This window comes from Momordica charantia (assembly GCF_013281855.1).
Source record: "Momordica charantia cultivar OHB3-1 chromosome 6 unlocalized genomic scaffold, Mcharantia_2.0 BLBB01000006.1, whole genome shotgun sequence".
In the NCBI taxonomy this organism is placed as follows: domain Eukaryota; kingdom Viridiplantae; phylum Streptophyta; class Magnoliopsida; order Cucurbitales; family Cucurbitaceae; genus Momordica; species Momordica charantia.
The window spans coordinates 15915797-15987885 of NW_028275164.1; the positions used below are offsets into that span (position 1 = coordinate 15915797).

Consider the following 72089-nt stretch of genomic DNA (forward strand, 5'->3'; position numbering starts at 1 on the left):
ATAAGAGATAGAAAAGGTAGAGAAAATCTAGTAGTAGATCACTTGTCTAGGTTAGAATCTTATTTGCACCATGATAATGTTGAAATTAGAGAACATTTCGTTGATATGCATCTATTAGCTACTTCTGAAGTCCCTTGGTATGCCAATTATGCGAACTATCTGGTAAGCAATATAATTCCTAATAATTTAAGCAAACACCAGATTAAGAAGTTCTTTCATGATGTTAGGTTTTATAGATAGGATGAACCTTTCTTGTTTAAATTGGGTCCTGACAACATTCTTTGCAAAAGTGTTGCTGAGCAAGAATAGAGGAGTGCCACAAATCATCATATGGTTGACATTTCGTTCGACGTAAAACTGCAGCGAAGATCCTCCAAAGTGGTTTCTTTTGGCCTTCCTTTTTTCGAGATGCACATGTATTTGCTCAAAGCTATGACCGATGCCAAAGATCAGGTAACTTGACTCGGAAACATGAGATGCCCCTAAACCCAATCTTGGAAGTTGAGCTATTCAATGTTTGGGGCATCGATTTCATGGGTCCATTCCCTCCATCATTTGGTAAGAATTACATTCTTCTGGCTGTTGACTACATTTCAAAATAGGTTGAGGCTTTGACCACCCCTACAAACGATGCCAAGGTAGTTTCTCTCTTCTTGCAGAAGTTTATTTTACTAAATATAGTACATCGAGATGCTTGATTAGTAATGAGGGCACTCACTTTTTAAATAGAGCAGTGACTAATTTGTTAAAAAAATATAATATTCATCATAAGATTGCTACTGCCTATCACCCTCAAACCATTGAATATAATTTTTTTTTACATTAATTACAAACTACGAGTTTAGGGCAACACACCCAACAAGTAAGGGTAAAAAAGTCTACTGGAACACATAAGGCATGAATGAAGTATACAATCTCCCTAACTACTCTCATGCTACTTTTAATGAGATGATGGTTGCTCCATCTGAGGAGCAACTAAATAGGGCAATCAAATGCATTGGAGTGGAGGCTCAAGGTGGCAGCTATCAGCTAGAAGAGCACGCACATTCCTTCCAGCCTACCTTAAGCCAGAAGCCAATGTCTGGCATCATTTGCTGAAGAGTAAGCTCATGCCCACAACGCATGACACCTCCATCACAAAGGAGATGGTGCTCCTCCTGCTTTGCATTCTAGAAGGGCTTAACATCGATGTGGGCCAGCTTATTGAGATGGAAATTGCAGGGGTTGAGAAGAGAAAGCAGGGCAACCTATATTTCTCGGATCTGATCATGGAGCTTTGCATCCTATCGGGGGTCAAGATGGAAGACACAGACCAAACGGTAAAGGACAAATGAGTGATCAATGAAGCGGCGATGGAGCGGTTGAAGGCCATATACCACAACAAGCAAGGATGGAATATAGTTTTTGCACTCAAAGAAGTCGCTCATACGCAGGCTAGCCTACTGCAGCAGCTCAGCTCCACTGTAGGAGTTGTGGCAGCCATAAAGCAAAGGCAGCAAACCTATATGAGTTATGCCAAGGAAAGAGACATCGTGATTCGCAAAGCCCTCATGCGCAATTTCTCTTGCCCATTTTCGCCTTTCCCAAAATTCCCAGAGGACAAGTTTGCTATTGAAGAAGAAGAGGATGCTGGAGCATCTCAGCCCGCGGGCGGCTCTAGTGAAAAAGAAGAAGATTAACAGGGGAGGTGATTTCCCTTGCTTGATCAAATTTCAATTATGCCTGTCAATTTTACCTTCCTATTTTCAATTTCATTAATTTAGTTTTTGTTTTCTGAATTTTAAATGTTTTCATTAGTGCACTATTAGAAAATAGTTCTAGGTGTTTTTTCCATTCTTCAATTATATTTTCAGTTAGATTTTCGTCAGCCTGTTGACATTTAGAAAAGGAATGAAAAGGATAGGCAGCTAGAGTTGTTTAGCTTATGCATGTCTGACTGTTTCAATTTTCTGTCTAAAATGGTTGATCCGTGGAAATCTAAAGGATGATTGCTTTTTCGTCGTTCATAAAAGGATAAATCTAGTTGTTGCCCTCTCTCTAAGGTGTTTTTAGGTAGTATTTAGTGGTCCTACCTTTCTAGGTATCCCCTGCTCACTCTAGAATCTAACCCAAAGCCGAATTTAAATGCTGAGTATCCTTTACCCCGAGCTACTAGTTATCCACTGTCCTTAGAAAATAAGCAACCATTTCACCCCCTTAGAACTACTTACAATAGGAAATTCTACAAATCACCATTTTCATCTTTCCTATGTTCAATCTAAGTTTGGGGGAGACTTATCCTTATTTTCTCATTAAGCATTGAAGACAATGCTTCTTTTTAAGTTCGGGGGTGAGAGATTCTCATTTGTAACAGTAGCATTCATAGTGTAGTCCCTTTGCTAAGATCTATCTTGTAAAGCTATGAAAAATTTTTGGCCTTGTAATTCATCTCTCAATTGAAAAAGAAACACACATTACAAAGAGCTGCAAGGTCCAAAATGGCTAGTAGCCCATAGCTATCTTAGAGGACTTTAGTTAGCCAGCGGTTAGGGAGGGAAGTCGGTGCCTTTGAAAGGAGGTTGTGGGAATTTTTCGCAAGTGGCCAAGAGAGAAGGTGAGATAAAGGCTTTTAAATGTGAATAAAGCACCTTGATCTAGTGCAAAAGCTGTTTATTTCCTTTGTGAGCTAATGCATGAGCAATCTGAGAAACACTTACCATAGTAATGAATTTTAGGAAGAAAGGAGAATGGTTGGGACGCATGGCTAGCAATTTCTAGCTTTTAGAAGAGAAGAGTTAGTATTGCTTGGGGACAAGCAATAGGCTATGTTTGGGCGTGTGATAACTCTCCTAAATAGAGTTATTTGTGTCTAAAATTTGCATAAGATAGCTAAAGATAGCCTCATCTAGTCCCCTTATTCACTGAGTTGTGCCTAAATTAGCAATTAATTGAAGGTTCTCCTATATAGTTCTACAATTTATATAAACGATCTAATTTTGAGCATTTTGCTACAGTTTTGATGATGCAACAACATCGGATCCAAAAAGAGACAAAAAGCAGCAAGCTGGCAGTGAAAAGACTTCTCAACGAAATTTATCACAGTAACTGGAGGTTTCTGTGATAAATTTCGTTGAGAAGTTGGGCCCCACAGGGCCTATTTTGTTGCCCTAAAATCGAAGGGAGGTATAAATGTCAACAAGAAGAGAAGCCTCCACATAGACCATTTCATTCTTGAAATTACTCAACCCTCACTTCAAGAAAACCTTTCCAACCATTTGAAGAAGTTAAGAGGAGAAGAAGACCAGACAACTGCAGTTGAGAAAGAAACCGAGAACTCTTGTGATCTTCAGCTCCCTCTCTTCATCTTTTAAGCTCTTTGTATTGTTTTTATTCCCTTTATGACATTGTCTAGCTAAACATCTTGTGTAGGGGGGGGGGGGGGGGATGTTGTGAACTCATTTCAAAGGTTGTTACTTTGTTGTTTTGCATTAATGATAGTGTGTTTTGATTTGAAGTTGTTGTATCACTCTATTTTCAATGTGCTTGAACACCATATTGAAATATCTTCTTAATAACCTTTGGAAAAATGTATTAGGGAGCGAAAAACTTCATCTCGAGCTAGAGTCTACTTGAGTTTATAGTGTGGTAATTTAGGGATAAGCACCACCTAGCTTGGTTAAAAACTGTTCATATATGCTGTTATTGTTTGTCTAAAAACTCTAATGGTAGAAAATCTGGGGTGTTTAGAAAAGCATCTTGTCTGTTTGACCACTACATTTACTTCATTAATGTTGCAGCATCGTTAGAGTAGCCCAAAAGAGTCACTGTTCTCTCCCTCTTACGCCCTTATTTTCATAAGAAGTTACTTGTTGATTGTTTATGTTTGTTAGCTTTAGCGAAAATTTACGTGTGTTTAAGAATATAATTGAAATGTCTGCATTATTGTTTCTTTTAGCATTTATTCAAAAGAAAAAAATTATTTAGTTGAATACACTGATTTCTTGGGTAAATAGTGAGTGTTTGAGCACTTAGTATCTGTGGATTCGAACTTTTTTATTACGTGTTGTGACGATTGTGTATACTTGCACATATAAGAACTGGTAACATAATCCGTAAACAACACTACTCAACACACGACGTGTGGGTTTCTCAAGAAGCTCTATGGAGATGGTGCGCCTTCTCTCCCGAACGAGTTCAAGGTCGATTTACCTTCTTCTTCATGACCAACCACCGCTTCTACCGCTGATAATTCTTCTGATGATGATTAGGGGAGTATTTCTCTCCTTGCTTTGCTTGTTTACTTGATATGTTGATCTTAACCTTGTTTACTTTTTCTACTTTTAATTTGCTTTTGAGTTTGTTTAAGTAGGTTTAGTTTTAGATAGTTTTTGTGGAATTGTGATTAGTGAGGAAATGTTGGTTTGTTTTGTTTCTGCATATTGCTTTAAGTTCAAACTTTGCATGCTTCCTTTTTCTAGCTAGAAGTTTGTCCTTAGCTTCTTCGATAACATCTTTTCTATGCTTTCAGCATGCCCATCTTATCAATGAAAAGGTTTCATTTGTTCTTTGTTTTTGTATCATGTCGATGAGGATACTTAAGGGCATGAATAAGTTAGATTTCCTAGTTTTATGATCAAGCCATAAGTCATTTTCCATGTTTTTTTGTTTTATTACCAAAAATGTGTTACGCTTCTTTTTGTTTTAAAATTAAACTTTTTCAATATCATAGGAAGTCATTGTCCTATTTATGCCAAAATTTTGCATCTCTCAAAATTTCTTTCTTCAGTGAGGACATTGTTTCCCTTAAGTGTGGGGGGACAATGCGTGTCTTTTTTTTACGAGAGATCATGCTTTTTTTATATTTCGAAAAAAGAGTCAAAATATAATGCAATAAAAAAGAGTCTAATTGAAAAAAGAGTCATATGCAAAAGAAAAAAAATAAAAGAGTCCAAGAAAAAAAATCAAGTCAAGTTAAGTCTTGAGAGAAAAGTAGAGTGGTGAAAAGAAAAAATAAAGTGAGAGAAAGACAAGAGTGGTAACAAAAAATACTTTTTCGCGAGTCCCACTGTAGACGGTCATGTATTCTTAAATGAGTGGTGTTAGCATCTTTGAGGCTAGTACCCTACATTTTAAGGTGACTTCGTGAAATCGAGTGGTGTTAGCATCTTGAGGCTAGTACCCTACATATTAAGGTGACTTCGTGAAATCCATTGTCGACATGATGGTTTCAGAGTTATTGTTGTTGTTTTTGTCGTGAAATCCTAAAGTGTATTTATCAACACTACTACAAAACTGGTATTCCATGACAGTTAAAAACTGTTATTAACTTAATTTGTGACAGTTAGTTAATCTTAAGGCATCAAGGAAAAGGAGAACGTGACAGTTTTTGGAAAGTGTCATTAATGAAATTACAATGATTGTTATTCGAAAGTTTTTGGAACATGACAAGTTTATATGAAAAGTTATGTTTATAAATGTCAACAAAATATGTTTTGTGACAAAAAAAAAACTTAAAAAATGTGATTGAAGGCTTTTTATTGACATTTCTGAAACACCGAAGTTGACATTATTAAATATATCATGATAGTTTTAAATTGTCGTTGTAAACTTTTTCGTGACATATACTGAATGTCATTATTTAATGTTGCATGACATTTTTAAGTTGTCATTATACAATTTTTCTTGATAGTTAAAACTATAGGCAATATTGACTGTTAAAACTATCACTATAAAAGTTTTCATGACAATTATAAATAGTCGTTAAAAAGAAATTCACGTCAATCTCAATCTGTCGTTAAATACTAATTCGTGACAATTATAAACGGTCGTCACAAAATAATTCGAGACATCTATAAACTGTCGTCTTTAGGTCTTTACTGACAGGAGGATAAACAATTTGATTGTTTTAGTGACACTTATAAATTGTAATTAAATGACTTTCTATGACATTTATTAATTGTGATGGAAAATCTATTCATGACAAAGTAAAACTGTAGTTGTAAATGCATCGATGACAATTTTTCAAATTTGTCATCTTCTACTCTTTCTTGATGCCTTAATAGATGACAATTAGATTATTGTCATGAATTATATTAATGACAGATTTTAATTGTCATTGAAGACCGACTTTCTACTAGTGAGAACACAGAAAATCTCATAAGATTGTGGAAGTTCCTTGTGTGGTGTTGACAAATGGAAGATGGATACAACTACTACTACATAGAGTATTGGTAAGACAAAGGACAATGGTTGGAACATAATGTGAGAATTTCAAAAAGTAAAGAATTAAAAAATTATGACCTTTTATAATTATGATATTTCATGACAGTTAAAAATCTCATAAATGATCTAATTTTCCTAATCAAAATGGTCAGAATTTGCATAATTTCATTGAATTTCCAAGTAAATTACTTATAGCATTGTCATATTTTAATTTTTAGATTATAAATTTAGATTAAAAGCCTAAATCAATAATTTTTTATTTTCTTTTTATTTTAAACGAACATCCAAACTTTTAAATTTAATTAAATTTATGTCAAATTATTCTCATTCCAAACAAGATAAGAATTTTGAATTATTTCTCCGACTTTAAATCATGGAATTTAAAATCATCTCTTAAACATTTTTTATGTCAAACAAAGGGTAAGAGACAATATTGAATTCTTGCAAAAAGTAAAACAAGCCCAAAACTATTTGTCACAATTTTTTTTTATAATCTGAAATTGTTAAATAACATTGTGATGGTTTAAAAATGTAGTTAATTTATGAAAATTATGGCAATATTATATCTCATGTTTTTTTTATAATGAAATCCAAACAAAAAAAAAACTGTCATTAAATCAAAAGAAAAATTTTTAGTTTTTGTGAAAATTTTTAACTGTTACAAAAACATACAAAATCTGAAAATTAGTGTTATTTCCCGCCAAAATCACGCCCTCTACTATTTCATGACAATTTTTAACTGTCATTGAATAAAAAAGAAATCCAATTTTCCCATAAAAATGCGCCCCCACAATTTGTGACAATTTTTTTCTCCCGAACTTTTTTACTGTTAATAACTATCATGGAAGACCAATTCTGTAGTAGTGCAACTCATTTGCATTTATAGGTCAGAGAGATTATGTTTAGGACTGTGGTTTATGCGCTTATGTCTAAGTCACATCCCATATTGGTTTCAAAGAATGTCAAGTATCAAAGCAAAGCAAGGAGAGAAGTACTCTCCTAATCATCATCAGAATAATCATTGGCGGTAGAAGTGGTGGTTGGCCATTAAGAAAAAGACAAATCGGCCTTGAGCTCATTTGGGAGAGAAGGCACACCATCTCCATAGAGCTCCTTGAGAAACTTACACGTCGGGTGTTGAGTAGCCAAGAAAAGGTCATACTTCTGCACCAACTCATCATATTGTTCTTGCGTTACTATACCTCAGGTCTGGAGATTTGTGATGGTAGTGGGAGAATCCTCCTCACGAACTATTGAGTATCCTCAAACTCTTTTCACAGACGTGGTCGGCTTTTTGGGCGTCACCACATCTTCAACATCGGCTTCTTCACCTGCTTTCAAACATAACTCTGTTAGAAGCGTAGGAAAAACAAGAAGACCTACCATCTTCTCAGAGCAAACCTGAATTGTGTCTCTTATGAGTTGGGCAAAGGTAAACTCAATGCCCTTCATTAGATAGTACACCATCATCACCCTGTTATGCTTGATGGAAGCATCATGTGAAGTAGGGATTAATTGGTTCTTCACCACATAAGTCCACATCATGCCCTTTTCATTAATGTAAGTGGTGTTAATGAAAGTTTCCCTGTTGACGAGACAGTCCATGTCTTTCTTAGCCTACGTATGAGCTTACACACCCCCTCCATTTGTTCATTTGTCAGATGCACCACAATCTCATTACCTACTGCATTAAAGACATATGGAAAACCGAGGTGAGTATTAATAATCACTGGAGAAAATCTTATCAACTTAATCCTTACTCTGATCACTGCATCTTCTCGGTTTGGGTGAATGGCAGCGTAGAACTCTTTCACCAGGATTCCAAAACACGTGTACGCAAAGCAAACAAAGTCTCCCAACCATGCTCCATAAGTTGGTGCCGTACATAATCTAGGAAGGGCTCCTATTCTTCATCAAATCATTTCTCAAGTAGGAGTCCTCAGGCTGTAAAGTCAGGTTTTTTTACTTCTATTCTTACCCTTTTAGCCCTTGCTGGTCGCGATTCGGTAGTAAAAGACTCCTCTTCATTGGCCTCATCAGGTTGCTCTTCAGCCTCTCCAAGTGGCCTAGGCCTCTTGGCTTTTAGATAGACCGATCCCAGCTGATTTTTGGACGGTCAATTTCGCAACAGTGGCCCAGGTGCGTGGTATTGAAAAGCGCTTGCACTTTTTGGGACAAGTTTTTCTCTTTCTTTGTTTTCTTCACCATTTTAGCCAAACATATCTCATCTTCTGAGTTCTTTGCAACATCAACAAAATTAGGGTAAGATACGTTTATACTCGAAAGGAAGGGAGATAAACCTTTGGAAGAAGGATGACTCTGTGACTTCATTTTGGGTATCCACAGGACCGGATGCTCCTTTTTGGACTTGAGAAGGGACATCTTCCTTGTCTTGATGCGACACATGCGAGTGCACATACGGGCTTCGAATTGGTAAATATCGTCATTGACATCTTCTTCCTCAAACTCTCCATCATGAACTTCTTGGGGCATATCATTAAGAATCTCATCATCTCTAATAGAATCCAACCTCTGCGGAACATCTATTTCCATCGTTATCTAGTGGGTTTTCTCCCGTTGCTTCATTCACGACCGCAAAAATTTTGACGATTTTTTTACTTCATTCTTTCTTGTTGTACATCATCAAAAACTAAAAGCTAAAAAGTAACATTGAGTTCTGGAAAGTTGGGAGACGAAATACCATGAAGTGCGGTCGGTGGAGTGCTCTCCAACATTGTGCCTAGCCCAATTTCGCAATGAATTTCGACAGTGGCCGAATCTTATTGTTCCAATGGTTTAATATCATGCTCGGAGTCACCAATATTCTGGTTTCCTCCTTCTACACCCATATTAATAGTAATAGAGGGTGGGTATGGAATGGATAACTCTAAATACTCGAGTATAGGGGTGTTTTGAGTGAAATCAAACCTAGGGCGATTTTTCATCTCATTTAATGCCGTTTGTATTTCTTCACTTAATTTTCTTTAAATTTCCATAGATCTTTGCCATTTTTCATTTAACTCCACTATCCAGTCTCAAATATCTTCATGGCCTTTAATTCTAATCTTTTTTTTTTCTTTTCATTATCAACTCCTTCACTGCTCCTAACCACATTAGCTTCTAAATCCCTATTTTCAGAATCTTTACTACCCATAGATGGATTCTTTCTAAGGTACACTCTCATAATTTCCTCTAGTTTATTTCTTTGTTCCCTAGGATCAAAAATTACCTTTTCTTTGGAAATAAGAGGGGGTTCAAGAAGAATTAAATCTGGTGGAGTAGGTGGTGGCAGCACGATCTTCCTCTTCCCTTTCTCTTTGTCGCATGGATTGTTGGAAGAAGAGCCCTCCATGGGTTTCTCGATTATATGCTCAAAACATTAAAAAAAAAAATCCCTCAACCATAACCTATGATTGTAAAAGGGGAAAGAGAGATTTAGGGGATCTTTGAAGATTTGGTGGAAAATTTTGAAAAGAAGTTATATTTTTTGGAGGAAGAAATTGCAACAAGTGAGATCTATGTCATTTTTTCATTTAAATTAAACAAGGGTTTGACAAACGGGCACTTATACTCTTCAAATAGCCCGATGCTCATTTAAAATTAAACTAAAATAAGGCAAAAAATTTGTTTGCAAAATTTCAAAAAAATCTCTTAATATGCGCCTGGTGCAATTTTGGAGGCATTAAAATCTCGATGTTGCAAAATTCAAATGACAAAATAAAAATTATTTTTGAAATCTACACAAAAAAGAATAACTAAAGGCATAAAAATTTCTTAAAAATAAAAAAAAATATTTTATGCAAAAAACGCCCTCAACACCGACAGAGGGACTGTCCTTATTGTTTTCTCATAGGTATTTCAGCAATACAGAGGTTTTACCTTTTTCAATATACTCACCAAAATATTTCTTCAGCCATTCACTTTGAAAATATTACCTTTAGCATCTCTTAAATCCACGGCTCCATGTGGATAAACTTGTTCAACCAGAAACGAGCCCGACCATGTAGACTCGGTGGCCGATCAGGAAAGACGATGGTTTGGATGGCAGGGACGCGCCAAGCTGTACGGTGCCTGACAGGAGTGTACACTCCCGACAATTAGTGAGTGGCATTTGCAACCTAAGGTCTCGTCACAGGGCACTCTTCAATCCTTCATTCTCAAACAAGCACTAGAATGATCACTGGTTCTTTGTAGGTGGTTGGCCGATGAACCATTTTGCGGGTGCATGTCCAGTTGCTTTGGGGAGAATGGTGAGTGCTTGATGGCTACTCCTTCATTTTTGACATGCCTTATCTTTCTTGTATTACGGGGAGCGGTACTTGTTTTAGGTGTCGTACAAGGTCTGGACGGAGCATATGGAGGGGCAAGAGAGGTTGCACCTGTTGAGGTCGAAGCTTCTGATAGCCTCATCATTCTGCCCGTGGTTCATGCTGAGGAGAATTCGCGCTCCGACACACCTTCGCTGCGGCCCAATGGGCTTGGTGTAGATGCACTATGATCCTACTTCAATCTTCCTCCCGAGGCTTCACTCCTTAATCCTTACCGTCACATGGGAGAGATACAAGAGCCAGTCGATGAGATGACTCGAAGGCTCTTAATGCTGAGTTTGGTGTCCTTAGTTCGTGTGTTTGTAATTAGTGAACAAATTATTTATTGATTTATTTATTCAATAAAGAGTTATTTCTTTGCAGTACTCGTATTCCAATAAACTAAAATCCAAGGTTATTTGATGTAATTGGAACAATATATAACTGATATACGTTATATATTTAAGATATAGTATATATATTTGATATACAGTATATATTCAATGTACAAGTGGATAATGTTTCAATAATAACCTAAATGGTCTGTAGTACATGGATAAGGTTGGGTACCTTAGCCTGATAACACTATGGATACGACCCGTTTGGTAATAGTTACAAACGACTTATACAAGTCATTCATGTAGAGACATGCGAGTGGGGGTATCTTATATAATGAGTTTGTATAAGACCGGACCGGACCGCGAAATAATTATTATTTAGTCATAACAACATAAACTAACTAGATTGATATTTCATAGGATGACCAGGTAACTCGATCTTAATCCTGAGCGAGTAATGGACTCTTGCCTATAAGGGGATCATCCTTTGATTTGTATAGGTGAGAGTGGCCCAAGTTGCCACTTAATAATCCCACCATTTTGGGGATGAGACCGAGTGGGGAGTTGGAAACATAACTCTGCAATATGGAATTAACTTGTTCTCGACTTTAGGGTAAGTAGATGATTGTTCCCTTAATTCCTGACTCCGGGACTTGAACAAGGAGCCTTACCCTCTCACTGGCCCTAGAGGGACTTCTTTTTAATGGTCGGACCATAAACAGGTTGTTCATTAGAAGAGTAGTGGTATTTAAGGTCAAAATGTAACTCAGGGATAAAACGATAATTTGACCCAGCAGACGTTACGAATACTCGTGAACGATTGAGTTGCTGTCCATGGTCAATTTTCATGGATACAAAATATTCTGCATTGAGAACAGTGCAGCTGCGGATATTTAGTGGAATAATCTGCAATTAACTAATGTTGGTTAATTTGGTTAATGAGTTTAATCAATTAACCTCGTATCGTTGGATCTTCTGATCTGTAGGTCTATTAGGTTCCCTTGCTAGCTCACAACGGCTAAAACGAGGATCAATAATTATGAAAGAATTTGAAATGTTCAAATTATATAAATAAGAGAATATATATAATGTATATAATGATGCATTATATATTAATAGTTTATCTTGAATAAAGATCCAAAAATTAAACAATATATTATGAGAGAAATATTTGAATAGGATTTAAATAATTAATATGAATTAGATTCATATTAAAACTATCGGTTATACAAGAAAGATGCTTTTGAATATGATTCAAAACTATAGTGTTAATTAAATATATGATATTTAATTAAAAGATAAAAATTAATTGTTAATTAATTAATATTTGGATTAAATTGATTAATTATTAATTAAATTTAATTATTTATTCCTTATTAATTATATTAATAATTATTAATTTAATTTATTAATTATGAATTAGATTTATAATTATTAATTAAACTTATTAATTAATTACTAATTTAATTAATTAATTATTAATTAGATTAATAATTTCTATTTTTTGTTTTCTGTTTATAGATCTTGGCGTTTCATATGCATCTCTCTGAAATTCTTCCAGAGTTGTAGCTTCCAAATTTCCCCTACTGCAGCATAATTGAGATTCAGTTTTTTTATTACCCAAAATGCTTTGTGTTCCAGCTCTAGTGGTAGGTGACATGCTTTCCCAAATCCCAGCTTGTACGGAGACGTTCCCAATGGAGTTTTAAATGCAATCTTGTATGCCCATAGTGCTTCGTCTAATTTGAATGCCCAATCATTTCTGCTGACATGCTCTACCTTCTTTAGGATGCTCTTGATTTCCCTGTTCGAAATTTCTGCCTGGCTATTAGATTGGGGATGGTAGGTTGTAGCAATTATGTGCTTGACATTATATTTTGCTAGCAGTCTTGCCACTACTCTATTCACAAAGTGTGATCCTTCATTACTTATGAATGCTCCTGACGTGTCGAATTTGGTGAAAATGTCTTTCAAGTGGAACTTAGTCACCATTTTAGCATCGCTCGTGGGGCAAGAAATTGCTTCAACCCATTTAGACACATAGTCCGTTGCTACTGGGATGCTTCTTATTCTTTTACACATTTTCGAATTATATTATCTTGCCCCAGTCTATAAAGAAAGGGGTCATCCCAATAGTAAAATCTACATTCATTAAAGAACTGCTTCAACTGCTGCTTTGTCCATCCTTCTGGGCGTATTCCTCCTGCTAAGAAATTTGCAATATCAGCAAACTAAGGTTCTTCCTCTTTGGCCTCCTTATGGGACAACGGAGTAGCTGCTCATCTGGGAAAGTCTCTCTGATTACTACAGCTTTGTTTCCATCTTCTACCCCGACAATTCTAGATAAGTGGTCAGCCACCAAATTTTCAAAGCTTTTTTTATCTTTAATTTCCACATCAAATTCCTGCAGCAATAAAATCAATCTAATCAACATCGGATGACATCTTTCTTGGTCAACAAATATTTCAACGCAGCATGATAAGTGTGAACTATACTTTCGCACCCATCAGGTAGGCTCTAAACTTTTCAAATGGGAATACCACCGCAAGTAACTCTTTCTCTGTAGTGGTATAGTGAATTTGAGCCTCTATCAGTGTCTTGCTGGCATAATAGATTCGGTGTAACACTTTATCTCTCTTTTGCGCTAACACTGCTCCTACTGCAAAGTCACTAGCGTCGCACATTAGTTCGAACGGAAGCTTTTAGTCTGGGGCTTGAAAGATTGGGGCGTAGGTGAACGCATACTTTAGTTCAGAAAATGCCTGAAAACAGTTAGTAGAAAAGTCAAACACTCTATCGTTTTCTAGCAAAGAACATAAAGGTTTTGCAAGTTTAGAAAACTCCTTTATAAACCGTCGATAGAACCCCGCATGGCCTAGGAAGCTTCGGACTCCCTTTACATTAGTTGGCGACGGCAACTGCACAATGACTTCTACTTTGGCTTTATCCACTTCAATCCTTTTCTGGAGACATAGTGCCCCAGCATTATGCTCTCTTATACCATGAAATGACACTTTTCCCAATTGAGCACTAGGTTGGTTTCTTCACAACGCTGCAGCACCCGTTGAAGATTTGATAGACAGTTAGCAAAGCTTGCCTCGAATATTGAAAAGTCGTCCATGAAGACTTCTACCACTGACTCGACTAGATCCAAGAAGATGGCCATCATACAACTCTGAAATGTGGTCGGAGCATTGAACAGACCGAATGACATCCTCCTAAAGGCGAAAGTTCCATAAGGGCAGGTAAATGTTGTCTTGTATTGGTCTTGAGGTGCAATAGTGATCTGGTTGTAGCCACTGTATCCATCAAGGAAATAGTAATACTCATGCCCAGCTAATCTGTCCAACATTTGGTCAATGAAAGGCAATGGGAAATGGTCCTTTCTTGTAGCTTTATTAAGCTTCCAGTAGTCCATACATATTCTCCAGCCTGTAATTGTCCGAGTGGGAATTAGCTCGTTTTTAGCATTGTCAACCACTATCATTCCTCCTTTCTTTGGAACACATTGCACTGGACTGACCCATTCACTATCTGAGATTGGGTATATAATCCTAGCATCCAGCCATTTAATTATCTCATTTTCACAACTTCTTTCATAGTAGGGTTTAGCCTCCGTGGTGTTTCCACTGAATTCTTGCAATTTTCTTCTAATACAATCTTATGCATATAATAACTGGGACTTATCCCTTTAATATCCGCGATTATCCAGCTTATGGCTCTCTGGTACTCTCTCAACACTGCCAGCAACTCGTTTTCCTTTTCTTTGGATAGATTTGCGGCAATAGGGATAGGTAACGTGTTGGACGTACTAAGGTAGGCGTACTTTAAATGTTGCGGAAGGGCTTTCAGCTCTAATTCAGGTGAGCTCTGGACCATGATTTTGCTAATTCCATTTGTAGTCCACACAGAAAATTTCTTAGCAAATTTCATCTGCTTGCTCCACCATATTATTCAATTCATTGTTCTGATGCTCCAACATGGTTTCCACACTAAGCATCACCATCACAGCTTCATCTAGCACTAGCAAGACCACACACTCATCAACATCCGAAGGATATTTCGTGGAATCATATACTAAGAATTTAATTTCTTGGTCCTGCACCCTCATAGTGACTTCTCCTTTATGCACATCCACTAAGGCACACTCGGTGGCTAAGAATGGCATCCCCAGGATGATTGGTACTTCTTCGTCTACATCAAAATCAAGAACAATAAAGTCAGCGAGAAATATAAACTTATCCACTTGTACTAGTACATCCTCAATTTTTCCTTCAGGGTTTACATTTGACCGATCTGCTAGTTGAAAAAAGGTGACTGTAGTTGGCTTCACTTCTCCCATGCCCAACCTCTTGTACACTAACAAATGTATTAGATTAATACTTTCTTCGAGGTCGCACAGTGCTTAGCCAATCTTATGACCCCCAATGGACACTAGAATTGTAAAACTTCCTAAATCCTTCATTTTCTCTAGAATTTTACAAGTCAAAATTGTGATGCATTCGTTTGTTAAACAAACAATTTCAAACTCTCCTAGCCTGCCCTTCTTAGTGAGGACATCTTTCAAAAATTTCACATACGTGGGCATTTGTTCTAACGCTTTCACCAGTGGGATGTTGATGTGTATCTGCTTAAGCACCTCAATTGGGATGTTGATCTGTATCTGCTTAAGCACCTCAAGAAATCGTTTAAACTGCCCATCTTAATTCTTCTTCTGCAGCCTTTTCGGGTACGGTATTATGGGGCTGGTGTGGTCTGTGGTGCAGTGAGTTGTTCTGGATGCTGCAGCTTGTCAGCTGAATTGGACGAGGATGATCTAGCTTTGTCTGTCTTAGGCACCTCTTCCTTGCTATCCTTCCTAGACTCATGATCCTTTGATTCTACCGTTTGTGTTCCACTGTTCTTTTTGTCTCCCAGCTGGTCTACACTATAGCTCATCTCATCACTTGCTGACTCAACGGGCTGTGTGGCTTGCTCTATTTCCTTGGAGGTTTTTAGTCTAACTGTCTCTCCTTCACTAACTCCTTCTTGTTGGTACGCTGGTGGTAGTGCTTGGCCGCTTCGCAACGTTGAAGCCTTGTATTGCTCTTTGCCATCCCATTTTGGCTGTTCTGTATCGCTCGGCAGCTCTTCCTTTGGCATGTTTTTCAATTATGTTGCAACTGACCAATCTGAACTTCCATATTGCGTAACGATGCTACCAGGCTCTGTAGTAATGCTGCTTGGCTTTGCACATTAGCATCATTCTTTGTCATGTAGGCCTTGAACATATCTTCTAAACTCAGCGTCTCTCGGGGCTTTTGGGTGTTCTGCTGATTCTATCCTTAAAAACCTAGTTGGTATTGTGTTTTCTGAGGATATACTTCAGCATTACTTGTTCCTACATTGTGTCCTCCTTGGTTTCCTCCCCAACTAAAGTTAGGATGATTTCTCAACCTTAGATTGTATGTGTTCCCATATACATGATTTCTATTCTGTTGCGGGTTACCCAAAAAAAAAAAAAACACTCGGGCAAGATTGCCTGGACAATTCTCAAACTGGTGCTTACCTTCACAATATGGGCAGAGAGCACTTTGCACAGCATTCACCTTAGCTTTGGAGGCTTCAGCCTCACTTGCAGTAGCATTTTTCATAACTATATCAACCAATCGTGAGATCTTCGAGTTTAAGTCTGCTACCACATTATTTGCCACCAGACCTTTCGAATTTGTTGAAGAAGCAGCCCTGGATTTCGACCATTGATGCTTGTTGCGTGAAATTCTCTCTAGGATGTCAAAAGCTTCCGCATACGGCTTTGACAGTAAAGCCCCATTCACCGAGGTGTCTATCACCAGATGAGTTGCCTCGTTCAGTCCATTACGTGTGATTTCCCTTGTTCATAAGGGTAAAAAGAAGCTAAATGTGTGCTATTTTCTAACGTTTTAAATTTGGAAACCGTGATTTAAGCTTGGTATAGTATCCAAAACCTTTCATTTTAAGTGATCTTGGGTTATACATGCACATAGGACGTTTTTACATCATTTAGAGTTGATTTCTATCGACAATTACACTTTTGTGCAGAAAAATTTCGAGCTAGGCGCTTGGCGCCTTCCCCAATCTCGAGATTTCCCTTAATGTAAAACGCACGTTTTGGTGTGATTTGAAGCCTTCCAAAGCTCTGCCACGTGTCTTCCATACACTAAAGGTTGCAAATTCAACAACTACCCAACCAAAAGGTGTTTGAAATGGATGGCTCTCCACAAAGCTCTCAATCTCCTAACCACCTTGAAGTTCCTATAAATTCAGCAATTCATTCTCTTCATTCATCATCCCGGAGTGATCATTTTAGCTTTAGACATTTACTTCTCAGCTTGTTTTCGTTTTCCCTTTAAGTTTTTGAGTTATCATTGTTTTAACCTTACTTATTTCAAGTTTTTCCTTTATTTTCCAGCTTATTATTCTTCAATTGTAAGTTTTAATCTTGTTTAATTAAAATTCCAGCAAGTTCTTTGTTACTCTCTCGTTCTCATTACGAAGTTGTAATCACTCAACCTTGAAGAATCGACTGAGTACTGCTCCCCAATCTTGAAAGAGAACGGGTTAGGGTCATTCGGGTTACAACTCCATAATTTCCAACTTGTTTAAATTCTACTCATCTTTTAATTATGTCGTCTACTTCCATCAACATTAAATTCTGTTTTTCCTTTATCATCATGAGCTAAATTATTTTTCCCAAGCCCGGTTATGGATAGTTAGTTAAAGTTTTTAAATTCCAACAAGGCAAAAGGCGTTTTTCTCCTCTTTTATCACTTAAAGTTGTTTCCATAAGTTGAAACTTGATTTGGCCAATTAATGTTTTAACCAAGCATCAATACTGAAAAGGTTGATACGTTTTCACAGCTTTACTAATTTAACTTTAGAGAGGAATACTTTAGACATAAAGATTTCGCTCGGGTAGCCTAGACATAGGACCTCGACCTAAGGCTACGGTTGGTTTTTACTAAATTAAGTTCTTTTTTCTAATAGACATATTAGGAATGGACTTAAACCTTCAAAATCACTTGGACATAAGAAGATGGCGAAGTAAAACCGAAGAAAATTTATGAGAGGCGTCTGGCGCCTAGTTTGAAAAAGTTTGTGTATTTTTAGCTAATTTGAAGTAACTGGGCTGGGTTTATTGCATTGAGTTTTTAAATATCAAAATCAACGTTATCCTTATTTGTCACCCCAAATTCAATTACAAAGTCACCGATCATTAACATTTCCTGTAAAAAGACTTCATTTGTCCCTGAGGATCAATACTGGGAATACTCGTTCCGTTTTTACTACTTGTGACGGGTGTACACTTGCACTCTCATTTATTTTGAATCCAAAATACCCAAACAAGTTTTTGGCGCTGTTGCCAGAGACCATTTGTTTTAGTCTTTTATTAATTTTTGTGATTGGTTTTTGTGATTGTCATTTCTATTCTTAAACATTTTGATTTATATCCAACCACGAAGGTCATTGATTAGTGCATGAGCACGAATTCATTTCTGTTGCCATTTGATCCTGAAATTGAGAGAACCTGTCGTAGGTTGAGAAAAGAACAGAGACTCAGAAAACAGAGAGAAAAGCAAAAAAAGAAAGAAAGAGAAAGAGATTTCGAAAGCGAGAGTGAAAGTACCATCACTTTTATGGACGAGATTCCACCACAAAATCCTGCAGATCCACCAGTTGTTAACGGAAATATGGCAGGTCAACAACAAAAAAATGAGTTCAATCATATCTTGATGGCAGATAATACAGACGTGGCCATGCGAGAATATGCTGCCACAACATTCCAGAATTTGGATTCTGTCATCCTAAATCCCATTCCAGAAGCCGCCAACTTCGAACTGAAGCCGCTTATGTTTTAAATGCTTCAGACATTAGGACAGTTCGGGGGGCGTGAACACGAAGATCCTCATGATCATCTCAAAACTTTTCTTCAAATAGTTGGTGCATTTAGATTTCCAAATATAACTGATGATGCATTAAGGTTAACTCTTTTCCCATTTTCTCTTAAGGATCAGGCAAGAATATGGCTCAACTCATTCCCGCCAGGATCAATTACAACATGGGATTCACTAGTAGAAAAGTTCCTTACAAAGGATTTCCCTCCTACTCGTCATGCTGACATCAGGGAAAAGATTGTCACCTTTAGACAATATGACCGTGAACCAGTGCATGAGGCATGAGAAAGATTCAAAGAATTGCTGCGAAAGTGTCCGAATCATGGATTACTAGCATGTATTCAAATCGAGCACTTCTTCCGAGGTTTGGACCACCCCACTAAGATGATGCTCAACAACGCCGCAAATGGAGCTTTTACGAAGAAGACCTTCAACGAAATAGTTGATATTTTGGAGGACCTAGCATCCCACAATGAGCTATGGTGTTCTCAAAGGTCGAAACCTGCACCTAAGAAGCAAGATCAAGCGGGTGTATTAGCATTGGACATAGCAACTTCAATGCAGAAGGAAATGGTGACGATGAACCAAATGCTCAAGGAGTTGGCCCTAGAAAGGAAAAGTGCACCAACTGCACCCGTGCAACCAGAATATGCTTCTCCTGTTTGCCAAATTAATGAAATTGTTTGTTCTTATTGTAGTGATAACCATGTTTATGAGAATTGTTCGCATAATCCAGCTTCTGTTTATTATGTAGGTCACGGAAACAATCAGAACTTCAACCCCTATTCAAACACGTACAATCCGGGGTGGAGACATCATCCCAACTTTTCATGGGGAGGTCAAGGAAGTTCCAGTGGAGCGATCCAAGGGCAGAACCAACAGTATAAGCAGCCCTATGTCCCTCCTACTTTTTCAAGCAATCAACAGATGCCACCACCACCACAACAGTATAATCAGAACCAAAGAACCCCATCGCAGCCAGCTCATAATAACAATACTAGTCTTGAGAACATGTTTAAGGAATACATGGCGCGAAATGATGCATTGATGCAATCCCAAAATGCCACAATCCAAACTCAAGCAGCGGCAATGAGAAACCTAGAAGTTCAAATGGGACAACTTGCCAATGATTTGAAGGCGAGACCACAAGGCTTTTTTCCTGGGCATACTGAAGTTCCAAAAAGAGATGGAAAAGAGCAATGCAAGGCGGTAACTTTGAGAAGTGGATTGTCTTACGAAGGACCAAAGATGCAGGTTGAGGTAGAGAAACCTTCCACATCAATTCAAAATTCTCCTAGTGAAGTAGAGAAAGAAAAAACCACCTCGGGTGAGGGGGAGGCGCTTGGCGCCTCTTCACAAAAGATTTCATCTTTTGTCCCGATTCCTCCTTTCCCTCAAAGATTAGCCAAGAAAAACCAAGAAACTCAGTTTAGAAAGTTTTTAGACATCCTCAAGCACCTCCACATAAACATTCTTTAGTTGATGCCTTAGAACAAATGCCAAATTATGCTAAGTTCCTGAAGGATATTGTGTCTAGAAAAAAGAAGTTAGGTGAACATGAGATGGTAGCTATGACTAAGTGTAGTAGTGAAGCTGTAGGTAGCCTTTTGCCTATAAAATGTAAAGATCCCGGCAGTTTCACCATCCCTTGTTCTATTGGAGGAAAGAATTTAGGTAGAGCTTTATGGGATCTAGGTGCTAGCATTAACCTAATGCCCTTATCTGTTTTCAAAGAATTAGGCATAGGAGAAGCTAGGCCCACTATATTTACCCTTCAATTAGCAGATAGATCCATTAAGAAGCCTGAAGGAAAAATAGAAGATGTTCTAGTTCAGGTAGATAAGTTTATCTTCCCTGCAGACTTCATCATCTTAGACTGTGAGGCCGATTTGGATGTACCTATCATCTTAGGTAGACCCTTCCTAGCTACAGGAGATACAATGTTTAATGTTCGAAAAGGAGAAATAACAATGAAGGTTAATAATGAGGAGGTGAAATTTAATGTGTTGGATGCAATGAAACTTCCAGGAGATTTAGAAGAATGTTCAACTATTAGTACTTCAAATCCTGTTTCGTTTGATGAGTTCTATGATCTTTTAGTTACAAGAATTGAGGAAGAACTAGAGGCTACAGAAACTGATTGTCCAGAAGTAGTTGAAGAGAGGCATCCACCAGAGGAAAAAGAGGATATAAAGTCAGAAGTGTGCAAAATATTGCAACCATCCATTGTGGAACCACCCACTTTGGAACAAAAGCCTTTACCTTCTCACTTGAAATATGCTTATCTTGGACTTAATGAAACTTTGCCTGTAATTATTTCTTCCAGTTTAACTACTGAAAATGAGCTTTCATTGTTACAGGTATTGGCAAAATACAAGAAAGCCATTGGTTGGACCATTGCAGACATTCGAGGGATAAGCCCTGCATTCTGCATGCATAAGATCCTATTGGAAAAAGGTGTCAGCAACTCAATAGAGAATCAGAGACATTTGAATCCAAAAATGAAAGAGGTTGTTCGAAAAGAAATCTTGAAATGGTTAGACGCCGGAGTCATCTACCCTATATCTGATAGTAGCTGGGTGAGCCCAGTACAATGCGTACCTAAGAAGGGCGGGATGACGGTGGTGGTAAACGAGGAGAATGAACTTATATCAACCCGGACTGTGAGCGGGTGGAGAGTTTGCATCGACTATCGCAAACTAAACAAGGTAACGAAAAAAAATCATTTTCCACTCCCGTTTGTTGATCAAATGTTGGATCGTCTTGCAGGTAAAGAGTTTTACTGCTTCCTAGACGGATATTCGGGATATAACCAGATTACCATTGCTCCGGAGGATCAGAAGAAGACGACGTTCACTTGTCCGTATGGGACATTTGCCTTTAGGCGTATGCCTTTCGGTCTATGCAATGCACCGGCGACATTTCAAAGGTGTATGATGGCCATTTTTTCGGATATGGTAGAACATATTCTTGAGGTTTTTATGGATGACTTTTCAGTTTTTGGAAATTCTTTTGATAATTGCCTATTGAATTTAGAAAATGTTTTACAAAGATTCGAGCAAACAAATCTTGTTTTAAATTGGGAGAAGTGCCATTTTATGGTACGAGAAGAGATAGTTATAGGCCATAAGATTTCAAAAAATGGGATTGAGGTGGATCGTGCTAAAATTGATGTTATTTCAAAATTACCACCTCCCACAAATGTTAAAGGAATAAGAAGTTTTTTAGGCCATGGGGGTTTCTATAGGCGTTTTATAAAAGATTTTGCAAAGATTTCAAAACCCCTTTTTCAACTTTTGGAAAATGATAGACCATTCGTATTTGATAATGCTTGCATGACAGCTTTTGAAACTTTAAAAACTGCTTCGAGCTCGGCTCCAATAATTATAGAACCTAACTAGGAGTTACCCTCTGAACATATGTGCGATGCTAGTGATTATGCTTTAGGGGTCATGTTAGGTCAAAGAAGGAATAAGTTTTTACATCCAGTATATTATGCAAGTAAGACTTGAAGGGATGTGAATCCCGGAGCGAAAGCGAATCTTGGTTGCTAATTTTTGGGATACAAAACCGAAATTGAAAGAAGGAAAATACAGAGGAAACCAAATACCTTTGAAGAACTTTTCTTCTACGGTTTCCCACGAACACCACCACTACGTCTTCCTCGCTATCCTCTTGGGTCTCAGGATCGTGCTTGTGGTAGCACCTTGATCGAAGAGAGGGAGAGATTGAGAGAATTATGAGAGAAAATCGGATGGGAGTTTTTTTTTTTTTTGGTTCTGTAACACTTCCTCTTACATTCTCCAACACTTGGAGAAGAAGAAAAAGGGTGACGTGGGGTAACTCCCCACGTCACAAAACCTCCCACTCCCCTGCAATTTTGCAGGGGAGTTTAATAATAATAATATTATTATTATTATAGATAAATAATAATATATAATATATATATATCATAATTAATATATATATATATAATTAATTAATAAATATGATTAATTATTAATCCAATTAATAATTAATAAATATATATATATACATAAATAATTAACACTTAATTATTTATTATAAAACTAGAATCATATTCTAAAACATTTCTTTCGTATAACCTATAGTTTTAATGTACATCTTATGCACATTATTTTTAACCTATAGTTTTAATATCAATCTTATTCATATTAATTTTATTTGAATCTCATTCAAATAATATCTCTCATAATATATAGTTTTAATTTACAATTAACTATATATTATAATGTATCAATATACATATAATCCCTTAAGTAATATGAACAATTCAAATTCTTCCAAAATCTTGATCCTCGTTTTACCCGTTATGAGCTAGCAAGTGGACCTAATGGACCTACAGATCCGAAGCTCCAACGATGCAAGATTAATCGGTCAAACTCATTGACCGAGTTAATCTAGATTCGTTAACTACGGGTCATTCCACTAAAAACCCGCAGTTGCACTCTTCTCAATGCAGAATGTTTTCGTGTCCATGGATATAAGACCATTAATGACGAGTCAATCCTTCACGAGTGTTCGTAACTCAAGTTGGGTCAAATTACCGTTTTACCCTTAAGTTACATCTTTATTCATAAACACCACTGCTCCTCTAATGAACAACCCGGTTATGGTCCAACCAATGACCGGAAGTCCCTCTCGGCCAATGAGAAGGTGGGGCCCCTTGTTTAAGTCCTGGAGTCAGCATTTAAGGGAACACTCACCTACTCCCCTAAAGTCGGGGAGGAGTGAATTTCATCTTGTGAAGTTATGTTCCCAGCTCCCAACTCAGTCTCGACCCCAAAATGGTAGGAATGTTGAGTCGGCGACTCGGGCCACTCTCACCCATACAGATCAAAGGACGAGCCCTCACGGGCAGGAGTCCATAACTCACTCAGGATTGAAAATGAGTTGCTTGGTCATCCTAAGAAATAGCAACCTATTAGTTAACGGTGTTACATCTAAAGATTGCCTATTTCGTGCTTCTTGGCAAGCACATCAGATATGCTCGCCAAGATGTAGACCTTGGCCTTGTCATTGGCCTTGATCCACCTGTCATAGGCGTTGCGCACCACCACAGTGGCGTTAGGCGCAGGAGCTTGAGGACAATCCTCTTGCAAGACGAACCTAAGATCATCTATCACGAGAATAGTGTTTAGGTTTGACTTCCATTGTTTGTAATTTTTGCCATTAAGTCTTTGCGCGGCTAAGAGTGCAATAATAGAAGTAGACATGCTGAAAGTAAAAACAAATCTATATTAGTTTCATGCATTAGCCTTTTAAATCCAATCAAAATTTTAGCAAAAGTAATTAAGCACCCTAACAAAATTGCTTTGCAACGACGCTTCAGTGATTTAGAGCAACAGCCACCGTAGGGCGGATAGGTACTCCTTCACTGAATTGAGCATTCTAAACTAAATTTTACACCAGAATAACTCTTATTCCTATAAATTTTAGTCATCGTTTATTTGGTCAGGAAATTGCTAACTAACTTAACAACTCCTCGTAAGTGTGACCCAACATTTTCGGACCTTAGAGGTCCACCCCAATAATCCTGCCGTAGGGAAGGAAAATATTGGAGCAAAACCTAAGAGACTCATATCCATTTCTGGAGTTTGCCTTGGTTTTGATTCTCATACAATGAACCCTCCGTAGGGATGGTCGCTCTAGGACGACACGCAAGTCATGTATGAAACCTCACGATACAAACCAATGGCGGAGACCGCAGGATGTGTTGTCACACGTCCTTCTCCCACTTACTATGAACACTATCTCCATTCACCTCGATATTGAACCATGCAAACACCTTTCGTAGGGAGGCCGCGCCCAGAGCGACACGAGGCCGAGCATGGAACTCACAGCGTGAATTTAAAGGAGAACGTGAGAGAGAGAGTAAAGTATGTTATATATACTTTGTATATCAAATATATACGTTGTATATTACATATTCTCTTTTGCTCCCATTAGTATTCTAAGACTAGGGTATATTACTTAGATAAATCCCGGCTAAGTGAAATTAACTAAATGAATTTTTAGTCGGCCCAATATAACTATTACATCGGAAGTTGTACAATAATATTTTAGTTCGTTAAACACTTTAATAAACCAACTACATTATTGCTTGTATATAAAATATTGACTAATTCAACCCCCAGGTTGGTTCCCAGGTAGAGGTGTTCCCTTACGCTCAGCTTAAATACCTCAACCTAGACAGAACCTTCCTTAGACAGGGTTCCCTTAGAGACAACATTTTATATTTAGTCTTTTATTATTTCATTTTAAACCTAGTTAAAACAAAATAAAAGACTACCCCCTAATCACATTAGAAGATATAACCTAAGGTCTAATTAATTTTAAACCCCTTTAAAATTAATTAACTTAGACCTTATGTTTGCATGCAACTCTTTATTATAGATTTTAATTTCGATCTACCACATTTTATAACTCTTATAAAATTTAAGAAATTAAAACTATAAACATACATTGAAAGCATACATTAATATAACAATTATATTATCCAGAATAATGTCATGCTCAATGCAACTTTATTTTCATCTAATTAATACATCATTTATATTAATTATGAAAATAAAACATGCATACATACATTATAACATTTATAACTATATGATGCATGACCATACATACATACTATATATCAAACATACATATTATGCATGTAACCTATGGTGGGATTTTAAAACTATATGGCATACAATATGCTATATGATTTTAATTAAAATATACATTCATAATGCATAAAATAATTAAATAGCAAAGTTGGAACGGTTTTTGGCACCCTAAGAAAACGAAATAATACAAAATAAGAAAACCGACTGCATCCACCCTCGAACCGCGAACCGGAGCCTCGGAACCGCGTCGAAAAACACCCGGGACAGCGCCTTTGATCTGTATGGGTGAGAGTGGCCCGAGTCGTCGACTAAACATTCCTACCATTTTGAGGACGAGACCGAGTGGGGAGCTGGGAACATAACTTCACTCAGGATTGAGAATGAGTTGCCTGGTCATCCTAAGAAACAGCAACCTATTAGTTAACGGTGTTACATTTAAAGATTGCTTATTTCGTGGTCTGGTCTTATACAAACTCATTGTATAGGATACCCCCACTCGCATGTCTCTACACGAACGACCTGGATCGAGTCGTCTGTAACCTTTACAGAGTGGGTCGTATCCATAGTGTTGCCAGGATAAGGTACCCAGCCTTATCCATATACTATAGACCCTTTAGGTTATTCACGGGATATTATCCATTCATATATCAGGGGTATATCAAATATATACCCCGTATATCAACTATATACCCAGTATATATACTGTCCCGATTACATCAAAAATAACCTTGGATGTTTAGTTTATTGGATTTTGGACAATGCAAAGCTATGATTCAACAACAAATTTATTGAATAGAACTTCATTAAATAGACATTTGTTTTTACAAAATACAAACTACGAGTTTAGGGCAACACACCCAACAAGACTTTAACGGGGGCACAACTAAACTACACCACTACTGAAAAAGAATTGTTAGCAGTTGTGTTTACTTTTGATAAGTTTAGGTCTTACTTGATAGGGACAAAAGTAATTGTTTATACTGATCATTCTGCTCTAAAGTATTTATTTGCAAAGAAGGATGCAAAACCACGTTTGATACGATGGATTTTGCTACTTCAAGAGTTTGATATAGAAGTAAGGGACCGTAAAGGAACGGAGAACCAAGTAGCCGATCACTTGTCTAGGCTCGAGTCCCCACTTCAGGAAGGTCAAGTAGAGATGTAACGCCCCAGGAATTTCACCATTTCCAAACAGGGACCGTTAGTAAGACTACCTAAAATTTTCACATAAACAAGAGAATTACCTTCACAACAATACTAAGCAATAAAGCTACCACGCTTCCGCTGTGCTACTCTATTTTTAACACTCACGAGAGCTTGAACAATTAGAACAACAACACTAAAGATTTAAGAGAAACTCGCCTCCTATACAGATAAACCATTTAATGCCGACTTCACATTAACCAAACCTGTCCAGAAAAACCTTTCCTAACTAAAAACCATTCACTAAACGAATATTAACATCTCGAATGGCAATGAAACAAAAACTAATTCAAGTACAATCAACTTAAACAAATGTATTCATAAATATCCTAGGTAGGTTACAATCTCGTAGTTCAAGAAGACAACAAAATTAATGCTCTAAAAAGAATAATGAATCGGCAACCTTACAACATCCTTTAGACAATGAACTAAACAAAAACCAACCACTAACAACTCAACTACAAGATTACGTAGCCACAACTATCCTAACTAAAAGAAATTAATTGCACACAGCATAGTTAATGGTCTTTCCGATCAAGCCTCCTCCTCTCCATCACCATCCCACGAGCTAGCTCGATACCTTCAAACTGGAGGGGAAAAGAGGGATGAGTACAACCACAGTACTCAGTAAGCAGCCCTTATCTGAAGGGTCACGCACAAACAACATACTTATCAAGGAACAAAGTGTCATGCTTATTAAAGAATCAATACACACACATCATGCTCCACCAAATCATGAAACATTCATTGTCATGCTTTTCAACACATTATGCATTCAAACATAGACACATTCTATAAAATTCGGTGACAACCACAACCAGGAACACATTAACTACCAGTACTAACCTCTAGTCTCCCTAACGTTCAAGTACCTCTACGCTTATCACAGCTACTCTAGCCTTCCACAGTTAACTCCTTCGAGCAGAGTCGGCCCCTGACCATTTATACCCAGAGCCCCGACCCTGCAGCATCGGCCCTCGACCATTTATACCTGAAGCCCCAATGACTTCACCGTCTATTGGCCCTTGACCATTTGTACCCAAGGCCCCAATAGTTCTCCTCTCGAAAGACTCCTCGCATCGACCCCCGACCATTTATACCCGAGGCCTCGACGCTCATCTTTATCCAATATTGGCGTATCGACCCCCGACCATTTATACCCGAGGCCTCGATACCCAATTAGTGACGTATCAGCCCTCGACCATTTATACCCGAGGCCCTGACACTCACCCATTCACTTTATAACTTTCATAACTCCACATAACATTTCTAGCCTCCAACCAAGATTTTAGTACTACTTCCCTAATAACAGCAACCACCACAACGCCCATCACGACACAACCACTAGTATGATTTCAATGCATCACAGATCTCAAAAACACAAAGTTTGACAGCAACCAACCTGATCACAACATAGAGCACACAAAAGCTTCAACAAATAACCCTATGGTCTGCTTCACATGACATACATTTCACATAGCGGTTAAGAAAACTTTTAAGAACACGCCCAACACAATTCATCCAAACATTTAATATCCAACATTCGAAGAAATCATCCAACATCAGTAATCAATAAGCATTGCTAGACATAAATAAACACATCAGACACGCCAAACACCTTATGCAAAATTCAGACAACAACATCTCCACAATAAGTCCATTTTAATGAGCATTCCCTACAACATACATCATTCCACATCAGATCTCACCAGCTCAACAATACAAAATTTCCACTATTATCACCGACGGACATGCAACACTACTCAGGCACATAAACCAACATAAACAAGAGTTACACTGCACAATAACGTATCGAAATCAATATTAAACATCATAAAACAGCACAACGGCAACCAAATAATAAACATCAACGCGCGTACCCCCCCTCGTCTACTTACTTTTCATTACTCGATAGGCCACCAATTCCAATCTTTCAAATGCATCGACAAGCCATTCACACATCTAATCAAAACACAATTATCCAACATGCTCTTCATCATACAAAACAAGAAAATAATCCCGTAGCTTCCAACTAAGCAAACATAAACTAAATAACATAAAACTATCACGTGCATTTTCAATCCCAAGACATGCTTTCAAACATCAAAGCTTAATCACTGCCAACCATACCGAGCAGCAACTTTCAAGGCACATCCAATAATCATGACACAAGATATTTTCCCTAATATGTAAAAGGAAAGGAACAAAAGAAACAACAAGGATGCAACCCAACAATAACAACTAGAAGTCCTCAAATGATTCCCAACAAACTCTAAATACATGAGATATACAAGTATAGCAAAGTTAAGCACGAAACCATCTCAATAACACCTATTAACTTACATATTAATAAATAATAAACACACCGAAAGCACCACACAATTCATACATATTCAATCAACAAACATCCCCCAAGTAAGAACTACTTACAACAAAGTTCTAATGCGCTACCAAGTTCACCGAAGGGTTCCTAAATCCAAAAGCAAACCAAACTTGATTAGAATTCATCTAAAAACATGTAATTTGAATCGAAACAAGGTTTAGGTGAGTTATTACCTACTAACTCACTCTAAGACCTCTTGTGTTAGGAGTGGGTCGATGCCGAGGAGGTCCGAGCTTTCAACTCCAAGTGTGAAGGACTTTGCGCTTGCTGTTTCGATGTCAAAAGTGATGGGTAACGCTGGTTTGGCTTCGATTAAGGGTGGGTCAACGCCGAACCAACGCCGGAGGGGACGAGCAACGAAAAACGAGCTTCGAAAGGGTGTGGGTAAACTTCAAACGGGCCGGAAAGCTACTGCTAGCGTCGGGGAGGGCTGGACGCACCAGATCTGGACTAATCGAGGAGTTGCGTCACCATTTCAACCGTTGAAGAACGCCGGGACGCCATGAACTGAGGCAAACATCGTCGGAACGCCATGACCCGCCGCTGCAGCACCGTCCAGTGCTCGAGCTGCCGCAAAACTGACGCAAAACACCGGAGGGATTCGTGGGTAGCCGCCGAAATTGCCTTGGGCTGGTGTTGGGCATCGGGGTCGCGCGCTGTCGGGTCCGTCGGATCTGGGTCTCGCCGCCGCAGGGTTGCACTGTTGTCACGGGCTGCCGGATCGTGAGCCGCCGTGCAAGGATCTGCGTTGCCGAGAAGGAAGAGCCGTCGGAGAAGAAAGTTTGAAGGGGGGGGGGGGGTTGACGGCTCAACAAGGAGAGGAAGAAGGGGATGATGGTGAGTTAGGGTTTTCTTTTGTTTAAAACCTATAGCCCAATTCCCAAATTTTAAATGAGGCCGAAATAAGTAACACCAAGTTCCAAGCCCAAAATTTCACTTTAGAAATAAGAATAAACCCCACAACAACCCGAAATAAAATAGTTAACTTAAACTCTAAAACCCAAGAATAAGAATTCAAAGAAAAGTAGAATTTAGGAAGGAAAATCCTAAAACTTGTGAATTTAGAATTTAACTAAAAATCTCCTACACAGGTCGAGAACTTAAATTATCTTAATCCAAAGAAATTAAACTTAATTCTAATTTAGCCAAAAATTAGAATTTCAAAGTTAGAAAATCCAAGAATTAAAGTTATCAACTTAGGGAAAAATCCAAAGACACTATTTATCTCTTAAAATAAACGAGTCAGAGAACGCGGGGCGTTACAAGAGATTCGAGAACAATTCATTGATTAGCAATTACTTCGCATTGAAAATGTCCATTGGTATGCTGACATTGCAAATTACTTGGTAAGTCGTATTATTCCTCATGAATTCAGTCGGCAGCAAGTAAAAAAGTTTCTTCATGATGTGAGATATTATAGGTGGGATGAGCCTTTTTTGTATAAACTTGGTCCTGACGGAATCCTTCGCAGGTGTGTAGCGGAGGAATAGCAAAAAGCAATTTTGGGGGCTTGTCATATGTCTCCATATGGAGGGCATTTCGCTGGACAAAAGACCGCAGCGAAGGTATTACAAAGCGGGTTCTTCTGGCCCACTATATTCCGTGATGCACATAGCTTCGCTCAGGTTTGTGATAAGTGTCAGAGGACAGGTAATATTTCTAAACTTAATGAGATGCCTTTGAACCCTATTTTGGAAGTTGAAATTTTTGATGTATGGGGTATTGATTTCATGGGTCCGTTCCCTCCTTCTTGGTAAGAATTATATTTTACTAGCTGTTGATTATGTGTCCAAGTGGATAGAAGCTGTTGCTACCCCTACGAATGATGCTAGGGTAGTTGTTTGATTTTTACAAAAGCATATCTTCACTCGTTTGAAGGGATGAGAATCCCGGAGCGGAAGCGGATCTACGTTGCTGATTTTCGGGATACAAAATCGAATTGGAAATAAGGAAATACAGGGGAAAAATCAAACCTTTGAAGAACGTTTCTTCAGTGAGTTCCCCTCGAACACCACCACCGGATCTTCCTCGCTATCCTCTTGGGGTCTCGGGATCGTGCTCGTGGTAGTACCTTGATTGAAGAGAGAGAGAGATTGAGAGAATTTTGAGAGAGAATTGATGGGTTTTTTTTTCCTTGGTTCTGTTCTGTAACCCCTTCTTCTCTTCTCCAACACCCTTGAAGAAGAAGAGGGATGACGTGGGGTAACTCCCCACGTCACAAAACCTCCCACTCCCCTGCAATTTTGCAGGGGAGTTAATATTAATAATAATATTAATATTAATACTAATATATATATATATATATATAATATATATATAATAATAATTAATATATATATATAATAATTAATATATATATAATTAATTAATCAAATTAATTAATATAATTAATTATTAATCTAATTAATAATTAATAAATATATATATACATAAATAATTAACACTTAATTATTTATTATAAAATTAGAATCATATTCTAAAACATTTCTCTCGTATAACCTATAGTTTTAATGTACATCTTATGCACATTATTTTTAACCTATAGTTTTAATATGAATCTCATTCATATTAATTTTATTTGAATCTCATTCAAATAATATCTCTCATAATATATAGTTTTAATTTACAATTAACAATATATATTATAATGTACAAATATACATATAATCCCTTAAGTAATTTGAACAATTCAAATTCTTCCAAAAATTTGATCCTCGTTTTACCCGTTATGAGCTAGAAAGGGGACCTAATGGACCTATAGATCCGAAGCTCCAACGATGCAAGATTAATCGGTCAAACTCATTGACCGAGTTAATCTAGATTCGTTAACTACGGGTCATTCCATTAAAGACACGCAGTTGCACTCTTCTCACTGCATAATGTTTTCGTGTCCATGGATATACGACCATTAATGACGGGTCAATCCTTCACGAGTGTTCGTAACTCAAGTTGGGTCAAATTACCGTTTTACCCCTAAGTTACATCTTACTCCTTAAACACTACTGCTCCTCTAATGAACAACCCGGTTATGGTCCAACCAATAACCGGAAGTCCCTCTCGGCCAATGAGAGGGTGGGGCCCCTTGTTCAAGTCCCGGAGTCAGGATTTAAGGGAACACTCACCTACTCCCCTAAAGTCGGGGAGGAGTGAATTCCATCTTGTGAAGTTATGTTCCCAGCTCCCCACTCGGTCTCGTCCCCAAAATGGTAGGAATGTTGAGTCGGCGACTCGGGCCACTCTCACCCATACAGATCAAAGGATGAGCCCTCACGGGCAGGAGTGCATAACTCACTTAGGATTGAGAATGAGTTGCCTGGTCATCTTAAGAAATAGCAATCTATTAGTTAACGGTGTTACATCTAAAGATTGCCTATTTCGCGGTCTGGTCTTATACAAACTCATTGTATAGGATACCCCCACTCGCATGTATCCACACGAACGACCTGGATCAAGTCGTCTGTAACCTTTACAGAGTGGGCCGTAGCCATAGTGTTGCCAGGGTAAGGTACTCAGCCTTATCCATATACTATAGACCCTTTAGGTTATTAACGAGACACTATCTATTCATATATCAGGGGTATATCAAATATATACCCCGTATATCAACTATATACCCAGTATATATACTGTCCCGATTACATCATAAATAACCTTGGATGTTTAGTTTATTGGATTTTGGACAATGCAAAGCTATGATTCAACAACAAAATTTATTGAATAAAACTTTATTAAATAGATATTTGTTTTTACAAAATACAAACTACGAGTTTAAGGCAACACACCCAACAGTTATGGAACCCCTCGATGTTTGATAAGTGATGAGGGGACTCATTTTTTGAATAGAGCGGTAAGAAGTTTGTTGTCTAAGTATAATGTCCGTCACAGGATAGCCACAGCTTGTCATCCCCAATCCAATGGGTTAGCTGAGGTGTCTTAATAGAGAAAGCAAATCTATTTTGGAAAAAAACTGTCAATTTAAATAGAAAAGATTGGTCTTTAAAACTGGACGATTCTCTATGGGCATATAGGACAGCATACAAGACTCCTCTCGGCATGTCCCCATATAGGTTGATTTTTTGTAAAGCTTGTCATTTACCGTTAGAGTTAGAATATAAAGCTTTTTAGGCGACAAAAAGACTAAACTTTGATTTATTTTCTGCAGGAGAATCAAGGAAGCTTCAACTGATGGAACTTGAGGAGCACAGGAATTTTTCTTACGAAAATGCAAAGATTTTTAAAGAAAAAACTAAGCAATGGCATGATAAGAGGCTTAGGCCTAAATCTTTTCAAGTAGGAGACTTAGTTTTACTTTTCAACTCTCATTTAAAATTATTTTCGGGAAAACTAAAGTCCAGGTGGTCTAGACCATTTAAAATTTCAAAAATTTTCCCTCACGGTGCCATTGAACTCGAAGATTTTAAAGTAACATTTTTAAAGTTAATGACCAACGTGTTAAAAAATATTTTGGAGAAGAAATAGATAGAGGGAAGGCTTCTATCCAACTTTCAGGAAGTTAAGAGTTTGAAAAAAAAATAAAAAAATTCCCTTCCTTGTTTAATTGAAAATTTCTTTTGAAGGGTTTTGTGTAAATTAGTTAGGAATAGTTTTACTTATTTTCTTTTCAAATTTCACTTATTTTTAATTGTAGTTAGGTTGTTTAGGCTGAGATTAAGGTGTTGAAAAATTACTTGGGCGAAATTTTAGAAAATTCAGAATTTTTTTTAGGCAAGGCGCCTGGCGCCTCGGCCCGATCCAAAAGTTCGAAAAATTCTTATTTTAATTTTGGGAGTTAGTTTTGACTTGAAATAAAGGGGGTGCAATAATTTTTTTCGTTCTTAATCGAATTGGGAGTTTAAAAAAAAAAAGACAAAATTAATAACACACATGTTTTTTTTTTTTTTTGGAAGGCTTTGATATAATATAGTGGGCTTTTGAGTTTTTTTATGAGCTGCCTTTTCCAATTGGGTTTTTGATATAATTAATATTAAACCCTATTTTTATTCAAGAATAAAAAGAAAGGGACACTTCATCTTTTTAGTCTCTCCTTCTTCACGAAAAAAGTAGCCACAATTCCTCTCTCTTCTTGCGCTTTACGGCTGAAACGGAAAAACAAAATTTCTCCATCTTTTCCATTTGTTTTTTTTATCATCCATGGCTTCTTCTTCTCAAAGTACTACGTTCCCCTCTTCAACTACCACAATACCCATAAGTTCTCATCCTTCAAACTCCTAAGATTTGAATGTTCACGCTTCCAATATCCACATTTTTCGACCAGCAGCAGCAAATGGAGGTTTCCGGTCATTTATCGCTAATCCGACAGTGCCACAAGCCACGATACACAACGAATATGATGGGTCATTGGTCCGGGCTCAAAACCGACCTACTTTTGGAGCGTTTCAGCAGCGTTTTGACCCTCTTCCGGCCAGTTTTCAGCAGCAATTCGGGAATAATTTTTCTGATATGTATCCTTTGTTCCCTCCTACTTTTTCCGCATATAGTTCGCAGTCGTCCAATTACCCAACTTTCCCGATAGGTATTCCGCCTATTTACCCTCAAAATCAATTTTTTACCCCTCAAAACCATGCTGTCCAGCCACTACAATCACTCGACTTAGGCCATAATTTGTTTAATTGTGCCCAAGTTACCAGTTAAAGGATGTCATAAGCATTGAGGCGTGGCCGTTTGATCCATGAGACCAGGGAAGTCTTATTCTTGTTCTTATGCTTGTTATATTATTTTTGAATTTAGTTGCATGTTTAGGTTTTTTGCAGAATATTATTGTGAGCTTTTCTGGTTGTTTCTGAGTTTCGTTATGAAAATATGACCATTTAGTTTCTTTTTGTTTCGATCATGATCTCGTTCTTAGCCTTAGTGAAGTATATTTCTTAAACAAAGCATGCTGCAAATTTAATCTCATTTAGCATATTGGTGTGTCTTTTCTTATTTTTCATGTCGATGATGACGCGCTGCTGCTGCTGGTTCGAGGAGACGCCGCCGCTACAGTTGCCGCCGTGAGGTGTGGTCGCCGGAGAAGAAACTCCACGAGGGGGGGGGTGACGGCGGCTAGGGCAGGAAGGAAGAAGAAGATGGAAAAAAACCCTATGTGTTTTCTTTTCCTTTGTTTTAAAACCAAACCAAAAGGCCCAACATGACCAAGCCCAAGAGAAAAGAAGTTCACCCCAACTTAAGACAAAGCCAACCACACGGAGCCCGATATATATATAAATTTAATTAAAGTTTAATTTAAAAATAAATAAAAATCTCCTAATTCGAGACTCACGAACCTGAGGGACTCGGGGCGTTACAGTTTTTCTCCTCTTTTATCACTTAAAGTTGTTTCCATAAGTTGAAACTTGATTTGGCCAATTAATGTTTTAACCAAGCATCAATACTGAAAAGGTTGATACGTTTTCACAACTTCACTGATTTAACTTTAGAGAGGAATACTTTAGACATAAATATTTCGCTCGGGTAGCCTAGACATAGGACCTCAACCTAAGGTTACGGTTGGTTTTTACTAAATTAAGTTCTTTTTTCTAATAGACATATTAGGAATGGACTTAAACCTTCAAAATCACTTAGACATAAGAAGATGGCGAAGTAAAACCGAAGAAAATTTATGAGAGGCGCCTGGCGCCTAGTTGGAAAAAGTTTGTGTATTTTTAGCTAATTTGAAGTAACTGGGCTGGGTTTATTGCATTGAGTTTTTAAATATCAAAACCAACGTTATCCTTATTTGTCACCCCGAATTCAATTACAAAGTCACCGATCATTAACATTTCCTATAAAAAAACTTCATTTGTCCCTGAGGATCGATACTCGAAATACTCGTTCCGTTTCTACTACTTGTAACGGGTGTACACTTGCGCTCTCATTTATTTTGAATCCAAAATACCCAAACAACGTGCTCACTGAATCGCTTCCCTATAAGTCCGAGCTGGTTGAATGGCAAAAGAATGAACCAAGTCGGGATTATTTATAGCCGATGTAAAAGTCATTCTGGCTGCGTCATCTAAGTAGTCGGGAACCTTAATTTTCTCTACCATAAATCTCCCAACGAAATCACGCAACGACTCATCCTCTGATTGATAAATGGTGAGGATATGGGTATCAGGCATTTTCCTGACGTGCTGCGCAGAGAACTAGCTTATGAAGACCTTCCTCAATTGCTTCCAGGACCCAACGGTCTTGGGTTTCAATTGTCTATACCAGGACCGGGCTTGGCCCTTCAAAGTGACAGAAAAAGCTATGCACTTTATTTCGTCCCTTGCCGCACTTAGTTCCATCAAACCATCGTACAGTTCGATGTGGTCGATTGGAGTTGACCCGTTATATAGCTTCATGTCTGGTTTTTTAATTTTCGGTGGCAGAGGATATGCCATTATGGGGGCGGTGAATGGGGAATCCTCCCGTTCGGCTAGTTCTACCCAATGGGCGTCATCCGTCTTGCAACTTTGCTTTAAGCTTCGAAATCATTCTGAAGCTTGCTGATTACTTCTTTCAGAGAATCTTGAATTTTTGGTACATCTATTGTGGCCTGATATGCCGACGTAGTTGCGGTCGCTACGGTATGCGGCTGTTGGACCGTGTTCGAATTGACTTCTCCCGTCGCTGGCGTAGACCCCAAGTTTGGTGTAACTAGGGTTTGCTGCCCAACTTACTAAGGCACATTACGTTCTCCCAACGTTTGGTGAAGGTATGAAGCTTCTGTCGTAACATGTACCCACATACCCTCTCTCGGATCGACTGTTGCGGTTCGCCTCGGCCCTAAATTCAGGCGCTTGTGGATACACACGCGCAGGGGAACGTTTTCTTCCCCTGATACCGCTGGTGCTTTCCCATAAGCTGATCCCTTGGAATAGGGGATTCGGCAGTGTGTTCTTGTACGTCCACCTCCCGGACCCTAACTGATGGTCCTGACGCATGCATGTCTCCCACTAGTGCTTCGGGAATTTGGCTACGACGTAAGGTGGCGATCAAATTTGCTATTTCCGCTCTCAGTTAGGCAACTCCCCCAACTCTGACCAGACTTCGTTAAGCTCTGCACGCAATCCTATTAACTCTTGGCCCTTTTGTCGAGTCGTACTCGAGGAGCTTGGTCGTGCAGTGCTCCTTCTTCCTCCACCACCTCGCATCAACGGTGGTCTTCCTCGTCCGCGGGTTGAAGTACGCACTGTATTCTGACTGCAACTACTGGTGAATGATCGTTGAGACATTCCCACGTCCGCCATCACTCTACCGGTTGGCTACAAAGTTTAAAAAGAACTTACGTTCCCATAAACGACACTAATTGTTCTTACCGAAAAATCGATAATCACAACAGATCCTCGAGAACACTCTTGGATTTGAACCTATTAAAACAAATTACTCCGACGATCAAGTTAGTCTTTGTGCCAAGTAAATAATAGAAAAGTGTATCAGTTAGTTTTTGCATACCTCTTCTCTATTTGTCTCATGGTATTTATAGATGAAGAAAGGAAAATGACCGTTGAGGAGTTTGACTCCTAATTTGAATTAAAGGATTCCCACTCCGTAAAAATAGGAAACCTGCGTGTTGAGTGGGGGAGCGGTTAGACTGTCGCGACGCAAATAGTGGGGTAAACCGTTCGACTTGACGTCCAACTCGGTTGAGTGTTCAACTCAGTTATGATCCGACCTCGTGCTCGGACAACTTCCCCTCTGATATTCTCCCCAGTAATTAAATTGATGGAATGACGTGTCTTCGAGATTCGAGGGTTAAACAAATTTAAAATTTATAACTCTGCTTAAACTTTTAAAACAAAAATAATAAGAATATTAATTATGAAACAATTTATAAAGATTTATAGAAGAGATGGACACCTTTATTTCAAAATAGTATCTATATTGTCCACACTTTATTGATATTTGAGATCATACCTAGGATTCAATTACGTCTAATTATAACACTACTTTATCATTTATATGTATCGAAATATTCAATTTGATTGGTCATTGTACAATATGACCTTTTAAGCATAAACAAAAGAAAGAGGAACAAATACTCTCATTTTATCTTTTTAAAATCTCATCTTTTTAGAATAAAAATATTTTCTTCAAATACTCTCACTTTATCTCCTCCTTTTTTAAAATAGCATAAAACTTTTTTTTTAAATTAAAAAATAAAACAAAGTTGACACAAAGTAAACCTAATTAAAAAAGTTTTCCTTTTAAATAAAAACTAACTTTTAAACTTTGAATTGAAATTTTAAAAAATCCAAAAATTTGTTAAACAAGATTTATTTTATAAAACTCGTATTTTTTTCAACTTATTTTAACCAAAATTTTAAAGCAAAATATTTTATTTAAATGAAATTAATTTATATTTATTTCATTAAAAAAGCTCTTTTTATTTTATTTTAAAATAAATTTGAGTGTGAAGTAATTTATATTATTTTCTAAAACTTATTTTAAAAATGTTTATTTTCTTTGAAATGAAAATTTTAGTTTCTTTTGTTTAAAAAGAAACTTTTTTTTGTTATTATTAAAAGAGGGGGTACATAGATTCTTTTGTCAAAAGTAACAGGAGCTCGTGAATGTCAAAATGGGTCGTCGGACTCTTTGCCATCATCGGAATATTGTCAGATCTATTCGCCGACGATGGTTGTTGGAGGGCGTCAGGGTCGTGCTCGTCGTGCCGTTCGCGTTCGCCAGAGTGGTTGAGGGAGATTGATAAAAACTACGGTGGTGATAATAAAATACAAGAGGTAAAAGAAGAGGGAGACGTGGGATTTGAGAGAGGATGAGAGAATAATAAAACAAAAAAAATGTTTGGGCTTTGGGTAGTGAAGAAGAGGGAAAGAGATTGAATTTTTCTTTTTTACTCTCACTCCTCTACAATACCCTCTATGCTCTCTGTATGTGTGCACTGTGTGCCCTTTCCTGCATGTGCTCCATCTCTTAAATATGAAAAAAATAAATAACTGTTGAAGAGTCAAAAAGAAGAGAAACAAAGGAGGGAGGAGAAGAAGGGAGGAAGGACACCCGTTGTTTAGTGGGTTTTGACGAGGGAAAAGAGGAAACAAAATCTATTTTAATTTTAAAAACAAATCTTTTTATTTAAAATAAAATAAATTATTTTAAAACAAAATCTATTTTTTAAATTTAATTAAAATTTTACCTTAAAATTAATGATAAAGTAAACTTATGTTACTTTTTAATTAAAATAAAACTTAATAAAGTAAAATACAATAATAAAAAAAAAATAAAAATAAACCGGACCAAATACGATGTTTACACACCTCCTAATAAATTCTTTCCATAGTTTTTCTTACACTAACCCTGGTCCATCGCTTTAGACAGAAGTTGCAAATGTACTTTTTCTTAATTTTGGTTCTAAAATATTTGTTGTCAATCAAAGCTTTCTAAATTATTATTTAGAAATCAAAATTCTGTCTAAGAGATCTTTGAATTTTATTCATTTTATTATATAAGTGATGCAAGTAGTCTGCAAAATGCATTAGATTTTAGTGTCTTTTAATAGATCAAATAGACGACTCTCATAAGTTTTAGGTTTTATGCAAATTTTCCATTCCAAATTTCTTGTATTCGAGAGAGACGACATCCTACGTGTTTTATAAAAAAAAATAATAATAACAATAAGTTCCATATACTACATCTCTTAATTTTTCAAGCATTATTAATTTGGTAGATGGTATATTTATGGGATAAGTTAAAAATAAAAAAAAGGTTCATAAAACAAATTACAAATTTAGTTGAGTTTATTTGGAGAAATTAAGAACTATTTTTTTTATAGGGAAAAACTTACTTAACAGAATAATTCTAAGTACAGGCACTTAAATCATTGCAAAAATTTTAATTACAGTTACAAATTAAATGAATTTTAATATATGAGAGTAACGAACATATCTCCAACTATGAGGTTGTGAGTTCGATCCCCACCCCATATGTTGTACTAAAAAAAATTAATATATGAGATAAAAAGAACCCAAAATTGAAGACCAAATTTAGTAAATTCGACTTTAAAATCTTTCATTTCTAAGATATGTACAATATTCTAATAAAAATTTTGCTTAATGTTATGATCTTTTAACGTTTAAAGTTACAGAAAGTCATTTATATTTAATCCCAAAACAGAAGATTTATATTAAAATCTCACTATAGCTTTTGGGTTCACCTCCGTGTGTGTATGTATATACCTAATTATTATTTTGAATATAATTCTTATATTTGAAATAATATACGATGGATTCCTCATTGATAATTCATTTATTTTAAATTTTAAATGGTATAAAATTTGAATTTTCTTATATATAAAAATTCGCTATTTTCCATTTTTGGGATATATAAAATTTGGATTGAGTTGGTAATTATTTTTATATTTCCACTACGATTTCGATTTGGCTGTTCTCTTTTTTTTTTCTTTTTTGAGATATATTAAATTTGAAGTTAGAGTTGTTTGTTATCTTTTACGATTTTAGTATGATTTGGACTTGGTTATATTTTTTTTTTTTTAAAAAAAACACACCAAATTTGAATTGAGTTGATAATTATCTTTGTTCACATGAAATTTTCGGAGAAATTATATTTCGTGGTGTTGAACTTTTATATTTGTAGTATGTGTTGTGTTTTATATTTATCCTCTGATTCTTTCTCTCAAACTTGATGTGAATATTGAGATGCTTGTTCTTGAATTTGGATCGAAGTTATATGTTCTTTGAAAGTTTTCAAGTCTTCAGGTATTCAAAGTCTTCAAGTTGGTATTCGAATCTTCAACACCCCCAATGAATGAGATCCCCTCTATTTATAGAGGTTTCCATAGGCTTTGGTGGGCCATTGGGCTTCGATAATTTTGGGCCAAGCCCAATTGTTTAAATGGATTTATTTAAATTTAAATATTAATCCACTTTAATTCATGGTAAATTGGGTTTTGGGCCAAGTTTGTGAACCAAATCGATTCACAGCCCAATACTCATATGACCCAAGTACATATTTTAATTGTCAAATTATGTTTAATGTTAATTTAGGGTTAATATATAATTAATCTCTAAATAAAATAGATAATGATGTGACCATTTATGATTGGTCCAAAATTTATATTTCTACAAATGCCCCCTTTTCGAAATTTATGCCAAATATAATTGTGGCTGAATTTCGAAAATATTGTGCAATAAAAAACATGAATTTAAGTCATAATTTTGAAAAAAAAATATTAATCATGGACCAAGATATCGTTGTAAGTCCAATTAACAATAAATTTGCACAATTTAAAATGAGACATCTGAAATTTATCCATTGAAATTTAAATTATCTTCAGAAGTTTTTTTTTAACTTTGAATTTAATTTAAAAGTCAAAATACAATTCAAATTCGAATTTGGGATGAATTCGAATTTGAAAATTTGGAATTTATCCAACTTTAAATTGAACGCTGGATTTATAGTTCAAATTTGAATTTTTGGAATTTATCCAACGTAACTTAAAAGTTGGAAATATAATTCAAACTCAAATTTGAAATGAATTTGAAAAGTTGGAATTTATCCAACTTTAAATTGAATGTTGGATTATGGTTCAAATTTGAATTTTTGATCACATTTGAAAAATATGAAATTTATCCAAGGTAATTAAAAGTTTGAATATAGTTCAAATTCAAATTTGAGACGAATTTGAAAATTTGGATTTAAATTTAATATCCAATCAAATTTAGAATTTGAATGAAGAATCATATTTGGGGCTGATTTGAGCTAAAATCTCATCAGATTTCGATTTGATTTGAGTCAAATTTAAGAATCCAATCAAAATTCAACCATAATTTGAAAAAGAAAATCATATTTGAGCTGGGATTTGATTTGGGTCAAATATAATTTAAGAATCAAATCAGATTTCCAATCATAATTTGAAAAAGAATCCTATTCGAATTGGGATTTGGATTATTCTTCTGGTTTGAACCCCAAATCTTTGCCTATAAATTGAGCCTGTATTTGTAGAAGCACAACAGAAGTCAAGAAAAGGTTGGCTTCAAAATTCTTTCCCTTTTTTTTCTCTTAAATTCTTGGCTTCTAGTATTCACGTTCTTCGTTGAGGTTACCATCCTGTGTTCGTTCATCTTATTTCGATCGACAAAGAGTAAGAAATTTATCCTTATTATTTCTGTGAATTTTTTAATCCTTATTAAACACTTGCCAAAAGGATTTATCTTTTTTTAGAGCTCAAGAATTTTTTTTAAGTTTTTAAAACCCTTTATTTATTATATTAAAACTCAGGGAGGATTTTCAAAACTACTCTCTTTTTAATAAACAACACCTCTCTACCGCAAAGGAGGAAAGATTTTCAAAATAATTTAAAAATCTTTTCTATTATATTTTTTTTCAACACCTCCCTGCCGCATGGCAGGGAGGGTTTTCAAATTTTTTTTAATTCTTTTTAATTTTTTTTTAAATTCTTTTTAAATTAAAATTTTTTTTAAATGGTAGGGAGGATTGATATCCTTTTTATTTTTTCTATTTTCTATTTTTTCTAACTTTTCAATTCTTTATTTATTTATTTTTAATCAAAAATTCATTTTTTTTAATTGAAACTTTTTTATCAAACTTCCTTTACAATTGAAAGTCTCTCTCCGAATTTTTTTATTTTTTTATTTTTTCTTGTGAAACTTGAACATGCCCATATTATTTGATTGCAAATATGATGCCCCCATTTGATGAAGTTGCTGTATATAAATACCAACACTTAAATTTTGTGATAGATTCTATAGACCAGTCCAAAATTTAGTAGTTGAGTCCTGCAATCATTATAATGGTGTCACTCCTGCTTTAGCCGACCACTTATTTATTTGTGATCTTTGTATCCTAACGGCGGTGGTCAACTTCATTTATCTTTCGGTGATGTCATTGCTGGGCAGGCCAATCATAAATTATAAACCTTATAATTTGCCTATACCAGCAGTAGTCACGCCCTATACTAGCAATGCTGACGTCCATCTGCCTTAGCGTGACATCTTTGATGAGTAGGTTAACATCTTTTCAATCGGTTAAAGTGTTCCTATACCAGCAGTAGTCACACCCCCTATACTAGCAATGCTGACGTCCATCTGCCTTAGCGTGACATCTTTGTTAGGTAGGTTAACACATTTTCGATTGGTTAAGGTGTTCCTATACCAGCAGTAGTCACACCCTATACTAGCAATGCTGACGTCCATCTGCCTTATCGTGACATCTTTGCTGAGTAGGTTAGCACTTTTTCTATCGGTTAAAGTGTTCCTATGCCAGCAGTAGTCACGTCCCCTATACTAGCAATGCTGACGTCCATCTGCCTTAGTGTGACATCTTTGTTGAGTAGGTTAACACATTTTCGATTGGTTAAGGTGTTCCTATACCAGCAGTAGTCACGCCCTATACTAGCAATGCTGACGTCCATTTGTCTTAGCGTGACATCTTTGCTGAGTAGGTTAACACCTTTTCGATCGGTTAAGGTGTTCTCATACCAGCAGTCATTGTTATCTATCTCAAAGTGACATATTTTCTGGGTAGGTTAACACCTTTTTGATTTGTTGAGGTGTTCCTATACCAACGATAGTCATTGTTATCTAACTTTCAGTGACATATTTGCTGAGTAGGTTAACACCTTTTTGATCAGTTAAGGTATTCCTATACCAGCAACGTCACCTTTATCTGCCCGACAATGACTACTTTGCTGAGTAGGTTAACATCTTTTCGATTGGTTAAGGTGTCCCTATACCAGCAGGGGTAATTTTTGTCTGTCTTTCTTATGGCCACCTTCCAACATCTTCGCCAACCATCACGTGGCTGCAACTTCTTCACCATCTATCAAACTTGTAATATATTTGTCAATGGTCAAGCAGCTGAAAATGCTTCGCGAACGATCAAGTGACTGTAAATTCCTCGTCAACGATCAAGCGGCTACAATATATTCGCCAACGATCGAGCGACTGCAAATTCTTTGCAAACGATCAAATGACTGCACCTTTTTCGTTAATGATCAATTGGCTGCAATTTTTCTTAACCAATGATCAAGTGGTTGCAATATCTTCGCCAACTATCAAGTTTGCAATATATTCGCCAATGATCAAGCAGCTGCAACTTCTTCGCCAACGATAATCATGTGCAGATCCAATGTTGAGGATGACACCTATCATCAGGAACAAAACCAAATTTTATGGTTTATGCCCCCAACGATCATCCTCCACTTTGCTGCAGAGCTAGCCTTTAATAGGGTTGAGCATTGTATCCTCACTCTTGGCAAGGTTGTACATATGCGTCTTTCAGCGTCATTGTGGCCTTGCTTTTTTTTAACTTGGACTGAACTTAAAGTTTTCTTTAAGCTGCCTACGTACCCTTCAATAAAAAAAGGATCAAGTCATAACGTAGTTCAAGATACAAGATTTTTTTTTTGGGGCCGCTCACCTTTTATGCGGGCCAGGAGTATCATATAGTTTAGACTCTTACGATGAAGAGTGTTTACATTTCACGCATAAAATCTTTTAAGAAATTTGCCGTTAATTGGACCAATTCTCAATCCATCTTTATCAATGATCTTATATGCTCAATTTGTGTAAACTTCTTTGATGATGTAGGGTCCGTCCCATTTAGGTGTGAACTTATTCCCTGTGTGACGCGTCGTGATGATAGGTCTTCAAACAGCAAACACCATATCACCAACCTGAAATGACCGAGGCCGAACATTTTTATTGAAGGCTTTGGTCATTCGAGCTTGATAGCATTCCAATTTTTGTTGCGCATCAATTCTCTTTTCTTCAAGTGCTTCTAACTCTTGAAGGCGTAATTTTGCATTATCTTCAGTGGTTAAACCTTCTAGCACTGTCATTCGTAGTGATGGAATTTCTCGCTCCAATGGAAGGATAGCTTCTACACCATAAACTAAAGAGTAAGGCGTAGCTCCTGTAGGAGTACGATGAGTAGTTCGATAAGCCCATAACACTTCACCGATCTTCTCTTGCCAGTCTCTTTTTGTCTTGGAGACCACCTTCTTCAATAAGTTGCATAACGTCTTACTCAATGCTTATGTCAACCCATTCGCTGCAGCATTATACATGGATGATTTATATTGCTTGAAGCTAAACTTTTCGCATAGTTTGTCCATCAGACTATTGGAGAATTGTCTGCCATTGTCAATGACAATTTGTTGAGTTATTCTGTACCGAAAACTTATATGAGTTCGGACGAAATTTACAATGTTCTCTTTCTTTGCCTCTTTTAGTGCAATCGCTTTAGCCCACCTTGAAAAATAATCAGTCCCTACGAGTATGTAGGGATGTCCAGCTGAAGATTTGGGCGTTATAGGACCGACAAGGTCAAGTCCCCAAGATTTAAATGGCCACGAAGCTACAGCGGGGTGTAGAGGCTCTGGTGGCTGATGTATGAAATTAGTGTGAATCTGACAAGCTTCACACTTCTTCGCATATTCCATATAATTTTGAACCATTGTGGGCCAATAATAACTCATTCTCTTTAATCTGAAATGGAGCTTTGGTCCAGATTAGTGAGCACCACAAACTCCCGAGTGTGCTTCTTCTAATGCCTTAGCAGATTCTTCCTTTCCCAAACATCGAAGGAAGAGGCCTTCCAATGAACGACGGTAAAGAGTATCTTTGTAGTAGATAAATCGAGCAGCTCTTCTACGTATTTCAGTCTTATGTCGGAGATCTACTGGAAGCTTTCTATGTTGAAGATAATCTATAATGGATTGTCGCCAATCTTCTTCTTCAATGATGCAAACTGATATAGCATTTGCTTCTTGATGCTCACTTTCGATTGGTGGGGTGACCCATTTTTGGCAGAGTGAAATGTGCAACGTCTCATCTTCTGAAACCGTAAGAGCAGTAGCCAAATTTGCTAGGGCATCTACCTTTTTATTCTCCGAACGAGGAACATGCTCTAGTGTTACACCATTAAACCTCTCCAGTAGTCGTCTCGCATAAACAAAGTAAGGCTTAAGGTCTTCGTGCTTCACATCATACTCCAGCAGAAGTTGGTTGATTATCAACTTCGAATCGCTGTAGATCTCAATGTATGTTATTCCGATTTTTATGGCAATTTGAAGTCCTATGATGAGCGCTTGAAATTCAGCAGCGTTGTTTGAACACAATTAACCAAGTGTGAAGCTATAGGGTAACATATGTTTCTCAGGTGAGACAAAGAGAACACCTGCCCCCACTCTATTTCTTCGTGCTGCACCATCAAAGTACATGGTTTAAGGTTCCTTTATTTCAACATAGAATACTTCTTCATCAGGCAAGTCCTCGCACAATTTCCAATCTGATGGGACTGGATGATTCGCTAGGAAGTCCGCCAATGCTTGCCCTTTCATTGCCTTTTGCGGTACCTAAACAATATCGTACTATTGGAGCAAAATTGCCCATTTTCCCAAACGGCCCGAAATGATCGGCCTAGACAAGATATATTTCATTGGACCAGCCTTAGCAACTAGATGCACCATAAAGGCTTGTATATAGTGCCTTAATTTATCGACGACGAAGAAGAGAGAACGACACATCTTCTCAATTGGAGAGTAGTTTAACTCAGCTCCGATCAAGATTCTGTTGGATCGGTATGACAACCCTAGAGGGGGGGGTGAATAGGGTTTAATTAAACTTTATAAATTTTTACTACGGTGGGCCCAAATTTAAACAAATAAGTAAACTTTTTAGGAACAATTAATTTTGTCACAAATTAAACAATAAATTAGAAATACAAACACCCTAATTAATTTCACCACCCAAATAATTCAAATATAAACATTGAGCATAAATATGAATAACAAATTCGAACAATTAATTTTATGCAATTTGTAATAAAGAAAATTAATTGCAAAAATTAAATAGAGTAGGGTTAGAGAAAATGACACCGGAAATTTTATAGTGGTACGGCAACAACCGGCCTAATCCACTCCCCAAGCGCCTCTTGGGTATTCGATTAAGAAACTTTGACTCTTTCCACGGTAGGAGTCAAACCGGTATAAAACCTTCTTTTCCAGGAGGAAGAAGAAACCCGATCCTTTCCAAGGTTCAGGATCAAACCGTTACAAATGCTCTTTTTAGGGCTTAAGAGCAACCCTTACAAAGGATATGAAATTTGAGAACGAACTTACAAACTCTCTCAAAGAGTGGGTATACAAATATTTGCTCACAAAGTTGTAAGAAAAAATTCTTACAAATAAAAGCCCTCAAATTGGCTAAAAGAAATAAAATTGGAAGCTCAAATATCTCTCAAATAAAAAATCTCCCTCAAGAATATAGAACAAAAATTGAAGCTTTGAAGAGAGATTAACAATGTAGACATTTGGAGAGAAAATTGGGGAGAATGAATTGTGTAAAATGTTGAAGGGAGTGGGGTTTAAATAGGTGAGGAAAAGTTGAAAATAAATTTGAAATCGAAATTGAATTTGGGCGATTAGATCTTTAATGATTGAAAATCAAAGGTTGAGATTTAATTGAATAAAATAATAATAAATAATAATAATAATATATTAAAAAAAACCCTCCAACGGTAATCTTTCTTTTTTCTTTTTTTTTTTCTTTCTTTTTTTTTCAATTAATGGGTTGTCAGCCAAGATTTGACTCTTTTTTATTCGTACAAGTTACCAATGGTAACTTTGTTTTGTTCTCTTTCTTTTTTTTTTTCATTTCATTTATTTTTCCTTTTTTTTAACAATACAAATTACACCTCATGTCGCTTTTTCAATGACCGTTGCAATGACTCAACTACCACGTCATACACTTTGTGTATTTTTCCTTCCGACTTCCTTCTACCATAATTTCTTCGTTTGAGCTCCATTTTGGGTAATTCAAAAGACGTTGGAATCCTTATTTCGAGCTCTATGCTGTGGACACTTCAAAATACTAAAATTGTCAAATAAAAAAAATATGTATTATCACTAAATCATATAATATTATTGAAACTCATAATAAATTTATGTTCTATAATAATAATTCTTACACACCAAAACCAATTAATACTAAGTGTGTTTGTTATCATCAAAACATTAATTAATTAAATTAATTAATAGAGATTAAGGGTCAAAAAGCCAACAGATTATACTCAAGTAATAAAGGTCTCGTTCTTTCCCTTTTTCTCCTTCTTGCGCCAACAATATTCCGAGCGATCTTTCTTACGCCGTGATATATAATATCAACGGCTTTCCTGCTATGGGTGCACCTAAGACATGTGGATTAAGCAAGTATTTTTTTATGCTTTCAAAAGCATTTTCACATGTTTGATCCCACTCGAAACTTGTATCCTTCCTCATCAATCTCTGGAAAGGTTGGCATCGGCCAGTTAGGTTGGAGATGAATCTCCTGATATAGGCCAGACGACCCTGAAGGCTTCTCAGCTCATGTAAGTTCCTAGGTGTTGGCATTTTTTGAATAGCGTCAATCTTTGACTGATCAATTTCGATTCTCCGATGTCTTACAATGAAACCAAGGAACTTTCTCGAGGTAACTCCGAATGCACACTTGAGAGGATTCATCTTTAATTGATACTTTCTCAAGCGATCAAAGACTACTTTTAGATCCCCCAGATGATCTTGTCGCTTTTTGGACTTAACCACGAGATCGTCAACGTAACATTCAACATGTTTATGTAGCATGTCATCAAATACCTTTTGCATGGCGCGCTGATAAGTGGCACCTGCATTTTTTAGTCCAAAGGGCATTACCTTATAACAATATATCCCTTTCGGAGTTCGAAATGCTGTCATTTCTTCGTTTTCGAGTGTCATCTGAATTTGGTTGTATCTTGATGATCCATCCATGAAAGATAAGAATTCAAGTCCTGTAGTAGCATCAACCATGATTTCGGTGATTGGTAATGGAAAATCATCCTTGGGGCATGCATTGTTTAAATCACGAAAATCAACGCACACACGAAGCAGGTCATTCTTCTTTCTCACAGGAACAATGTTTGCTATCCATGTTGGCTATTTCACTTCACGGATGAAACCCGCCTCTACCAATTTATTGACCTCAACGTCGATTTGAGGTATAAGTTCTGGTCGAAATCGACGTTGTGCTTGTTTCACTGGCCGATATCCTTGTTTAATTGCAAGGTGATGGACTGCCACTTTTGGATCAAGTCCTGACATTTCTTTGTATGACCAAGCAAAAATATCTATTTATGTGGTGAGTAGGTTCATATATTTACTTTCTTCATCACGAGTAAGTGACGCACTTATGAAGGTTGGACACGGATCTTCTATCGTGCCAAGATTTACTTCCTTAAGTTCGTCAACTGTTGGCTGGTTGCCATCTTCCAATGACGATGGGGCTTCTTCGACATCTTCTTCAGATGTTTCAGTGTCTGAGGCCTCTTCAACAGTAACATGGCAACATTCGGCCTTATCTTCCTCGTATTCTTCACTCTCATCCACCGGTTTCGTTAGGATGATAGTATGCGGCTTCACCTTCAAAGAGCCCTCCGTACTTACAAAAATACGAGTCCTTCTTCTCATTCTGCAGGGAACACTACTACAAATTTCTTTATCACCTTTCATCTCAGTAAGTTGCCTCTTTTTTGAAGCTTCTCCTGTCCCTTCATGTCTCAGGCGTTCGAAAACTGACGCAGAATATTTGTCCATATTTTTCGCTGGTGTAAAGCTTAGTCTTCGGAAAACTGAAGGTCGTTTAGAAGAAATAGGTACACGTGAGCTTCCTTCTTCTCTTGTGGCCGTGCTTAACCTCTGAAAAGCCGAAGTGCGCGTAGAACTAGAAGCTGGATATAAAGCTTATTCTTCTGCGGTACCGGCACCTAATCTTTCGAAGATCAAAGAGCGTGCAACTGGCGGTTTGATGCGATCTAACGCAGAAACCCTTTGGTTAACACTTTCTTTATTTTTTTCAAGGTCGTCAACTTCTTCTATCGTAATATGGTTCGTGTCTACGACCTTTGCTTTCCCTTTCCTGGTAATGCGAACAGGCTCTGGTGATTTATATCCAAGGCCTACTCTTGAGGTAGGTATGCATAACCCTCTTTTTGCAACTTCTTCTGGGTTGAAGAAAGTTTGGGTATTTCATCGAAGATCCTTAGGCTTTTAAACTCAATATGAGCTGTAAAATCATAGCCTGCTTTTGCCAAAAGCTTATATGTTTTTTAGTCAAATCCATCATTCGTTCACTTCTCAGGCAAGATCACTTTTATCTGGTCGTCCTCGGGCTTTTTAGTGTCTTGCTTTGTTATCTTTGTAAGAGGAGTGGTGAAGTTCTCTTTCAAGATTTCTACATCACTGATCTTTAGTTTTCCCGAGCATTCCGTAAATGGTGATTCACCCTTCTTTCGTCGAGATAAAGAGACATAGTAAAAGATAGGAGCACTTGACGCTTTCGCAACCTTCGAAGCCCATAACTTTATGGCACTAGTAGATGTTTCATTCTTTTGGACATTAGAAGTATTTACTTCTTTGATTAATCTTTTGGCTGAAGAATCTTCCAGTTGTTCCGACTTAGGTTTATCACAGCTCTTGATCAAGGGGATTTCTGTCGGTATAGTTTCCCCTATAACCTCAGTCTTCATATAGAATTTCGCATATGCAAAATGTGACTCAGCCTCTGAGAACAGGTTCATATCAGCTTCAATTTTCTTAATGTCATCTTGATAAAATTTTAAACATTGATGCAGTGTGGACGTTATTACTCCATTTCCATGAATCCAAGGGCGTCCTAATAATAACTTGTAGGTGGTCCTGGAATCTATGACATGGAATAGAGTGTTAGCCTTTAAGTCCCAAATGCTGAGTTCAAAATGGATCATGCCAATTGCTCGCTAACCACCTTGATTGAAGCCTTGGATCGCCAGTTTACTATTTGATAACTCTTCCATCGAAATGCCTAGGTGCTTCATGGTTGACTTAGGCATTATATTGACAGCTGAGCCATCATCAATAAGAATTCGGTCGACCTTTTGTTCCCAAATATATCCTGAGACAAATAACGGTTTGTTATGGGGTTTTGACCCAAGCAACAAATCTTCATTTGTGAAGCCAATAGACGTACAACATGAAGGACATGTGTTTGCTTGAGAGGCTAGCTTAGGTTTCCTCAAACTTTTATTTCTCTTTTTCTTCTGAGTTCTGCTTCTTCTTTTGTGGTCTCGATATAGGCGAGACCTTTTCTTGACGCAATTTTGTTTTTGCTTCTCCCGACGAGTTACAAGAGTTCATTCTCCTTCTCTATCCTCTGTAAATTCGTCTTTTTCTTGGGAGTTCTTCCTATGAGTCGTATGTTAGGATGAAATGGCCATAGGTTCGAGGGTCCCAAATTGGATCCAAACCACTTCGTCGTCATGAAATGAGATTGTGGACAACTGGCTGCCAGAACTTGGGATTATCGCAGCATGATTTGTTTGGGGCACTTCATCAAGATCCAGCTCAATCTTCTTTTCTCGAGCGAGCTTCAAGATTCGTTCTTTCAAAACGAAGCATTTTTCTATTGGATGACTAACGACTCGATGATATACACAATAGTTGGGATCATTTGTTTTTCCCATTTGTTCGGGTCGTTTGCATTCAGGGAGTTCTATGAGTCCCTTTTCCAGTAGTTGCTCTAACATATCTGCAAGGTCAGAATCTGGAAAAGGATAAACCTTTTCTTGTCTTTCTTCCAGAGATGAACGACGTCTTACATTTCCATCTTATTGCTTTTCTATCTTCTTTTCTTTCTTTTCCTTTCGAGGAAAATTTGAGAGGGGTCGTATTAACGACCATAGATTCCTTCGTAGAACCCTTGGAGATCTTCTCTGTACTATTCATTTTCTTCTTCTCTTTCTTCACATCTGAGACTAGAGACTCTTTATTACCTCTACTAGCAATAATTATCTCCATGTCATGAGCACGAGTTGCTAGTTCTTCAAATGTGCGGGGTTTTATCCCCTGAAGGATATAAAGAAGTCCCCAATTCATGCCTTGAGTGCACATTTCCACAGTAGATACTTCCGTGAGTTTGTCCTTGCAGTCAAGACTTAGAGCTCTCCACCGGTTGATATATTCAACAACCCGTTCATCTTTTCTTTGTTTGCAACTGGTGAGCTCCATCATACTGACGGTTCTCCTTGTGCTGTAAAAGCGATTTAAGAATTCTCTTTCAAGCTGTTCCCAACTCTTGATTATTTCAGGTTCGAGATCAGTATACCAGTCAAAGGCATTTCCCTTCAACGTTCGGACGAACTGCTTGACCATTTAATCACCTCTTGTGCCAGCATTCTCACATGTTTCGACGAAGTGAGCAATATGTTACTTGGGATTGCCCTTTCCATCGAAATGCTGGAACTTTGGAGGTTGGTATCTAGCAGGCATTCTCAGATCATTAATCCTCTTAGTATTGCGCTCTGATCATGTTTGTGATCATATCTTGGAGCTGCTGAACAGATAGCGAAGCGATCGAAGTGGAATACTGCGATTGATTTTCTTGAGCGATAGTCTTTCCCTTGTCATTTATCTTGAGAGCAGGGGTTTGACTCGACTCAGCAACATCTTTATTTTCAATCTGATTCTTCAGGGAAGCGATTTCATAGTCCTTTTCTTCCACCGTCTTCATCAGCGCAGCAAGTTTCCTTTCCATTTCAGCCATCCTTTCTTCCGTGCTGCTTGCATCAGCCATCATAACAGACATCACATCGATTTCTGGAATTTTCTCGAACTTAACAGAGAAGGAGTAGACTCGATGAACAAAGGATTCTCCTTGATAACGACCCCAACTTGAGTAGGTTTCTTTATCTGCTGCAGTATTTTCTTAGTAACAACTGGAGGTGTTTGATCTTCTCCTGACCGGATTTCTTTTGAACGGCTACGGGTGATCGGTCCTGTGTAAGAGGTGTTGCTTGAAGTAGAAGTACTTTTTACAGAAGTTTTCTTAGATGTGTTAGGGTTGACTTTTTACTGTAGAAACAAGTGTCGGTAGCCCTATTTGACCACGTTTTTGACCCATTTTCCATTATTATTTGCCAAAAAGGACGACATATTCTTAAAGTAGAACATACATAGATTATTTATGCATAAAAGTCAAACTATGGTACTTTAGGAAAAATATGAGATAAATGCGGTCAAAGTTGGAAGAAAATAACAGAATTCTGTCTTTTACAGAATTGCGTCTGGCGCATTTTTGAAGGGCAATTTGTCAAAACGCACGTTTTGATTAATGAAGGGCAAGAAATAACATTTCCCACATGTTCAAAACCGTGAGTCCAAGTCCAAGTGAGGTGGTTAGGTGAATCTCAACCCTTTTCCACCAGAAATGGAGGGGAGTTTCAACCAACCTATGGTGCTATAAAAGGAAGTCATCCATCCCTCAGCAAATCATCCCTTCCAAGCTTCATTTCATCTTCTTTTAGATGCTCTCTAGTTGTAGAACACGTTTTTAGGGTTTATGTTCATGTTCTAGTTGTTCATTTCTTCGTTTTTCACGCTTTTACCTTTCGTAGTGCTTTTAATTCGAGTTCTTATTTCCGTTTTTTGTTCATTCTGTTCTTTTAAAGTTCTTTAGCGAGTTTCAACTCCCCTCACGCTCGAGAGAGAAGAGGGTTAAGCTAGAACTCCTTGTACGGCTTATTTATTCATTTAAATTCAATGAAAAATACTTTATTTATGTTTTCGTGCATTTACTTTCATTTAATTATGTTCTAAATTAGTTATCAACCTCCTTGTGGAATGCCTTAGTCAAATGATTTGATTTTCAACACGCTTGGGATTTTGGCCAGATTGCGCCTAGCACTTTTTTGGGTTGGTTTCTAAAAACTTCTCTTTACGTCTTTTTTCCATTTGGCCAGTGGGAACGTGATTTATACACCAAAGCCCGACCTTGGGAAAGGTAAGTTAGGTAAAATAATAGGAAACCAATATGGGATGTGACTTAGGAACAAGCGCATAAAACATGGTCTTAGGCATAGGCCCTTTGACCCATAATGCAAATGAGTTGGTAGATATTCTCTAGGATTGTAATCACACATAGGAATATGATTGTAGGTTACCTTAGCCTCTGCAGCAACCAAAAGCGGTAATGAAAGAGTAGAACTCAAATCCCAAGAAAAGTCAGGAATTGCGTCTGGTGCATTTTTCCAACATAGTGTGTTTTCCATGTTTTGCATCAAAACTAAGGTAGGAGATAAGGAGGTTGAGTTTCATTAAATTGCTTGATAGTTAAAACCCCAAACAACAACATTTCACCATTATTTTCTTCCTAAATCACAATTGCATATTTGAACCATTTCACTGCATTACTTGATTTTGAAAAGCAACAAGTCCCTGAGGATTCGACCTTGGATTACTTCCGAGTATTACTTGTGACCGTGTGCGCTTGCATGAGTCTCTAATCTTTTTAAAGGTAGAGAAAATCCCAACATTCATTGTTTCTTCTTTCTTTTTCTTGAGAGAAGTTTGGGTCTTAGAAGGAGATGAGAGGTAGAGATGGTCCCACCGGGCGTGCCAATTTGTTCACACGAAATTTTCCGGAGAAATTATATTTCGTGGAGTTGAACTTTTATATTTGTAGTATGTGTTGTATAGTGGATTCAATCTCTAATCTTTTATCCTCTGATTCTTTCTCTCGAACTTGATATGAAGATTGAGATGCTTGTTCTTGAATTTGGATCGAAGTTATATGTTCTTCGAAAGTTTTCAAGTCTTCAGGTATTCAAAGTCTTCAAGTTGGTCTTCGAATCTTCAAGTCTTCAGAGAGTCTTCAACTTGGTGTGAATTCTCTCCATTCTGAAATTCTAAACCCCTCAAAATGAATGAGATCCCCTCTATTTATAGAAGTTTCCATAGGCTTTAGTGGGTCATTGGGCTTGGATAATTTTGGGCCAAACCCAATTCTTTAAATGGATTTATTTAAATTTAAATATTAATCCACTTTAATTGATGGTAAATTGAGTTTTTGGTCAAGTTTGTGAACCAAATCGATTCCAAGCCCAATATTCATATGACCCAATTACATATTTTAATTGTCAAATTATGTTTAATTTTAATTTAGAGTTAATATATAATTAACCCTAAATAAAATAGATAATGACGTGGTCGTTTATGATTGACCCAAAATTTATGGTTCTACAATCTTTTATGACAATTTGGCTAAAATTTTCTATAAATATCATTGAGTTAATCCAAACTCACACATTCGAAGAAATTCTCTCAATAGTTTATTTCTTTCACCAATACTGATCCATTGTTCTTAGCCAGGAAATCGCAAAGGTAGTTTTCTTAATTTTATTTATAAATATATTTAGGCATTAGTTTTTATTGTTTTGAAATGATCAATTAGGAAACTCGAAATTGTTAGGGTTTTATGATAATTCTCTTTTTCAAATTTCTTTTAATCGAAAGAATTTTTCTAATCTCGCCGGCGAAGTCGTCTAGCAATCATAGAAATACAACTCACTCAATGTACATGTTTTGAAGATTAAAGTTTTATAATTTTGAATTTGAAGTCTTTAATTTTTAGGATATGTGAAACTATTTTGCTTAAATTATTTAAATATGCATGTTGATTTTTTTCTATTATATTTGAATATAAAGTATGTATGTTGTTTAGACTTAAATTATGCATATATGATATCATGCATTATTATTTTAAATATAATTGTTATATCTGAAATAATAGATGATATGATTCTTGATTAAAAAAAATTGTTTATTTCAAACGCTAAAATGGTTAAAATTTTGAATTGAGTTGATGATTCGTTTTATTATCTAAATGGGATTAGAGAAATTAAGTGTAGGATTTTTAATTCAAAATTAAAGGGTATAAAATTTTAATAGTGATACAAATTATTTTTTAATATGATTAAACAAATCAATATAAATAATTTAAATAGGATTAGAGAAATTAAGTCTAGGATTTTTTAAATCAGAATTAAAGGGTATAAATAATAGAGATAAAAATTATTTTTTAATATGATTAAACAAATCAAATATAGATAACTTATTTCAAAATTTGAATTGAGTTATAAACTACCTTTCTATATTTCTAATAAGATATAATTTTGTTTTGAAAAATTTTGGATAATCTTTTATTCATAGTTTGAAAAGGTTTTAGAATTGGATTATAAATTGAGATGATGAATAAATTTTTAATATCATTCCAAGCCAATCCTAAATTAATTAACTTGAATAATAATTGACTAGCTATAGAAGAGTTGTATTTAAGCTGACCGAAAGGAAACACAATGATTGAGATTGTCTCAATTAAGTAGAGGCTAGTACCATAACATTAAAATAATTTATATAGTTATTTTATCAAATTATTTGATTTTTATGCTAAAAATTGGAACGGATGGTGTTTGCATTGTTTATTTTTCTGCTAAAATTTTAATGGTAATTTTTTCACTTTTTCAAATATTACTCTTTTATATTTCAGTAAAAATGTCTACCCTAATTTCAATATTGGTCGGGGAGAGATTGACGGGTGAAAACTATACCACATGGAAAAATAGAGAGGAAATGTCGAACGGTGAAAAATCCAACCAAGTTAGTTTTGTTCAAGAAACTCTCCCTATCATGAACAAAATTGCTTGTAATCTCCCTACTCTTCTAAATGAACTACAAGTCATTGAGTCTATGATGAAAAACAAAGGCAAAAATGATGAAGCAGCCAACTCAAGCAAGTTAAAGTGCGCACTTTCAATCTTGAGAACTGAGTCTGTAGCTTCAAACTCAGAGACTAACAATTGGAAGAGGAAAAGTAGTAAGGAGCAAAATACAACTGAAGTTGCTCCAAAACAAAAGAGAATCAAGATAGAAAAAACTGTAAAAGGAGAGTGTTTTCGTTGCAACGAGGAAGGGCACTCGAAGAGAAACTGTCCAAAATACCTAGAAGAAAAGAAAAAGTCAGAGAGAAAAAATAGCGAGGAGCATAATACAACTAAAGTTGATCCAAAAAAGAGAGTCAAGGTAGAAAAAGCATCAAAAGGAAAATGTTTTCACTGTAACGAGCAAGGACACTGGAAGAGAAACTGTGCAAAATACTTAGAAGAAAAGAAAAAGTCAAAAGAAGGTAAATATGATTTAGTGGCAGTTGAAATATTGATTAGTGGAGTATGTTAGGCCCATCTAGATAATTTGATTCCCAATCCACTAATGATGTATGTTCTTCTTTTCAGGAAAGTGATTCACACGAGCAACTACAAGGTGGACAAATGACCATACAAGAGATAGTGCCTATAATACCAAAGGAAATTGATTTCCATTTCTTGTTTAGTTGAACAATCTCGTTCTTGAATTTTATCAATAATAGTATTGTTATTTCAAAAGACGATTTTAATTCAATAATAATATTGTTATTTCAAAAAATGATTTTAAGATCTATTCAGTAAATGAAAATAACTCGTGTACCCATAGCGAGCATGTAAAAAGTAGAGACTAAATAATGATTTTTTTTTCTTACAGAAGTTTTAGTTGGGCGGTAGATTTAAATTTTAGAGCCATTTAACAAATTTGAAACTTGTTAAGGTCTAAACTGGTTGAATCCTATTTATATTATAGTTTATGTGTGTTTCCACTGTCACTTTCATTATCATTTTCTTAAAATTAAATTATTTCTTGTTGAGGAGGTAGACTCCAGTTATAAATAGAATTTTTTTTTTTTTGAAGACAAGTTATCAATAGAAATTAGATATTAAAATTTATAATTAATTTATTTCCAACAGCTTATAATTAACCACCTTGGTTTATCAAACCTATAGCCCTTTGTTATCCCTCTAATCATTGAAAATATCTTAACTATGGTTACAAATTTAATTAGCTCAATTTTTCTTTTTAAGCATAAATGGGGTGGGAATTAGAATTCAGGACCTCTTGATTAGAGACAAGTGATAATTATTGTTGAGTTAAATTGATACTGAGAATTAACTCAAATTTAATTGCTTAAATTTATATATATAGTTTCTATTTGAATAAATGACCGGCGGAGAGTGAGGCTGGTTTCGTCCAAATCAGAAAATTGTTTAGTTTTTTCTTAAAGAAAGTTGTTTAGTTTTGAGTTCGTATGATTTTATATATATTATTAAAAATATATGACATGTCCTCTACAAGAATCTTTATGTTGACGTGTCTTAAACCTCCAACGAAGGAATAGAATGCAAATAAAATAATTTAATTTATTTGTTTTGAAATTCCATTTTCTTATTTTATAGTTCATTTAATTATAATTGATATTTTACCTTTCCGTCATACACGCTTGCAATTTTTTTTCCCTTTTTATTTTAATTAATTTGAGAATTGATCTAAATTGTCAGAGAATAAAAATAGTTGTGCCACACAGCCAAGTTTGGAAAATAAGATTTCCTCTGAAAAATTTGAAAACGCTTATGTGGACCAACCTTCATACTTAACCAAAAAGTAAACTTATAAACTCCATTTAGTTAAACTTGTAAACCTCAATCTTGTGCACTCGGCAAGCTAACATGCAGTAACAAATTTTCTACCAGCACAACTGATGGTCAGAAGGCCATATTAAACCTTACCATATATAAGGTCATAAAGAGTGTCATCCTGACATCAGGTGCATAATATAAGCTCGACTTTATATCTAGAGTCGAATTCCTACTGGCTTGAGCTTCAAAGTGTTTGCTTCTCCTATACAAGTTGCCCTTACGAACCCTCAAACTCAACCCAGTACTCAATCTTTTATTATTCCGAACTAGGTCAAATCCATTGCAAATAAAAAGCATTTATCTAAAAAAGGCTTAAAATTTTAGAATAAATATTAAATCACATCAATACAATATCCCAAAAAATGTGGGACTCACAAAAGTTAACCTTGCTGGCAAAAGTCGCTACAACGGAAAAGAAAATTTGCCATAGTTTTCTTAAAGCAATCTGTTTCAAAATTTTGTACAATTAGAAATCAATTCTAATAATTCTAATAATAAATAATAGCTACTTAACAAGTCGATATAATTATTTTTGGAGTGTTATATCTCATCTACATTCTTGAATTTTTTCTTATTCTCACGATATTTTCCATGAATTTTTTCAAGAATTAGTAGCTAGAAAAGTACAGTAAACTAGAGTAAAATTGATTTCTGAATAATGTCTCATAATTTATTAAAAAGTAAATCTTAAAATATAAATTTCATATGACAAATTATCAATACAATAAACTCCAAAACATAAACACCGTCACAATTATTTGATTTTTATGCTAAAAATTTGAAGGGATGGTGTTTGCATTGTTTATTTTTATGCTAAAATTTTAATGGTAATGTTTTCAGTTTTTCAAATATTACTCTTTTATATTTCAGTAAAAATGTCTATCCTGATTTCAATATTGGTCGGGGAGAGATTGACTGGTGAAAACTATACCACATGGAAAAATAGAGAGAAAATGTCGAATGGTGAAGAATCCAACTTAGTTTTGTTCAAGAAACTCTCCCTATCATGAACAAAATTGCTTGTAATCTCCCTATTCTTCTAAATGAACTGCAAACCATTGAGTCTATGATGAAAAACAAAGGCAAAAATGAAGAGGCAAATGTTGCCAACTCAAGCAAGTTAAAAGTGCGCAGTTTCGCTCTTGAGAACTGAGTCTATAGCTTCAAACTCAGAGACTAAGAATTGGAAGAGAAAAAGTAGGGAGCAGAATATAACAAAAGTTACTCCAAAAGGAAAGAGAACCAAGGTAGAAAAAACTACAAAAGGGAGAGTGTTTTGATTGCAACGAAGAAGGGCACTCAAAGAGAAAATGTCCAAAATACCTAGAAGAAAAGAAAAAGGTCAGAGAGAAAAAGTAGTGAGGAGCATAATACAACTGACGCTGATCCAAAAAGAAAGAGAGTCAAGATAGAAAAAGCATCAAAAGGAAAGTGTTTCCATTGCAATCAACAAGGACACTAGAAGAGAAACTGTGTAAAATACCTAGAAGAAAAGAAATGGTCAAAAAAAGGTAAATATAATTCACTAGTACTTAAAATATTGATTAGTGGAGGATGTTAGATCCATCTAAATAATTTGATTCACAAGCCACTAATTATGTATGTTATTCTTTCTCGTTAGAAGGTGGACATATGATCATGCAAGAAATAGTACCTATAATGTTAAAGGAAATTGATTTCCATTTCTTATTTAGTTGTGCTGAGAATTGGAAAAAAAAATGAAAAGAAAATTGAAAAGAAAAAGGGATGAAAAAAAGTTTGGGCCATAAAACATAAAGCCCATTTAAGTTTTATGTTTTGTTTTTAAAAACGCTTTTTGTTCTTAGTAGCCGTGAACCTAAAATTGGAAGTCGTGAGAGTATTTGGGCATCCGTTTTGGGAGATTCTTGTGGTGTTTCACAGGCGGCGACTCACGCGAAGGTTTGGCACCTCGATGTCGACTCTTCACCACCTGGGGCTGTAGTATGTTCCAAGGGTTGGGCTGTTCGCCCATTAAAGCGGTACAAGTGTTGGCAACACAGAAAGGATAGATCGAGATAGATATTTTCCAAATAATTTGTTCTGGAAGCAGCAGAGTTATAGTAAGGGTAGTGAGAGTTCCAATGGGGAAGTGGAGTATTTTTACTACCACAATAAGGGACACGTTAAATACTTTTACAAGAAGTTCAAAGAAGATTTTGAGAAAGAGAACAGTACTACAAATGTTGTAACAGAAGAAGAACGGATTAAAGAGTTTCTGACTTGTGTTCAGAGGAATATATTTATACACCAGTGGGTAGTAGACACTGCAGCATCAGTGCATGTTGCTTCAGACAGACGTTGGTTCTCATCTCTTACTGTAGGTGATTATGGCTCAGTGAAAATGGGAATGAAAGTATCTCCAAGGTGAGAGGAATTGGAGATGTTTGTTTGAAGACAGTCATAGGGGCCGAGTTGGTGCTACGAAACGTCAGGTATATTCCTAGCTTCAGATTTAATTTGTTATCCGCAGGGAAGCTAGATGACGATGGCTACAACAGTGAATTTAGTGGGGGTTGTTGGAAACTCAAGAGGGAATCCAGGATGGTGGCAACAGGCTACAAGAGATCTTCTGTTTATGTTTCTGAGTTTAAGGTTGTTAGAGGATCTGAGAGACAGAGGATGCACAATAATGTAGCTGTAGATGGTTCAGGGTGAGACTAAAAAGAATCGGCAACATTGACAGTCAAGATAGATCACAAGAATCTGCCATCAGTTCAAGTACAACAACTGGGAAGTAGAAGAAAGGGAAAGGAGAACAGCTCAGTGAGGTGTTCAGTAGACTGTTGAAATAATACCCCAGTTATCAGACGATGAGCAAGCTGATGAAGTCGCAAAGGCGAGATAGTGCATTGAGGGAGAAGATTACAATTAGTGCTAAAGTTAATGGTAATGTCTCTAGAAAGGCAATAGACTTTGGTGGGAGCACCAAGTCATTAAAGGAATCTTCCTTCAGAGGTCGTTGTGTTCGATCGAGAAAAGAAGCGACATGGACAAATTAGTTCGAGTAGGAGCACGTGGCTGTGTCTCTAATGTCTGGGAGACAAGACCACGTAGAATTTCTCAGTCTCGAGGCAATCACAGACAGAGCTTGGGTAGGGTCGAGTAGTGTGGATCAGTTCGTTGATAGAGGAGTCAAAACTATGCCGCAGAGAATGTCAGGATGATGGGACATTGTTGATGCAGTGGGAGGTGAAATTGTTATTTTGTCTCCACGTGGGAGATTGTTGAGAATTGGAAACAAAATAAAAAGAAAATAAAAAAGAAGGGATGAAAAAAAGTTTGGACCATAAAACATAAAGCGCATTTAGGTTTTAGGTTTTGTTTTTAAAAAAAAACCTTTTGCTTTTTGTTTTTATTAGTCGTGAACCTAAAATTGGAAGTCGTGGGAGTGTTTAGGCATCCATTTTGGGAGATTCTTGTGGTGTTTCAGAGGCGGTTGCTCGAGTGTTCGCAACACAGAAAGGGTAGATCAAGATCGATACTTTCGAGGTAATTTGTTCTCGATTATTCTGTGAGTTTTTCATTCATGTTCCTAAGTATTATTGTGTTAAAATACTTAGAAGCTAGGGGCCTTTGTTGGGACCTCTAGGAGATATTTCAGGGGAGAGTTTTGTATTCAATCTTTTTAACAATTATTAGTGAATTATCCACATGTGAGTGGAAGACTGGACGTAGTCATTAGTGGTGAACCAGTATAAATCTGTATAGGAAATTATTTAGGTTAAATCCTATTTATAGTTTATGTATTTTCACTGTCACTTCAATATAATTTCTATGTTGTTTTTAAATACAACAAATGTGAGGGTTAAGAATTGAACCTTCGATCTCAAAAAAAGTAATTGGAATATATACTTGTGTACAATTTCTTTTTTGCAAAGGAAAAAGTATACAAGCTTAAACGATCAATATACATTTTGTACTCATTCCCTCTAAGCCTTTTGCTATTTACATTGGCCCTCATTGACCACTAGGTCGTCCACGATGGTTACTCGTGCATAATTTCAATGCTTCTTCCAAAACTTTATTATCATTTTCTTAAAATTAAATCAAATTATTCTTTTTGCATTTTTGTTAATCCTTACCAATGATTTATTAAAACTTGTAATTACATTATAATAATTTTTTCATTCAAAATCTAAATCGATGCAATCTTCAAAATTTCAAAGGTCCAATTGAAAATAAAAAAATTGATTCTTGTTTAGAAGGGAGACTCCAATTATAAATAGAAATTAGAGATAGAATAATATATTAAAATTTGTAATTACTTTAATTTCCAACTACTTATAATTAATCACCTTGCTTTATCAAACCTATAGCCCTCTATTATCCCTCTAATCATTGAAAATATTTTAACTATGGTTACAAATTTAATTTACTTGATGTCGGCAGTTAACTCAGATTTAATTGCTAAAATTTATACCGATAGTTTCTTTGAATAAATGACTAGCTGAGAGTGGAGCTAGTTTCGTCCAAAGCAGAAAATTGCTTAGGTCTATTTGGTTGGAAACTCGAATTCTATTTTTTATTTTCAGATTCCCTGAATCCAATATACATTTTTCAGGATTTGAGAGATTCGTTTTTGAAAACTGTTTTCGGATTCTGTGATCCAAACAGTGAGAATTTTTAAGATGCATAATTACATTAAAAATGATAAAAACTTTGATAAATATATTACTTCGTATTATAAACTTTATGTTTGTTAAAATTAAATCATGTAAAAGATAATGTATTCTAAATTATATAACCTATAAAATAATAATTATACAAAGTTCATAAAAAAATGTTAATAAATTAATTAATATAAGTTTAGATTAACCTAAATATTTTGTTTGTAACTCCTCCTACTTTAGAAATATATCACTAAACACACGTTAAACAATTTTTTAAATTGAGATTCAATTATCAAATCTGCTACCAAATACATATTGAAAATACTGAAAGCAAATAATACAACTCTAGTTTTCATTTTTCAAATTTTTGTTTTCTGATTAATAACCCAAACACACCTTTTTTTTCTCTTTTCTTTTTCTCTTTTTTCTTTGAGTTCATATGACTTTATATATATTATTAAAAATAAATGACGTGTCCTCTTTTGTTGACGTGTTTAACCCTCCAATCGAGCGAATTTACAACGAAGGAATAAAATGCAAATAAAATAAAATAATTTATTTATTTTGAGATTTTATTTTATCCTTTTATAGTTTATTTAATTATCATTGATGTTTTACCTTTCCGTTATACATGCTTGCAAGTTTTTTTCCCTTTTTTTTAATGTGAGAATTTATCTAAATTGTTGGCTAATAAAAATAGTTGTGCCACATGGAGAACAATGGAAGTTTGAAAAATAAGATCTTCACCTAAAAAGTTTTGGAAACGTTGAGTTAACCAAAAAGTAAACTTGTGAACTCCATTTGGTTAAAGGTCTTACACAACTTTAATTTTGTGCACTCGACAAGCCAATCTTTGGTAACAAATTTTCTACAAGCACATTCGAGGATCAGAAGGCCATATTGAACCTTACCATTTATAAGGTCATAAATCATTCTGACATCAGGTGCATAATATAAGCTCAACTTTATATCTAAAGTCTAAACCCCTATTGACTTGAGCATCAAAGTGTTTACTTCTCCTAAACAAATGGTCTTCATTTAGTGAACCCTCAAACTCGACTTAGTACCCAATCTTCTATTATTCCGAGCTAGATCAAAATCTAGCATGATCTTTGCAAATTAAAAGCATTTATCTAAAAATACTTAAAATTTTAGAATAAATATTAAATCACATCAATATAATATCCCAAAAATATGGGACTCACAAAAGTTAACCTGCTGGTAAAAGTGGCTACTACAAACAAGAAAATTTGCCATAGTTTTCTTAAACAAATCAATATCAAAATTTTATATTTTCATTATACAAATCAATTCTAATAATTCTAATAATAAATAATAGCTACTTAACAAGTCGATATAATTATTTTTGGAGTGTTATCCCATCTACATTCCTGAATCATGCCTCCATTTGGCCATTTCATTTCTTATTCTCACGCTATTTTCCATGAAAATTTTCAGGAATTAGTAGCTAGAAGAATAGTAAACTAGAGTAAAATTGATTTCTTAATAATATCTCATAATTTATTAAAAAGTAAATCTTAAAATATAAATTTCATATGATAAATTATCAATACAATAAACTCCAAAACATAAACACTGTCACAATAACATATATCCAATAAATTTCACATACAAATATTTAGTTTTATGATGATATATATTAATATAAAGAGGGTGGAAAACATAATATTCCTCGTCCCATTGTCACGGAGAAAAAAAAAAAAAAAACTCCCATATTGGAATTCTTCACCCCATTTGAGGTGGGTCCTCACAGATCCACTCTCATGGAAAAAAAAGTAATACCTTTAATTTTATTTTTTTAATATAAAAGGTATAGGGGGAGGATTTGAATTCATGATATTTTAATGATTCGATAATTAAAAGAATAGTAATTTATATCAATTATTTTTTATTCAATATGTAAGCTGATGTAAACCTAAAAATTTCAGAGGTCAAATTTGTAATTATGTTCTAACAATTTATTATAAATCACGTCTTCTACTATACCTTTAATCATTGCAAAAATTTTAGCTATGTTACAAATTTCATTAAAGATTTAGTTGCGAAATTGCAGAGGATAATTACTTATTTTTCATTTGAATAAATAACACGTCGAGAGTGGACTTAATTTCGTCTTACTTTTTTTAGATTTTAAAATTTTTGAATTTAAAGTCTTTAATTTCTAAGAAATACAATATGCTGGTCAAATTTGTTTGATTTCATGTTTTTTAAGGTTGAAATGTTGCATAAAGTATGTTATTTATATTTAAATCTCATCATATATTATGTACATTATATATTATTGTTTTGAATATACTTTTTATATTTGAAATAATATAGGCCGATTCTTGACTTATAATTTGTTTATTTCAAATATTTAAATGAAATATATAAGATTTTAATTGAGTGGATAATTATCTTTTATATTTATAGTATGAATCAGATTTGGCTGTATTTTTTTTAGATATTTAAAATTTGAATTGAGTTGATAAGTATTTTTTTTTTATGTTTTTAGTAGGATTTTGATTTGGGTAGATTTGTTTTGTAAATACACAAAATTTGAATTTAGTTAATAATTATCTTTCTTAGGGTAGCTAAAGGTTCTACTTCAGCCTATTTAGTGAAGTAATCAATGGCAACAATGGCGAAGTGCACCTGGCCTTTACTAGTAGGTAATGGTCCAATAAGGTCAATTCTCCATTAAGTAAATGGCCACGGGTTAGAGATTGGCGTCAAATTTTCTGGTGGCTGTCTTATCAAATCAGCATATCTTTGACACCTGTCACACTTTCGTATGAAAGTTTTCCCGTCTCTGTTATACTCGGTCAATAATACCCTTGTCGGATGATTTTTGACATTAGAGTTCGAGCTTCGATGTGATCTCCACAAATTCCTTCATGTATTTCTCTGATCACATAATCTGCTTCATCTGGCGTAAGGCATTTAAGCAGTAGTAATGAGTATCCACGTTTATTTAACGTTTCTCCCTGTAGAAGGTAATGAACGGCTTGACGTCGCAATTTTGTAAATTCGTTTTGATCATCCGGTTGAATCCCTTTATGGAATTCAACGATTGGATCTAACCAACAACAAGGTCGTGTTTCAACCGAACAATGTTCTTCCTGGTCAATAGACGGCGAGTTCAACACTTCAACTGGTACAGTGCGGGCCAGATCTGTCTCGAATGTCGCGGCCAACTTTGCCAGAGCATCCGCGTTGGAATTTTCCGACCTCAGGACTTGGCAAATTATAAAGTCTTTGAACTGAGCCAAATTTTCTTTTGCTTTTCTTAAATATTTTGCCATCTTTTCGTCCCTTGCTTAGAATTCGTCCATAATTTTGATTGACTATAAGCTGAGAATCACTTAGAATTAATAAAAAATCTGCATCCATACTCTGGGCTAAGTGGAGGCTGACCAATAGTGCCTCGTACAGCTTCATTGTTCGACGTTCTAAAATTGAATCGCAGCACAAATTCAAAATGTGTTCCTTCTGGTGACTCAAGGAGAATTCCAGCTCCGCACCCTTTCTCGTTAGAGGACCCATCAACGTAGAGTGTCCACTGTTGCTTTGGTTCCTTCATTAGATGAGTTGGTGTTATTTTAGCCACAAAATCAACTACAGCTTGTCCCTTTAGAGATACATGCGGTTCAAAACTTATATCATATTCACTTAATTCCAGAGCCCACTTCATCAATCTTCCTGACGTCTCCGGTTTTTGAAAAACCTGACGTAAAGGGAAATTAGTTAGGACAACAACCTTATGCGCTTGGAAATAAGGTCGCAACCATCAGGCCGAATTGACTAGAGCCAATGCTAATTTTTCGACATTAGGATATCTAGTTTCTGCGCTTGTCATTGATTTACTCGTATAGTACACGGGGCTCTGTACTCCTCCATTATTTCTTATCAAGACCGAACTGATCGCGGTATCTGAAACTGCTAGGTATAGATATAAATAGTCACCATGTTTAGGCTTGGACAATAAAGGTGTTGAACTCAAGTATTCTTTTGGCTTGATAAAAGCTTGCTCACACTCATCCGTCCATTCAAACTTCCCCTTTGTTCGCAGGATTTTAAAGAATGGCAGACATTTATCTGTTCAAACATTGGAATTGCTTCAGGTTTTCTGGAGACTCCATCTTTAGAACAACCTTTATTTTATCCAGGTTAGCTTCTATTCCTCTACGATTAACCATAAATCCCAGGAATTTTCCTAATAAAACTCTGAACACACATTTGGTTGGGTTTAATTTCATTTGGTAATGTTTCAGTACCCCAAAGGCTTCGGTCAGATCAACCATATGCTCCTCAGCAGTCAGGCTTCTGACTAACATGTCGTCAACATAAAGCTCCATATTACGGCCTATCTGCTTAGTAAACATCATGTTTACCAACCGCTGATATGTGGCCCCTGCATTCTTAAGACCAAAAGGTATCACTTTATAACAGTAAAGACCTTGGTCTGTGACAAAGGCTGTATGCTCCTGCTCGGGTACATACATCTTTATTTGATTGTAACCTGAATAAGCATCCATGAAGGTTAGTAACTCATGACCTGCCGTCGCATCAACGAGTCGGTCGATCCGGGAAGGGGGAAGCTATCTTTTGGATATACTTTATTTAAATTTGTAAAGTCGACGCACATTCTCCATTTTCCGTTTGCCTTTTTTACCATTACAACATTGGAGAGCAACCCGGGGTAGTAAACTTCTTTAATAAATTTAGCTTTGAGAAGCTTATTTACCTCCTCAGATATTACAGTGCTACGAGTAACGTCGACAGGCCGACGCTTTTGTTTAACAGGCTTATAGTTCGGATTTATGTTCAGCCTATGAACTATCACATTGGGATCTATTCATGGCATGTCCTCGTGAGACCATGTGAATACATCAGCATTTATTTGTAAAAAATTAACGAGTTCCTCCCGGATTGGGGCTTTCAGCCCTAGTCCAATGTTGACAAACTTCTCATTAGCTCCAAGCTTAATCTGCTCGAGTTCTTGCTTCGATGTTCTCCATCCGAGTTCGTTGCTGGGCTCATCGTCTGAAGCCATCCCAGAGGATGTAGCTCCATTAATCACTGCACAAGTTCGGGTACCCTTCAGTGTTGTGGCATAGCATTCTCTCGAAGCTTTCTGCTCGCCTTTGATAATACCTACGCCATTGGGGATAGAGTATTTCATCATTTGGTGGTAAGTAGAGGGTACAACCTGCAATTCATGTATATATGGTCACCCTAGTATCATGTTGTATGCCGACGCGCCACCTACAACGACGAACTCGGTTACCTTCCGAACTTTGTTATTGTTTTTCTCCAATGATAACTGGTAGGTCAGTACAACCTTCTGCTATAACTGTTTCCCCAAAAAACCAACCAGGGGTGTAGGGCATCGTTTCAATTGCGACTTCTCCCATCCTAGAGCAAGATAAGTTGAAAGAGAGAGTATGTTGATGGAGGCCCCTCCATCAACAAGTACTCGCCGGACCTGCACGTTATTAATTATGGGTGAGATTACTAAGGCGTCATTATGTGGTAAATGAACTCCTTCTAGGTCGGTTGCAAAAAAACAAATTGCCACTGTTGACTTAACATATGAAGTGGGACTTCGTGAGTAGTTTCTCGAATGAGGGCTTTCCTCTTATTGCCTGAATGCCCTCCACTCGGACCACCAAAAATGGTATTAATTACCACGGGCTTTTTTCCGTCTACTCCTCTTCTCTTAGGTGAGGGAGACTTGTCTTGATCATCACGATCTGATCGGTCAAATTTTCTTTTAGCCCGGGAAGAACAGGAATCCTTCTTCCCTACATATTTTTTCAGATGTCCCTACCTAATCGATTTTCAATCTGATCTCTCAAGTCGTAATACTCTGAAGTATCATGTCCATAGTCTCTATGAAACCTGCAGTATTTATTCTTACTTCACTTTTTCGGACTCGACTTCATCTTACTCGGTTTTTCCAGTATTGTATTCAAGTTGCTATTCTCAATGTTGGCAAGGATTTTCGATAATGGGACGTTGAGTGGGATGTAGCAATCGAACTCCCTTAAACGGCGATCATGAACTTGCACTGTTCGTTCTTGTCGCGATCGGTTATCGTGGGTAGACTTTCTTGACTCATGATCGCAGCTCATGTGACCTTTTTTCGGCTGTGAGCTCTGTCCTCGAGCTTGTGCATGCCTAGATATTATTGTCTGATGTTAGAGATGTTTTGCCCGAAGCACATCCTCAGCGTGCATATACTGACGTGCTCGCTGAATTGCCTCGCTGTATGTCCCAGCTGGTTGAATAGCAAAAGAATGAACCAAGTCGGGATTATTTATAGCCGATGTTAAAGTCATTCTGGCTGCATCATCTGAGCAGTCGAGGACCTTTATCTTCTGTCATAAACCTCCAAACGAAATCACGCAGCGATTCATCCTCTTATTGATAAATTGTAAGGAGATGGGTGTCAGGCGTTTTCTTGTCGTGTTGCATAGAGAACTAACTTATGAAGATCTTTCTCAATTGCTTCCAAGACCCAATGGTCTTGGATTTCAATTGTCTATACCATGACCGAGCTTGGCCCTTCAAAGTGACAGAGAAAGCCCTGCACTTCATTTTGTCCCCGACTGCAGTCAATTCCATCAACCCTCGTACAGTTCGATGTGGTCAATCGGATCAATTGACCCATCTTATGGCTTCATGTCCGGTTTCTTCATCTTTGGTGGAAGTGGATATGCCATTATGGGGGCTGTGAAAGGGGGATCCTCTTGTTTGCCTAGCTCCACCCAATTGGCATCATCCATCTTGCAACTTTGTTTCAAAGCCTCAAAATCATTCTAAAGCTTGATGATGACTTCCTTCATGGAATCTTGTACTTCCGGCACATCCACCGTGGTTGGATATGTCGATGTAGTTGCAGCTGCTTCGGCATGTGGCTGTTGAACTGTGTTCGAATTGACTCCTCGAGTCATTGGGGTAGATCCCAAGTTTAGAGTGACTGGGGTTTGTTGCCCAGCTTGTTGTGACACGTTGCGTTCTTCTAGCATCTGACGAAGATCTGGGGCTTCTGTCGTTATATGCACTCGAAGACCTTCTCTTGGATCGATGGTAGCAGTTTGTCTCGCTCTCAAATTGAGGAGCTCGCGAACTGGCACCTGTGGTGGAACATCTTCCTCCTCTGATATCGTTGGAGCCTTTCCGTGGGCTGGATCCCTTGGAACGAGAGATTCAGCAGTATGTTCATGTACGTCAGCCTCTCGGATCCTGATAGATGGTCCTGGTGCATGTACGTCTCCGGCCTATAACCCTCTATTACTTTTATTAAAATTTGTAATATATTAAAATTTGTAATTACTTTTATAATTAATCCCCTTGGTTTGTCAAACCTATAACCCTCTATTATACCTCTAATCATTGAAAACAATTTAATTAACTCAAATTTATCTTTTTAAGCACAATAAATAGAGATGGGGATTAGAATTCACAACGTTTTGATGAGAGACAAGTGACAACTATCACTGAGCTAAACTAATGTTGGTAATTAACTCATATTTAGTTGCTAAAATTTATACCTATACTTTCTATTTGAATAAATGACGGGCTGAGGGTGGGGCTGGTTTCGTCCAAAGCAGAAAATTGCTTAGTTTTTTTTCTTTTTTTTTTTCCTATAAAGAAAGTGGTTTAGTTTTGAGTTCATACGATTTTTTATATATTATATAAAATATATGACATGTCCTCTACAGGAAACTTTTTTTTTATGGATTTTTTTTAGTACATTTTATGGAAATATTTAAACCTTAAAGATCCTTCCACATCTCTTTGCTCTCTTGGGAAGAATATGTTGACGTGTCTTAAGCCTCCAATGGAGCCAATTTACAACATAGTTCTAAATATCCGTCCACATTGATATTTCCATATTTTCATAGGTTCGATATAGACATGAGAAGTAAATTGACATTTCTATCCTAGTAAAAAAAATGACAAAATATGAAAAATATTAACAAAATGTCCTTAATATATACATAATATTAATATTAATTAATTTTAACTTATTTATAAATATGAAAATGTTTATTTGTTAATTTAAATATTTTTTACGATTTTTTAATTCTCTAACCTTTATAGAAATATCCATCGACATCGATATTTTCATGAAATTGAGACATCGAGATGTCGTGACATTTAAAACATTGATTTACAATGAAGGAATAAAGTGCAAATGAAATAATTTAATTTAATTATTTTGTTATTCTATTTTATTATTTTATAGTTTATCTAATTATAATTGATATTTTACCTTTCCGTCATACACGATTGTAAGTTTTTTTCCTTTTTTTTTTTTATTAATTGATCTAAACTGTGGAGAATAAAAATAGTTGTGCCATGCGCATAGAGAACAATGACAGTTCGGAAAAAAGTTTGGAAACGCTCAGGGCCGACCTCATAGTTAAAAGGTCTCACACAACTTCAATCTTGTGCACTCCACAAGCTAACTTGTGGTAACAAATTTTTTACAATCACAATCGAAAGTCAGAAGGCTATATTGAACCTTACCATATATAAGACCATAGAGAGTGTCGTCCTAGCATCAGGGACATAATATAAGCTCGATTTTATACCTAAAGTCGAACCCCTCTATACAGGTCATCCTTACTGAGTGAACTCTCAAACTAGACCCAGTACTCAATCTTTGATTATTCCGAGCTAGGTCAAATCCAGTATAATATTTGCAAATTAAAAACATTTATGTAAAGAAGTCTTAAAATTATAGAATAAATATTAAATCCCATCAATAGAATATCTCAAAAATATGAGACTCACAAAAGTTAATTAATCTTGCTGGCGAAAGACACTGCTACGGTAAAGAAAATTTGTCATAGTTTCTTAAAGCAATCAATATCAAAATTTTATATTTTCATTGTACAAATCAATTCTAATAATTCCAAAAATAAATAATGACTACTTAACAAGTCGATATAATTATTCTTGGAGCGTTATCCCATCTACGTTCCTGATCGTGCCTCCATTTCATTTCTTATTCTTTCCATGAAAATTTTCAAGAATTAGTAACTAGAAGAGTATAGGAAACTAAGAGTAATTAATTAAAAAATAAATCTTAAATTT

The 72089-nt window shown here is 36.2% G+C and overlaps 4 protein-coding genes and 1 pseudogene across 4 annotated transcripts; 1 reads left to right on the forward strand and 4 right to left on the reverse strand.

The window, feature by feature from the left end:
- Window positions 1–14765: 14765 nt before the first annotated feature.
- Window positions 14766–15188, reverse strand: LOC148210776 (uncharacterized). Its single transcript, XM_088125184.1, has one exon. The coding sequence runs from the start codon at window positions 15186–15188 to the stop codon at window positions 14766–14768; it is 423 nt and encodes a 140-aa protein (XP_087981310.1).
- Window positions 15189–20255: 5067 nt separating this feature from the next.
- LOC148210777 (uncharacterized) lies at window positions 20256–22116 on the forward strand. The gene is made up of 2 exons (XM_088125185.1): window positions 20256–21734; window positions 22102–22116. Exons 1-2 carry the CDS (start codon window positions 20256–20258, stop codon window positions 22114–22116), a joined length of 1494 nt encoding a protein of 497 aa, XP_087981311.1.
- A 22492-nt stretch (window positions 22117–44608) lies between these two features.
- LOC148210778 (uncharacterized) lies at window positions 44609–45418 on the reverse strand. Its single transcript, XM_088125186.1, has 2 exons — window positions 45167–45418; window positions 44609–44959 (listed from the first exon to the last, which is right to left on the reverse strand). Exons 1-2 carry the CDS (start codon window positions 45416–45418, stop codon window positions 44609–44611), a joined length of 603 nt encoding a protein of 200 aa, XP_087981312.1.
- Window positions 45419–45472: 54 nt separating this feature from the next.
- Window positions 45473–60340, reverse strand: LOC148210779 (uncharacterized; annotated as a pseudogene).
- Window positions 60341–65803: 5463 nt separating this feature from the next.
- Window positions 65804–66283, reverse strand: LOC148210780 (uncharacterized). Its single transcript, XM_088125187.1, has one exon. The coding sequence runs from the start codon at window positions 66281–66283 to the stop codon at window positions 65804–65806; it is 480 nt and encodes a 159-aa protein (XP_087981313.1).
- Window positions 66284–72089: the final 5806 nt, after the last annotated feature.

Excerpts from the sequence above, each read along its gene's own strand:
- LOC148210776 (XM_088125184.1), bottom strand. The coding sequence starts at position 15,188 with ATGGGAGAAGTGAAGCCAACTACAGTCACCTTTTTTCAACTAGCAGAT.
- LOC148210777 (XM_088125185.1), top strand. The coding sequence starts at position 20,256 with ATGCCAAATTATGCTAAGTTCCTGAAGGATATTGTGTCTAGAAAAAAG.
- LOC148210778 (XM_088125186.1), bottom strand. The coding sequence starts at position 45,418 with ATGGTTCAAAATTATATGGAATATGCGAAGAAGTGTGAAGCTTGTCAG. Across the intron at positions 44,960-45,166 it reads AGGCAAAGAAAGAGAACATT|GTGGTCTCCAAGACAAAAAG; the intron begins GTAAATTTCGTC and ends TTATTGAAGAAG.
- LOC148210780 (XM_088125187.1), bottom strand. The coding sequence starts at position 66,283 with ATGGCAAAATATTTAAGAAAAGCAAAAGAAAATTTGGCTCAGTTCAAA.